This window comes from Trachypithecus francoisi, unplaced genomic scaffold (assembly GCF_009764315.1).
Source record: "Trachypithecus francoisi isolate TF-2019V2 unplaced genomic scaffold, Tfra_2.0 Contig00310, whole genome shotgun sequence".
NCBI lineage: Eukaryota > Metazoa > Chordata > Mammalia > Primates > Cercopithecidae > Trachypithecus > Trachypithecus francoisi.
Genome location: NW_022680560.1, coordinates 28,287 through 100,375, shown reverse-complemented (window position 1 = coordinate 100,375; position 72,089 = coordinate 28,287). Strand labels below are relative to the sequence as shown.

The 72,089-nt window shown below is 40.7% G+C and overlaps 2 pseudogenes; both read left to right on the top strand.

Moving 5' to 3' along the window:
• Nucleotides 1-18,394: 18,394 nt before the first annotated feature.
• On the top strand, nt 18,395-19,052 carry LOC117083220 (annotated as a pseudogene).
• Nucleotides 19,053-26,488: 7,436 nt separating this feature from the next.
• On the top strand, nt 26,489-60,981 carry LOC117083229 (annotated as a pseudogene).
• The last annotated feature ends 11,108 nt before the right edge of the window (nt 60,982-72,089 follow it).

The window sequence follows — 72,089 nt, the reverse complement described above, 5'->3', positions numbered from 1 at the left end:
GACAAAAACTCTTACGTTGCCTTTATTTTCAGAACTACAGCCAGTGTTGCTATCTGGTGCAGGCAATCTGCCTTCACAATGCCATGATACTATGTGTTTGCTCCCAAGCAAACAGGAGGGAGATCCAGGCCCCCCTTTCAAAAGCAACAGCCTAGAAGAGAGAAGGAAAATCAGACACTGAGATGATTCATTTTAGCAAGAAGTGAACCTGCCACCCCAAAGAGCATAAAACAAAACTTTAAAATTGAGCTGTATTTTATATATTATTCACAAAACTTAATCGCAGTATTTTTAAATAAAAAAATTACAAAACTGTGTTTCTGAAAACGTTACAATAAAATTTCTGTGTGTAAAATGTATCTATTTTATGTGTACATTTGTGTGTATGTGTGAGAGAGGGGGTTATGAATTAGGAAGCATATGTACCAAAACATTAGAAGTAGTTATCTTTGGGTAATGAGATAACAAATGATTTTCACTTTCTTCTTTATATCTTAAAATACCATCTCAAAATTTAAAATCAGAATTCATTATAAGCTATTGTATTTTTATTTATTTATGCATCTATTTATTTATTTAGTGAGACATGGTCTCATTCTGTCACCCAGGCTGGAGAGTGCAGTGGTGCAATCTCAGCTGGCTGCAACCTCCGCCTCCCAGGCTCAAGCAATCTTCCCCAACTGAGCCTCCTGAGTAGCTGAGACCAATCAAAGTTAAGTTTTCTTCAGTTTAAAGTAACTTATTATAATTATGTTGTTTAGCCTCACAGTAACCAGAAAACAAAAATCAGTAATAGACACTCTAAACATAAAAAGCAAGGAATTAAAACACACTACCCGAAACAATTACTTCACTACAAATAAAGACAGGAAGGAAGACCAGGAGGAAAGAAAAAAAAGGAAGAAAGAAAAAGAGATCAGAGGGCCGGGCGCGGTGGCTCAAGCCTGTAATCCCAGCACTTTGGGAGGCCGAGACGGGCGGATCACGAGGTCAGGAGATCGAGACCATCCTGGCTAACACGGTGAAACCCCGTCTCTACTAAAAAAATACAAAAAATTAGCCGGGCGAGATGGCGGGCGCCTGTAGTCCCAGCTACTCGGGAGGCTGAGGCGAGAGAATGGCGTAAACCCGGGAGGCGGAGCTTGCAGTGAGCTGAGATCCGGCCACTGCACTCCAGCCTGGGCGACAGAGCGAGACTCCGTCTCAAAAAAAAAAAAAAAAAAAAAAAAAGAAAAAGAGATCAGAGAAGAGAAAGAGGGAAGGGAGAAAGAACAAAAAAGTAGCAAAACAACAAGAAAACAAGTAAAAAATGGCAGTAGTATGTTTTTACCTGTTAGTAATAACCCTGAATGTCAATGAATTAAAGAATGACCGAATGGATTAAAAGACAAGACCCAATTATATACTGCCTACAAGAAACTCAGTTCACCTATGAAGGCATACAGAGACTGAAAGTGAAGGGATGATGAAAGATATCCCACACAAATGGAAACAAAAGAGTAGCTATACTAAGATAAAATAGACTTTAAGTCAAAAAAAAAAAATAAAGATCATATATAATGAGGAAGAAGTAAACAGCAGTCTAACAATTTTAAGTGCATATGCAATCAACACTCAAGCACCTAAATACAGAAGCAAATATTAACAGACCTTAAAGGACAAATGGACTACAACATAGTAATAGAGAACCTCCACACTCCACTATAACCAACACCCCACTATCGTCAATGAACAGATCATCCAGACAACAAAATATCATCAGTTAAACTTTACTCTACATGAATGGACCTAACAGTTAAACTTTATACCAATGGACTTAACAGTTTTTCACTCCACAACTGCACAATGCACAGTTTACTGAGTAGCACATTGATTATTCTCCAGGACAGACTATGTGTTAGGCCAAAAAACAAGTCACAACACATCTTTAAAAACTGAATTCATATCAAGTATCTTTTCTGACCACAGCAGAATAGGATTAGGTATCACTAACAGGAGAAACTTTAAAAACTATACAAATATATGGAAATTCAAATACATGCTCATGAACAACTGATAAATGAAAAAATAAAAAGGAAATTAAATATTTATGGAAACAAATAACAGAAACACAGCATAACAAATCCTGTGAGATTCAGCCAAGGCAGCCATAAGAGGAAAAGTGCATACCTATAAATGCCTACACATCAGAAAAGTAGAAGGATCTCAAATAGCCAACCTGACTGTGCCGCTCCAGTAAAGGGCAAGCAAAATCAAATACTAGAATTAGTAGAAAAAATATCATACACATTAGAGAAGAAATTTTAAAAACAGAAACAAAAAAACCAAAAAGTCAACGAACAAAGAGCTGGGGTGTTTTAGAAAACTCAAAATTGGCAAGCTTTAACTATACTAAGGATAAGAAAAAAGCAAAATCACAGATGAAAAAGAAGACATTACAAATGATAACAGAAATATGAAGGCTTACAAGAGATTACTAAAAACATCTATATACAAACAAATTAAAAAATCTAGAAGTGAATAAATTTCTGGACACATAATGAATTCCCAAGATAGAATAATAAAAAACACCTGAACAGACCAATAATGAGTAATGCAATTAAAGCAGTAATACAGAGTCTCCCGGCAAAGAAAAACACAAGAATCATGGTTTTACTTTCGAATTCTACCAAACATTTTTAAAAGAGCTAATACCAATTTCACTCAAAATATTCCCTGTAAAATGAAGAGAAAAGAAGACTTTGAAACTTGTTCTATGTGGACAGCATGACCCTGGTACAAAACCCAGCGCAGGACACAACACAAAAAGAAAACCACTGACAAATTTCCCTATTGAACAAAGATACAAAAAATCCTCAACAAAATACTTGAAAATTGCATTTGACAACACAATAAAAAGATCATCTGCCATGATCAAGTGGGATTCATCCCAGGAATATGAGGATGATTCCATAAACACAAATAAATAAATGTGTGACACCACATTCAGAAAATCAAGAACACAAACCATATAATCATTTAAGTAGATGCTGAAAAAAATCAGCATTGCTTCCTGATAAAAACTCAACAACACGGCCTGGAGCGATGGCTCACACCTATAATCCTAGCACTTTGGGAGTCCAAGGCGGGCGGATCACGAGGTCAGGACATCGAGACAATCCTGGCTAACATGGTGAAACCCCATCTCTACTAAAAATGCAAAAAAAATTAGCTGGGCGTGGTGGTGGGCGCCTGCAGTCCCAGCTACGCAGGAAGCTGGAGCAGGAGAATTGCGTGAAACCAGGAGGTGGAGGTTGCAGTGAGACGAGATCGCGCCACTGGATTCCAACCTGGGTGTCAGAGCGAGACTCTGTCTCAACAAAACAAAACAAAACAAAAAACTCAACATGAGTACACAAGGCATGTATCTCAGCGCAATAAAGGCCATATATGACAAACCCACAGCTAACATCATAATCAATGGGGAAAAGTTAAAAGCTCTTCTCCTAAGATCTGGAACAATTGTGGCTACTTTTACATCACTTTTATTCATCACAGTACTGGAAGTCCTAGCTAGAGCAATTGGACAGGAGAGTGCAATAAAAGGCATCCAAATTGGAAAAAAAGGAAGTCAAAATGTCTCTGTTTGCAGGTGACATGAACGTGCATATATATATAGAAAGAACCCTAAAGATTCCAGAAAACACCTACTAGAAACAATAGATTTAGTCAAATTGCAAGATACAATCATCAATACATAAAAATGAGTATCACGCCCATGCACCAATAGTGAAATACCTAAGAAATCAATAAAGTTATTTCATTACAAAGAAAAATGATATCTAGAGATAAACTTAACCCAAAAGGGAAAAGATTTCACAATGAAAACTATAAAGCATAGATGAAAGATATTAAAGCAGACTCAAGTAAATGGTAAGGTATCCCATGTCTATGCACTAGAAGAACATTGTTAAAATATCTCTATCATCCAGTGTGATCTACAGAATGAATGCAATCCCTCTTAAACTACAAGAGACATTCTTCATAAAAATAGTAAGAACTATCTTAAAATTCACATGGAAATGCAAAATATCTCAGATAGCCAAAAGAATCTGGAATAAAAGGAAAAGCTGGAAGCATCGCACTGCCTGATTTCAAAATATACTACAAATCTACAGTAAGTATGTTTCTATCAAAACAGCATGATACTGGCAATAAAAGGGGTGAGAGAAAGACAGAATAAAGACAAAGACAAGTGAAACAGAACAGAAAAATCAGAAATAAATTCATGCATTTATTGTTAACAAATTTTTAACAAAGGCACCAAGAATACACATTCGGGAAGGACAATCTCTTCAATAAATTGTGCTAGGAAAACCCAAAACCCACTTGCACAAGAATCCATCTAGGCTGTTATCTTACCATACACAAACATCTACTGAAAATGAAGATTTAAATGCAGGACATGAAACTATGAAACTACTAGAAAAGAAAACATAGCATAAATGCTTCACGAAATTGGTTAGGACAAGGAATTTTCAAATAGACACCAAAAGCACAAGCCACAAAAGCAAAGACGTAATTACATTAAACTTAAATGCTTCTGCAAAACAGAGGAAGCAATCAGAATAAAGAAACAGCCACAGAATGGAAAAAAGTATCTGCAAACTACGCCATCAGGCAACGGGTTAACACACAAAATATATGAAGAATTCAAACTACTCAAAAGCAAAAATACAAATCCTCTTATCAAAAAAAAAACTAACCCAAACCTTTGCCCCCATCATTTCCCCACTTTTCCTGACCGTCTTTTCCCCCCTCCCTCTCGCCATCCTTTTTCTTCCTCCATCTACTCCTAAACTTTTTCACCACCATTTCCCCTCACCGTCGTCTCACAAAGCCTTCTCTACTCTCCCACTCATCACCCTTTTCCCCATGCAACTACCCACTTTCCCCACTGTCTTCTCCCACCATCTTTTCCCCTTCTACCTGGCCACCCTTTATCTCCTTCCCGCTCTCATCACCCTCCTTTCCCCCTTCATCTACCCAAAAACTGTTTTCCTCATCGTCTTTCCCCCCGCTCCTCCTTGACATTCTCTTTCCCTTCTCCATCTACCCACAAACATTTCCCCACCGTCTTTTCTCAAAGTCTTCTCCCCACTCCTGCTCACCTCCCTCTCTCCCCCTCCATCTACTCCCCAAAACTTTCCTCACCGTCCTTTCACAAAGTTTTCCCCACTTCCTAATTGTCCTTCTGTTATCCTGCTTGCCACCCTCCTTTTTGCCCTCCGTCTACCCCAAAACTATTTTCCTGTCTTTTTCCCAACCCTCTTTCCCTGCTCCCGCTCGCCACCCTCTTTTCTCCTCCTCGTCACCCTCTTTTCCTGCACCATCTACCCAAACACTTTTTAACCTGCCATCTTTTGTTTCTTCACTGTCTTTCTTTTCTGCCACTGTCTTTTCGCAAAACCTTGTCTTCCGCCTGCTGGCTACCCTCTTTTTCCTTTGCCCACTTACTCTTTTGCTCCTCTATCTACCCAAAAACTTTTCTCCCTGCTGTATTTTCAAAAAAGCTTCTCTCCCTACCGCTCACCCCTGTTTTCTCCCCCTCACCACCCTGTCTCTCCTCCTCCCACTTGCCACCCTCTTTTCCCCCTCCATCTACCCATAAACTTTTTACTCACCGTCTTTCTGCGAAATCTTCCCTCCCTCCCGCTCTCCACCCTGTTTTTCCACGTCTGTCTACCCACTTTTTACCCCACCATCTTTCCCGCCGTTTTTTGGCAGCGCCTTCTCCTTACTCGCTATCCTTTTCTCCTTTTGGCGCTAACAACTCTCCTTAATCCCCTCCATCTTTCCCAAAACTATTTTCCTCCTCCTACCGCTCCAGGTATGAAGCAATCTCCTTTGCCACCACCAAGGGCAGCTAGGCGAGCGATGGTGCTGCGGTGCCGCGGCTCTAACATTTAGCATACAGCCATTCCTGGTCCTCTAAGCCAGGCATCCAGCAGCTGAACACGAAGATACCAGAACTTGGAAAAGCACGATTTCCCTTCAGCGTCTTCATACTCTGAGTTTATGCAAATGAAGGTTCCTGGACTGCATGTTCTGATTGGATGAGAAAAAAGCTTCCAGGCTTACTCTGATTGGACTTTATTATCATGTTCTGATTGGATGAGAGCAAGTCTTAAGACAACCAATCACAGCATGAAAATAAAGTCCAATCAGCATAGCCCTAGAAGTTTTTCTCTTGTCCAATCAGAACATGTAGTCCAGAAACGGTATTTGCCTAACTTCAGTATATAAAGGATGCTGAGGGGGTTCAGCGTCATATTAGGCTCTTTTCTGTTCGTTGGTGAGTTGTTCCCCTCCTGGTTTGGAGAACTAGAAGGGGCCGCCACTTGCTGCCCCCTGAAGGCTGCGGCCTGGCCCCCTGCTTGGTTGTGGTTGGTGGTGGTGACAGACAGGTAGGAGAGTGGCCAGCAGTGGGAGCTTCTCCTATCAGGCTTCAGGACGAGCAGAAGAGGCACCACCGCATTCTGGAGGCTGGATCCTGCACCACTGCAGCTGGGCTCACTGTGGTTGGTGGTGACATCGGAGACTGCAGCTCGGCCAGGGTGGTAGAAATGTGGTGGAATAGGTGAGTTATTTGGGGCTGTACTGCCCACCTCTAGGGAAAGGGTTGGGTGTCCTGTTGGGGCTCACTGCCTGATGCTGCACTGCCTGTGACAGTGGTGTGGTTTTGGGCACTCTCCAGGGTTGCATTGCTGGTGGTGGCATGGGTTGGTTGGCTATCAGGGGCTACATTGCCCGTAGTGATGGGGGTGATGGGGGGGAGTTAGGTTGTGTACACGAACGTGTACTGCTGGTGGTGGAGGGGACGCGTTAGGGGCACTATCTTCTGCTGCACTGCCTGCGGGAGGGGGCGGATTGGGTGGAGTTTTCTGAGGCTACAATGCTGGCAGTTGGGGGTGACTTAGGGGTGTTGTCAGGTGCTTCACTGGATGTAACTGGGGGTGCGCTATCAGGAGCTGCACTGCCTGTGGTGGTTTTGGGGTGCTATATAGTGCAGCAATACTTGTGGCTGGGTCAGGTTGTGGGCATTATCGGGTGCTACACTGCCCGCTGTGGGTGGAGGGGTGGCTTTGGGAGGGTTTTGGGGTTACATTTCCTGCAGTTGCAGGGTGTGTTGGGACTGTACTGCCAGTGGCAGGGAGCAGGTTAGAGGTGTTATCGGTGGCTCCATTGCCAGTGGTGTTGGCAGGCTGCAGAGGTGGCAGTGGCAGGAACAACAGTGGCCCCCTTCCTTGCTGGTGGCTTCCAAGAAAGGGACTATTTTCTTCCAGGACTCTAGACTCTAGAGGGAGATTTCTTCTTGCTCGTGTGATCTTGAGCACGGCAGGGCCCCCACAACCACCGTGGTTCCCTGGTGCAAGCCCTCACACTGTGTTGCAGTAACCACCCGGGACTACCAGGCAGAGAGTAGTGGGCACCACGGTGGTGGAGGGGGGACAGGGCATTTTGTGGGTGGAGGCATCAGGAATAGGAACCAGCACTTGGGTTGGGAGGGCTGACTGGATCTGTGTTTTTCCTTCTCAGTCTCCCCAGGGAGTGCAGTCCCAGTGGGCCCAGCAATTCCTGGCCAGCTGGACTTGGGCAAGGGCCAGTTTCAGTGAAGGCACTCACACCCACCCCAGGCCCCAGTTCCTGGCCAGCTTTTGCCAGAAGGAGAGGCTGGACTTTGGAGGGTGGGTGTGAGTGCCTTCAATGAAACTGGTCCTTGCCACCCAGTGGCCAGCATGACAAAGTGAGGCTCTAACGCTTCCACTCCCTGCATCCTGTTCTGGGCTCTTCTGGCTTGACTTGCCCAGCTGCTCCAAGCCAGGCTGGAAGAGGAGAAGAGTCACTTGTGATATACTGGAGCCTGCAGATGGCCTGGCTCTGCAGTGTGCCTCACGTGGTTGGTGGTGGCGGCAGAGACTGCAGCTCAACCAGAGTGGTAGGGTGCAGAGGGCACCCACAGGGGCCAGGTGATGATAGGAGCCTTGTAGGGTGGGTTGGTGCATTGAGGGCAACAGCGGTTGTATTGGCATCAACACTAGTGGTGATAGCAGCAGCAACTCTGGGGCCAGGAAGGGGAAGTGGGGAGTAGGAGCTCTGCAGGGCCCATCCCATCCTGGGGTGGGGAGGAACCTGCAGGTGCTGTAACGTCGGCCTTGGTGGCAGTGGTGGAGGTGCACCTAGGGCAAGGCGGAGTCCTGCCTCTTCTCCTGCAATCTTTGGAGGGTGCCCTCCTCCTGGTGCCTGAGCCAGGTGTGAGTGGCATCATTGTTTCATTCTTAACAAAATTTAGGGGGTGACTATTTGTAAATCTTTTTGCTTGTTTTTTTTTTTTTGTGTGTGTGTGATACTCTTGGACTTACTCAAATTTCATAAATTGAGGAAGGGTAAAAGGTATCCTAATAGGCCTTCTAATTCCCACACCTTTCTTTTTCCTTTACTCCAGTCTGTATTTTCTTCTTCCCATCTTCTTGTTCCTCTTCATTTTCTTTTGCTGCTGCTTCTATTTCATGTTTCTATTCTTGTTTCTCTTCCTCTTTTTGTTTATGCCAAGCAATGGCCTTATCAAACAACAAACCAAAACTGAGTGAAAAATAAACTGCTTGTCACTGTGTTGTATTTTTAAAATAACTGGTCCCTTAACTATGTTTTAGAGATGAGGGAAAAAAATCAGTTTTATAATTAGTTACTTGAATAGTTATGCTTTAATGATTGTGTTAACCTACTTATGTCTAGTGTTCCATTATTGGAATACTAAGCATATAGGAGTTACTTATATCCTACTTCTCAAGGTCACAGACAAGGTAAACCCCATAAGGATAATAAAATTGATAACATTATGGATATTAGTCATGTTTGTTTCAGGTGCAGGTGCTTGAATTCAGGTTGAGTGCTAGGAATGCAGCGGTTGTTAGGATAAAATAAATAATTAGGTTAAAGATGGTAATGTCTGATAGTAGGATGATGGCTAGGGTAACTTCATATGAAACTGTTGGGCAACAGCTCGTAATGTGCCAATTAGTGCATAGTTTGGATTTGATGCTCACCCTGATCATAAAATAGAGTAGACGGCCAGGCTCTATGTGGCCAGAATACATAGGAGGACTAAATTTAAATTAATTAAGGGGTTTGGTATGTGGAGTGGAATTCATAAAAGAAGGGCAATACAAAGGGCTACGGTTGGCGCAGTAATGTAAAGGGTAACAGTAGACGTTGAGGGTTTTAGGGGCTCTTTGGTGAAAAGTTGTATTGCATCAGCAAATGGTTTCAATAGTCCATAGGGGCCTACAATATTGGGTCTTTTGTGTAGTTGTATGTAACCTAGAATTTTTCATTCAGTGAGCATAAGGAATGCTATAATGACTAGAGTAGGTGTGATAAGTAGTAGCTTGATTATAGGCATGTTGTTAAGAAGAGGAATTGAACTTCTGATTATAAAGTTTTAAGTTTTATGCAATTACTGGGCTCTGCCACCTTAACAGACCCTATTCTTGGCTAAGATATGAGGTGATGGTTAGATTTAGATAGTGTTATCTATAGGGTGAGGGCACTCTATGAAGTGGGCCCTGTTTCTCTTGTTCTTTCATAAGGGGAGAAAAAATAAAATAGAAACCGACCTGGATTACTCCAGTCTGAACTCAGATCTCATAGGTCTTTAATTGTTGAACAAATGAACCCTTGATAGCGGCTACATCATTAGGATGTCCTGATCCAACATCAAGGTCATAAACCCTGTTGTCGATATGGACGCTAGAATATGATTGTGCTGTTATCTCTAGGGTAACTTATTCTGTTCATCAAATTATTGGGTAAATATGTGTATAGTAATTCGCTTAAACTGGTTTAGTCTTAGCATAGATTGCTTGAAGGTTAGATTGTGCTCCAAGGTCACCGCAACCAAAATTTTTAATGCAGAGACAGTAGTCTAAGGCCTATGGGCTTATTTGAGTTCTGTTTGCATTAATAAATTAAAGCTCCACAGGGTCTTGTCTTATTTGTTCATGTTCTCCTCTTCACGAGTAGGTCTATTTCACTGGTTAGATGTAGGAGACAGCTGAACCCTCAGGGGGCCATTCATACAAGTCCATTCATACAAGTTATTTAAGGAACAAGTGATTATGCTACCTTTGCACAGTCAGGTATTGAACATACTGTTGATATGATATTGAACATATCACGACCATTGAACATACGTCACTGGGGAGGTGGTGCCTCTAATGCTAATAATGCTAGAGGTGATGCTTTTGGTAAACAGGCCGGGTAAAATTTGCCAAGTTCCTTTTACTTTTTTAAACTTTCCTTAGAGCATGTCTGTGTTGGAATAACAGTATAAGTAGTAAATTTGTTGGGCTGTTCATTAACTGTCAGTGGGTTATTCCGGTCTGATGTAGGCTTATGCAAGCGGGAATGTTTTCATGTTACTTAAACTAACATTATTGCTTCTATAAAATAATAGATTAGTCCAATGTGATATTAGGAGTTCGGTGGTGTGATTAGAATTTGGGATGGCTGAATGTTGCAAAGGTAAAGTAAAAATATAGCATTACAATATTGTGGGACCACCGTCATGTATGTGGTCTGACATTGATTGAAACACTGTTGTATGGTACATGACTATATTCTGGGCAATAAATTTACCAATTTTTTTATTATATAAATCTCAAAAAATGTTTTAAAGTTTGTGTGTATTTCTAGGTTTTATACAAAACAAGCAAAACAGGAGGTAACTTTGCTCCAAGGCTCAGGAATGAGTGGGTTTGTGTCCCAGCAGAACTCACACCAGGAGACACACTGTGGTTTCATCATTAAGGCTAATCACATATTAAGTTCACTTTACTTCTGTCTGTAGCACATTGTTTGGAAATGCTTCATTGTCTTTAGTAGGTTCATGGAACTAAAACTAAGGAGGCTCTCCCAGCACAAGAAGTAACAGGTAGCAGAACTTCTTGTTTTCTGACAGATGCAATTGAATATATTATTTGATTTCTTTTGTAGACCTTGATTTCTTCACCTGTAAAAATGGAATAATAGTGTGATTCCTGTCTCATTACTGTCATGCTTAAATCATACCATTTTATGTAAGTGCCCAGTAATGTGTCTAGCAGATCAATAATACTTAAACAGTGAATTTTTCACATATTTTGTGGCTGTTATAGGTGGTTTTAAGCTCCCAAGTGTAAGCTTGTCTAAACAGAGAGTCAAAATAAACAGCAGTGTCTCAGAGTATCATCTGAACAAGAAAGGAAGGTGTTCTCCATCCCTTGAAATGGTCTCAGTCCTCTTTTATTGTTTAGCTCTCATGTGAGTCCTCACAGATAACTTCAAGAATTGCTACAACACAAATTGAGAATTAATTCTCATTCAATTTCAGCTCAGTAGACTCTGGGTCCTAAACTTTACTGATTTGCTTGCTTTTAAAAATTTTCCCATTTAGAAATATTCAATTTAAATCTTCCTTCAGTAAGTAATTAACTATTAACCATAATACTATAATAAAGTCATAAATAACATTTATTACTTTGATTTTCCACTCATATTGCTTGCAGTCCACAAGCATACAGCATTTTGGCCTTTCCAAATATCTGAAGGTAAGATAATAAAAATCAAACTAAGAATCCTACTCTGAAGCCATATCTCCCTAAATAGATTGTATATTTATTGAGGGTAATGAGTATATTTTCCTCTCCAGAAGAACAAAACAAATGCAAGGTTGGGCCAAATAGAATTCAGTGGGGGATGGAGAGGGGAAGGAGTCAAGGTTCTTCATCCTTTTCCATGCTTTGATAACTCTATCTGTGGGATTCTAGTTAAAAGAAAATAACTAGCTAAAGTAAGTGCTTGAAAGGTCCACTGTATTAGGAGACTAGGAATCATTAGCTTGAAAAGACATAAATGGAAAGAAAACATAATACAAAGAGACAAAATACATGAAATTTGTATTATGGTACACATGTGCTTTGTGATCATGTTTCTCTGTCATAAAAAAAAAAAATTCTGTAAAGCTTTACCATCCCTCGTGAAGGGGGAGCTGCCTAATGCCTGAACTGTGTGCCCAACACCCAGGGGAGCTGCCCAGTGCCCAAGCTGGGTGCCCAGGGGAGCTGCCCAATGTGCTCTCTGACCTCCATCCTTGCTTTGAACAAGGGTCTGGCCTTCTTCCAGAGGCCACAGCACCTGCTCCCCAGCTCCATTCTTCATGGCTGTCAGAGAAACCAAGGCTTTCAATTCCAACCCAGCCTGGGCCTGCCCCCAAGGTGCCGGGCAGCGCCTCAGCTCTCTGATTCTAGGTGTGTGCAGGGGTTGCTGATCCCAACACTGTCCCTGGGACCCTGCATGAAGACCCTGGGCAGCAAGAGGGTTTGGGGAAATGGAGGATGTCAGGTGCTGGGATGTAAGGGGAGGAAATCATGAAGCCGAGTGATGACACAGGGAAGGTAAACAGCTTCTCAGTCTCCACATGTCTCAAGCGACACTGCCCTCCTGCCTCCCAACACTCCCCCGTGCCATCCAGACCCTACACTTACCTTTCTGAGTGCTTAGGGAGTCATTGGCGTGGTACCCTGCATTGACGAGGCCATGGTTGGCACCCACAGCCATCATAGCCCAGTGCACAGTCACACAGGACACCTTTGGAATGTGCAGCTCCCAGCCCAGCTCCCCAGTGAAGGACAGCTGCATGGTCCAGATCTGGGGCACAAAGTCATGGCTTAGATGTGGCCAGGTAGGATGGCTGAGGTCCAGGCCCAGTCCACCACTTCCTGGTGGACAACTCCTACTGTCACCATGACTACCAGCTGGCCCTGGGTCCCAGCCAGACTGCCACCAAGAAATGGGGTCTTCCAAGGAGAACTCCCACCAGCTGCTCTGGAAATCTTTAGGGAGAAGTAGGGGGTCACCTTTGGGAGGGGGAGATGACAGGTTTGCCATTTGTGGACCTCAGATCTTCTACAGGACTGGGTTAGTTTCCTGTCTGCCATAACAAATGACCACAACTGGTGTCTTAAAACAATAGCAGCAAACTCTCTCAGTTCTGGAGGCTCAAAATCCAAAATCACTGTGTGGGCAAGCCATGCTCCCTCTGCAGGTTCTGGAGAGGACCCTTCCACTCTCCAGGGAGAATCCTGAGCACCTCCAGACACCCCTTGGCTTGTGGCTGTGTCACTGCAGTCTCTGCCTCAGCCCTCACAGCCTCCCTTCTGTGTCTCTGTCTTCCAAGGACACTTGTCACTGGATTTAGGAACTTCCCTAGCCCTAGATAATATCATCTGGAGATGCTGATGTTAATTACACCTGCAAAGATCCTATTTCCAAGTGAAGGCACATTCACAGGTTCTGGCAAGTTAGGATGTGTAGACATGCTTTCAGGGTCATCGTTCAGTCCACAGCAGTGACCTGGGGCAAGCTTCTCACCCTTCCTTGTCTGTAAGATGAGGTTGTGAGCCGGCTTTATCTGTTTCAGAAGCTCTGAGACATGTCTGCAAAGGGCAGGGGGAAGCTGGAAGCATGGCTCAGGGGACACCACCCTGGCTGTGCTTGGTGGGGACAGAGGCATCGGGGAAGAGGACAGCCAGGTGCCAAGCCTGTTGTCCAAGGAGCCCATCGCCTACCATTCTGGTCAGCCTCGGCCCAGCACAGGGCTCTGAAGACAGCCATAACCTCTGCCCTTCAGGGCTTGGTTTGGCCGTAAGCACAACCATGTTCTGGGTGGGGAAGGGGCTGGAAAGCAAGGCCCCTGCCTGGGGCGCCAGACCAGGCTGGCAGGCAGAGCAGAAGATTGCCATCACAGAGGGGCTATACAGGTGAGGGCGCAAAGGCCCAGCACTGGGCAGTGGACGTGGTGGGAGGCAGGAGAGAAAGGCCTGTGGGTCTGTGGATACCTGACTGTGAAAGACACAATGGCCCAAAGCCCAGCGTAAATGACAGTGCTGATTATCATGTGCTCATGGTATAAGCTTCATCTCATCCCCCCATGGCCCATGCAATGGTGGGAACACTGTCAATAATGTCCCTGGGCTGAGGCAGACACAGGCTGGGCAGACCCAGCTCTGGGAGGATAGCAGTTGTCTTTGGGAGGGTGTGTCCCACACACCTGCACACCAGGCTAGTGCTCAGCGCATGGAGGCCACAGGCAGCCTGGGGGGCTACTTGCGCCGGAGGCATGATTTTCCTTGCACACTTGGTTTGGGTGCGTGCTGTGTCCACACCCAGAAACTGGAGTCTGTGTCCTCACCTTCAGGCAAGCCCTTGAACCCACTGACTCCCATGGGAAGGCCTGAGTGCTCAGCCCTGGGACCACAGAGCTCACAAAAAGAATGCAGAGAGCTGGGTGGATTGCAGGATCCCAGACAGCAGAGGAGCTGATTCCACCGCTGCTCTGAGTGGAAAGGCCTGCCCAGTACAGCTCCCGCTGGGATACGCCTGTGGGAAGAAGGGCGGAGCCTGCTCTCCCGTCCACAGGAGCAGCTCCTTACAAACCTGACAGTTTAATCATATGACCGCTGAGGGGCTGGATTCTAAAAGCTTTGGAAACAGTGCAAATTTGCCGTAAGTTGCCATTTGCCCACACCTCTTAAAAAACGCAGAACTGACACAGAAAGTGTACTCTTGACATTTCCCTGCTTTAGGTCCCTGACAAAGATGGCCTTGTCAACGGGATTCTAATTTTAGACAGCCTATGGAGGAGCTTGGGGCTCAAAACCAATCTCATTTTGAAACAGGAAAAATAATTTTTAAAGTGCACCTGTTCATGGTCTTCCAGTTGTGGATCTCTTATTCAGACAAAGTCCCGTCACCCAGCTCAGTGAGAGGGTAAGGGTTCACGGGTGGAAGGGAGGGAGTGGTCCCATCCTTCCTGGTTCCAGCAGCTCAACGAAGATGGGGTCAACTGGGTCTGTGCATCGTACTCCATGCACAGCCTGGCCCAAGAAAGAGTCCCTGAATGAAGGAGGAAAATGGGCCACACCTGCTTTCCGGCAAAGTGAGGGAGTCTGGGGAAATCCAGGGGCCTCTCTAAGTTCAGAATCACTGGTTGTTGAGGCATCTTGCATTTTTTTCCACCAAAGTAGTGAAGTGGGATCAGTCCCCAGTTCTTCCAAGTGGGGACCCACAAGTAGAGGGACAGGCCGATCAAGGACATCTGGAACATGGTCTCCCTTTCAGCCAGGCTTGGGTGGGAACAGCATCTCCCAGCACCCATGGGGGTCAGCCCACTCGGCCTCAGTGCCCTCCTCTGACCCGTCAACCAGGGATGGTGTGTGTGTACCAAGCACGTGGTCCTGGCATGTGGTCCTTGGCCACCCTGGCTCAGGTGGGCTCTGAAAGCCCCAAATTGCAAGATGGAATTCCTGGCCGTGGATGGAGTCACAGAATTGTGGAAGATCAGCAGGAAGGGCCTAAAGGTTTTGTTTAAATCGTTTCCACATCCTGAAAACTCCATGCAAAAACACTGCTTGAAACTATTAAACAAAGTCAGTAAAGTTGCAGAAAGCGAAGTAAAATGAACTCTCACATATGTGGTCACGTGATCTCGACAAGGACGCTGAAGCCACTCATGGGAAAGAGTCTCCAACAAGTGGTGCTGGGAGGATCCGATAGCCACGTGCAGAAGCAAGAAGCTGGTCACTTAACTTACATCATGTCCAAAAATTAACTAGACATGGAACAAAGACATAAGGGTAAGATCTGTAGCTGTACAACCTCTGGGAAGAAAGCATGGGGAGTTGGAAATGGCAAGGGTTTCCTGGAGAGGACACCAAAAGCGCAAGTCACAAAAGCAAAGGTCAGATGGAAGGACATTCATCACAAGTGCATTTGTGCATCCAAGGACAGTAATAGTGAAAAGGCAACCCACGGGATGGGAGAGAATATTTGCAAATCTTATGTATGATAAGGGCCTTCTACCCAGACAGAATAAAGAACTCTTAATAACTTAATAAAAAGTCAAATACTGTCATTAAAAATGGGCAAAGGGTGTGGTGGCTCACACCTGTAATCCCAACACTTTGGGAGACCAAGGCAGGCAGACCATCTGAGGTCAAGAGTTTGAGACCATCCTGGTCAACATAAGGAAACCCTTTTTCCACTAAAAATACAAAAAAAAAAAAAAAAAGTTGGGCATGGTGGTGCGTGCCTGTAGTCCCAGCTATTCAGGAGGCTGAGATGAGAAAATCACTTGAATCCAGGAGGCGGAGGCTGCAGTCATCTGAGATTGGACCACTTCACTCCAGCCTGAGTGACAGGGCAAGACTCTATCCCCCGCCCTCAAAAAAAAAAAAAAAAGGAATGAAGTGCGGACACCACACGCCACAACATGGATGTGCCTTGAGAATATCACACTTAGCAGAAGAAGTTGATCACAAAAATAACACATATTTTATGATTCTACTTATGTGAAACGTCTGAACTAGATACATCTACAGAGAGAGAAAGTAGAGTAGGGTTGCCCTGGGCTGGGGATAGGGCAGGGTATGGGGTATCTTTTGCTGGGAGATGAAAATGTTCTAAAACTAGATCATGGTGATGGTTGCACAACCCTGTGAACTCACTAAAAATATTGAGTTTTGCCCTTTAAATGAATAAATCATATAGTTTGTGAATTAGATCTCAATACAGCAGTTTAAAACACACACACACACACACACACAAACACAACTCCCTATTTCCTTCCCCAGGTTTACAGATGCCTGGGTGAGGTTTTCAGAGTCTTCTCTTCTTCACTGGATGTTCTACTTGGTCTTTCCTTCAGGGCTCAACATGCCTCCCGCTGCTGAGCAGATGTGCCCACCTCATTGTTACTATGGGAAAAAAAATAATCATGACAGCAACAACCACAGCTTCCTGAACAACTACCGTGTGTCAAGAAGCTGTTTCATCTCCTTCCAAACTGCCTTTGAGTTTCCATGAGGGAACTCATATTACTCGTCATGTACTCAGGGAGGCCAGGGATGGTGGCACAGCTGGGCAGTGGCAGAGCTACGGTCCAGCCAGGCTGTGCAGGGGTGCACTGACCCTGAGAACTGGTCATGCAGATCCCTACCTTGCTCCATATTCAGTGATGCCTCATTGGCAGACTGGATTGAAATCAGCCATGGAGAAAGTATTTACATCAGGGAAAAATTGGCCAATGCTGCAGAGCCAGCTTCCTCCCCTCCATCCCATAAAGTTGGTTGTTAAGCTGTTATCAGCACACCACTGGGACTATCCGGTTCCTGAGTCCTCCGTGGTTTCTACAGCCCTGCCACGCATCATTGTCCTTCAGCACAGGGCTCACCTTTGTCAATTTCCGCTGTACCTTTGTTGATGCTACCAGGGCTGCTGACCAAAACCCTCAGGCTCCTCTAGAGGCTGGAGAAACTTCCAGCGCTGAGAACAAGCACATGTTTCCTGCTTTACGACGGCTTCAGGCATGTTTGCGGAGGTCAGAAGAAGCCACAAAGCCAAGTTGGCATCTCCCATGAGCTCCCACATCATTGACGGCCAGAGTCCCACAGGCTTTAGAAGCTGTGGGTGTGGAGGTGCCAGAGGGAGCCCCGAGCACTCACCGGGAGGCAGTGACGAGGGACTCAGGCACTGAGCCGGCCCTGCTGCTCAGGCGCTTCATGACACACACACCTCCTTCCTGTAGGAGCTCCCTCTTCCAACAGCTTGAACAGATGTTCTGTCACTAGAGCAAGCTTTGGGGGAGATGGTGGAAATGAACGCTTTCTTCCCTTCAGGACTGGCTACAGAACCCAGTGCGGGACCCAGCGGGGCCCTTGTCCAAAGACCATGAAGAGTTTCAAGGCACTGACAGCAGAGCATGAACCCAAGCTGGGCCCTTCAGGGCATGGGCTCCTGGGCAACCACAGGGTCAGACACCAGTGAAGCTGGGCTTGCACCTGTCCCAGAGGCCCCAGGAAGGAATCCCCTAATGGATGCCTCCTAAGCTGTCCCTGGGTTCTGAGACTCTGGGCTCAGGCCTTGGCTTTGCTCCTATATCAGATTAGCAGTGAGACGTCACACGTCTCCCTGGGATGGCGTGGGACAACAGGTGTGCTCTACCTGTGAGTGCTTTACAACACAGGCTGGGCAGGCCAGGGCAGAGGTTGGCCTTGCTCCTTCTGGGACAGCTGTTGGGGAGAATGCCCCTGTGTGGTGCAGGCTGTTGCAGGGGAGGAGGCCCCCCAAGACTCCTCACCTTCACCCCCACATGTGGGAGCCAGGTCCCTGGGCAGGGGTGATGGGCTGCCAGGTGCCCCGTGTGACCAGCCTTGCCTGCCCACTTTGGAGCAAGACGAACAGCAAGCAGGCTTCAGGCCATGGCCCTCCCAGCTCTGGTTCCCTCTGCTTGTCCCTTGGAGGGTCCCATAGGGGCCTGATGCCCAAGAGCCTCCGGGTACCTTGTCTTGGATCTGCTTTGTGCTGGCTTCCAGGAAGTAGGAGCCCCTTCCCCCACCACATCTCATGCCAGCCTTGGAGCAGCTCCAGATTGCTGAGTTGGAGGGGGAGGCTCAGAACAGTGCGGCCCCACCAGGCCCTAGCCCATCACCTTAGCCCCCACCTCACCCCATCCCCAGCAGCACCACTTCAGCTCAGGCCTGCCTGCTGGCAAAATCTCCATACAGAGGGAGGAGCGGGGAGAGGAAAATTCATGATTCCTCCTCAAAATGGAGTCCGCCAGAAACAGCATGAATGCAGAGCCTGAAGAGACTCCTGGGGGAGGGGAGCCTCTGCGGGGCCAGCCGAGGGCTGGCCCAATGGGGAGGCTCATCTGAGGGATTAGCAGAGGGATGGACCGCCGCTGTGGACCCCAGCTATGCACAGCATTGTGGTGGGGTGGGAAGTGGAAGGTGTACTCATCCCCCAGCAGCCTAAGGTAGGCGTAGTTCTAGTCCTAGTAGTCCTAGTGCACTGGCTCCTGTAAGCCTGGTAGTAGTCATACTCTAGGACCTGGGAAGAAAACACGTGGTCCTCGGCCTCCCTTCCTTGTCCCTTCCCACTTCCCACCCCAGAGCAGGGTCCCACTGAGGCTATGATGGAGTCAGGTCTGGCCCTGCCCTCGAAGAGCCCCTGCAGTGAGTGCAAGTGTGTTGTGGACACGGGCAGGGGACTCCCATGAGGTCCAGGCAAAACAGCAGTACAAAGGAGGCAGAAGCCTCACCTCGTGGGTCTGAGAGCCCAGCCGGGGCCCAGGAGGCTGGAGAAGCTGGATGCTTCCCCAAGGTGGGAAACGACAGGGAAAGGCAGTTACACAGAACCTCAGCCAGGGCTGCTCCCCAGAGCCACAGCAATTCCAGGCCCAGCTCCTGCTCTGGGCCAGGACCTGCCGAAAGTGCCTTACGCTCCTACCAGGCATGCCCCTTTCTACAGATGAAGAAACTGAGGTGCAGAGAAGTGACATCTCACCCAAGGGCACAGACAAGTCCAGGACTGGGCAGTGGCACGAAGCCAGGCAGGTGCGTAGGCTCCAGAGTCCAGTTTCTCTGCCACTGCCTTGGCATCAGTGGTATCTATCCCCCTCTCAGACACCCCACGGCCCCATGGCCCTCCTCAGCCTCTGCTCCTGCAGACAACCCCCCACCTGCCCTCCTAACTAGTGGCATGGCACAGCTGTGAATGCAGGTGCGGGCAATTCTTTGCCTCTCAGGGCTGCCAGTCCTGTCTGCCGGCCCCAGCCTCACCTCCTCTTCACACACAGGTGGGAGCCAATGTGAGGTTGTAATGGAGTTAGGCTTTGCTGGCATCTCTGTGTGGAGTCCACTCCTTCCCCAGCAGGGACATCCCACCTGCTGTATCCCTGCCAAGGTATCCTGGACATGCAGTTTGGCTCCTGGGTGGGGGTGCAAAATCTGCCCATCTTGAGACCTGGGGTGTGTTCCTGACTCTTGCTTTCCTCTCCTCTCTTCTCCTGTCCTCACCCAGGGACAGGACAGAGGGGCTTCCAAAGCCAGATCTGACTGGAAGATAGTGGGTGGGCTGGGCTTCAAGGCAGGGTCTGCCCAGACCCCCTCCTCCCCGCAGGGTTCGTGAGGACTGCATGTCCCTAGGGGCAGCAGGAGAAAAGACAGTGATCACGAGGCTCTGAGGATACTGATCCCAGAGCCGAGGCCCTGTTAGTCAGCTCTGGTTCCCATCTCCCCTCCTGATGCCCTGGAGCTCTGGAGCCTGTCCTGGGCTGCAGGTTACCATGGGGATGGAAGATGGGTGCACCAGAAGGGACTGGTGAGACGCAGGTCCGGGAAGGGGATTTTGATTTCCCTAAATCTGGATCAAATGCTACCCCTCAGCTGGCCGTAAGGTCTTGCGTTGGCTGCTCCTGAGGGCCTGGGTCCCAGGTTTCACTGCAGGACTGCCTTTGTTCCTCTTTCTGAGGATCCAGGTCCCTGGGAGGCCCCAGAGAATGCCCAGAGTCCAGGCCACTGTGAAACCGAGCACCCTGGGTGCATCAACTCTCCCACTGGCCGCTCTCCTGACATAAACCAACAGTGGCCAAAAGTAGATGCACAGAATTAGGAGAAGTTCCTCCATTCCTCCTGCAACCTGGGGGAGTCTTCTTGCTATTTCCCCACCGCGGGACACAACCTTCTGCTCTGCACACAGCCCTTCCCACTTGGGCCATGGAAGACCTGGCCGGGGTGGACAGGGAGTGGTGACTGTGTGAATGGCACAAAGAATGCACTGAGCCTTGGGGGCAGGTCAGTGGGGCTCGGCTTCCTGTGTGCAGAATAACTGATCACGACAGTGGAGCCACCTGAGAAAGTGGGGTACACAGAGGGGCAAGGGGGTTGACAGGGCAGGGCCTCCCAGTGGCACAACCCAGCAGACGCTACTCACCAGAGCTGGGCCTCGGGGATGAAACCATCCCAGTCGTTCCCAGCCGTACTGCTCCTGGAACACGCAGCCTTGTCCAAGGAGTTCCTGAGCAGGAGTGGGGAACAGGCACTCATCACACACGGCCTGATACCCCTGCACAGGGCAGAGCGCCACATTTGCCACTTTACAGCCAAGGGTGCAGAGAGCAAGGAGGCCGTGACTCTTGGAATCAGGCCCCCAGCCCAGTGTGTGCAGTTACCCTCACTGCCTCACCCTGAGAACCCCATGCATAGAATTACCATCTGCCTCGTCTGCCCTCGCCCCAAGAACCCCATCTACAGAATTACCACCTGCTTCATCTGCCCTCATCCCGAGAACCCTATCCTATAGAATTACCACCTGCCCTGATCTGCCTTTGCCCAAAAACCCCATTTATAGAATTACCACCTGCCCTGAGCTCCCCTTGTCTCAGGAATCCCATCTATAGAATTACCACCTGCCCTGAGCTGCCCTTGCCCCTAGAACTCTCATCCATAGAATTACCATCTGCCCTGAGCTGCCCTTGCCCCAGGAATCCCATCTGTAGACTTAACCACCTGCCCCATCTGCCCTCACCCTGAGAACCCCCATCTGTAGAATTAATCACTTTCTCTTATCTGTCCTCCTCCTGAGAATCCCCATCTATAGAATTACACCTGTGCCATCTGCCCTGACCCTCATAACCCTCATCTGTAGAATTACCACTTGCCCTGATCTGCCCTTGCCCTGAGAACCCCTATCTCTGGAATTAACATCTGCTATGGACTGAATCACATCCCCTGCTAAATTCATATGTCAAAGCCCTAACACCAATGTGACTGTATTTGGAGATGGGATCTTTAGGTTAAGTGACGTCATCAAGGTGGGTCCTAATCCCGTACAGCTGAAGCTCTTATAGGAGGAGGAAGCAATGCCAGGGCGCTCTCCCCACTGCATGAGGACAGTGAGAAGGTGGCTACCAGCCAGGAGAGCCCTCTCCAGAAACCCATGGGCCGACACCTTGATCTTGGACCTCCAAGTCTCCAGAAATGTGAGAGAAAAAAAGTCTGTTGACGCCTCCCCACCTATGGCGTTTTGCTGTGGCTACCCTAGCAGAAAGAGGCACCATATGACTCGGCAATTCCACTCCCAAGTATGCATAAGAGAACCGAGAGTAGGGTTGCAAACAAATTCTGTTCACACATATTCATTGAGCTCTGTGCACAACCACCAAACAGGGGAGAGGACTCACGTGGTCCTCAGCTGATGAGTGAATCAAGAAAGCATGGTCTGCATACACCATGGAATATTATTCAGCCATAAAAAGCCATGAAATTTGGACACATTTTATGTTATGGATGAACCTTGAAAAGATGTTACAGGAATGAAGCCAGACACAAAAGGTCATGTGAGAATGTTGTTGAACTGGGTATTGGGAATGGTTGCACAGCATTGCTAATGCACTTAATGTCACTGAATTGTACATTTTTGAGCAGTTAAAATCACTCATTTTAAGATCTGCCTACTTAATCACAACAACGAATGTAATGAACACACTAGAGAAACAGAGTGGGAGATTTCTTTAAAATTAATTTGGTTTGGGAAAAAAAGAATCCCTACTCTCGGGTCTGGACGGGCCTGGGCCCTACCCAGGGGCCACCCCATCTGACTGGAATAAGGCCCTGAGACCAGGCCTGAGAGAGCCTCAGGGGCTGCATCTGGTTCTGGATGGGTATGTTTTCCTTATTTAAAAAAATACATATGCTCTCAAAAAGCATTTTTTACTATAGCTGTTTCAAAAGCACAGAATTGGGTGAGCTTATTATAAACAATAGTGATGAGAGTTTATTCTCCTAAAATAGTAGTCTCACATTTATTCTAGTATCTCCTCTTTTTGGCATTTTGTACGTATGGTTAGAATTCTTGAATCCACCATTCGATTTGCCTGTTAGGATATAGATTGTTAGGAATGATAGTCTTGCGTGACCTTTTAGTTTATAATTCTATCAAAGAGAACAAAGAAAACTCATATTGAGCTAACTTCAAAATGCTTAGCTCAATGGGAATCAGCTCTCACAGACACATCCACTGTCCATAGGCTTGTTATGCATGCTGATAATATCATACTAGACTTATGTGCATTAGTGGAAATAAAGATTCACCCTGGTGAATCATTTCCAGTCATCACTGATAGAGGTTAATAGAACTAAAATCAAAGTACCCAATAAAAAAGTTATGGTTTTAGATAACCTACATTTTGTATGTCCAATATTTTCTATAAATTTCTCAGTACCTGTCTTGAAAATGACAGTTACTTTTTTTTTCTTTTCTTTCTTTTTTTTTTCTTTTTTTTTTTTTTTTTGAGATGGAGTCTTGCTTTGTTGTCAATCTAGGTTCACTACAATCTAGGTTGTGCAATCTAGGTTCACTACAAGCTCCGCCTCCTGGTTCAAGTGATTCTTCTACCTCAGCCTCCCGAGTGTAGCTGGCATTATAGGTGCCTGCCATCATGCCTGGTTAATTTTTGTATTTTTAGCAGGGACAGGGTTTCACCATGTTGGCCAGTCTGGTCTTGAACTCCTGACCTCTGGTGATCTGCCTGCCTGGGCCTCCCAAAGTGCTGGGATTACAGGCATGAGCCACTGTACCTGGCTGTACTTACTTCTGCTGTCTGCAAGAGTGAGAAAAACAAATTACTCTTTTGTTTCTAATAGTTTCCACAGTGACTAAGGTAGCCCTGATGCTAGAATGTCCTTCACATTCACAGTGTTCAAGAGCATATACTATATACTCTGTTCCATTTTGAGTGAGAATGTATATGCCCTGCCTTAGGTGAAATGCAGTTCTGTAGTATGTAAAAAGTGTTATGTAATAAATAAGTGATTTGGAGAATGTTGCATATATTAGAGTACAGTAGAATCATATGGTATTAATTCTTACTCAAATTTTTCTTATTATATTTCCTATGAGAAAAAGGGAGAAATCCATGTAAATTAAGTAGGCCATGCTGCCATTTAACTCAATGAGCGTATTGTATGGTTATGAGATGGGAATATTCATGTAGACATTTTATTCAATAATCAACTTCCTCTGTAGAAGACAGATTTCCAAACTAAATATAAACCTGAAAATGAAAACATACTGTAGATTTCCTTGGCAAAACACAGCCACTGTACTTCTGCTATCTGGCAAAATAAATAGCCTTCCATTTCTTACTCTATGTTGGTTTACTAGTACTGTTGGGCAGGAGGGAAATGGCTTTTGGAAATGAAGTTCTGACTCTGATATGACCTCAGTGCATTCTCTTCTTGGTATTTCAAAATGTGCATTAAAGTATTAAAGATTGAAAAATTCTGCATTGTGGAGATCTGGGAAAGGAAATATCTTAGCTGACATGGAGCTGGTTTGTATTTCATCTGACTTTCTCAGAAATCTTATTTCATTGATTATTTGTGCTTTCTCAGTCTTAAGTTCCTTAGTTCTTACCACTTTTAATGTGCCCCATATTGTAAAGCAAACAAGCATGAAGCACACACACGCATAAAAGTGCACGTGCGAGTTAATGAAATATCACACTCCAGCTGCTTTTATGTCTCCTTTAAAAATAAGTCTCTTTATTCACTCACATTACATCATTTCCCATTCATATCTTTGTACTCCAAGAACTGAAATTTAACTCAGCATTCCAGTAAACCTTTCCATGGCAAGGTTTCAAGAGTCACTAAATAAAATAGAACATTTTTAATCCTTACCTTGCATATATTTTAAGAATAATGTAACACTGTTAACTTCTCTCTTATTTTAGAACACACACTTTGCCTTAGGTTTTATGTTTCCATGGTCTACTTATTTTAAAATTCCATCTCTCAATTAACTGTGCAGATTCTTCTTGCTATATCTGATCCCTAAGTTTTCACAGTTGTTTGTTCTGTTTTTCCCAAATTGTTATCATTCAACACACTTTCCCTCAGTAAACTCAGACACTCCAATGGTTTCAAGTTAAATTTCTAATTCTGTCCTTTTTTTCCTACTCTAGAACTGTCTTTAAAACAATCAAACATATAGTTAGTTATATATATTTACACATAAGACATTCCAACTTTTATCATTACAGCAGCAGTAGGGGGTGGGTTGGGGCTGCTATTGTGGTTGCACTGCCGGCGGCGTGGGGGTGGGGGGACTAATCAGGGCGCTGACTTGTCCAGCTTCATTGCGGACAGTGGTGTGAGGGTGCTATCCAAGGCTGCACTGCCCGCCGCAGGGGATAGGTTAGGGGCAGTATCTGGTGCTACACTGCCGGTTGGGGAGGTGAGAAAGGGGGGCTGTGCAGGGAGGTTCTTCGAGGGGGTGGTTTCGGGCGCTATCGGGTGCCAGACGGCCCATGATAGAGGGCGAGTTGGGTGCGCCATTGGGGGTTACACTGCACGCGCAAGGGGCAGTTTAGGGGCGATACCGCCCGCCAGTGGCAGACAGGGTGGTGGGGTGGGTTGTGGGCACGGTTCGGGGACTGCACTGCAGTCAGTGGGGGGCGAGTTAGGGGCTCTATCAGCTGCTGCACTATTTGTGGTAGGGGCCCGGTTTGGTGCGCTATTGGGACCCTATCTCGGAAGCAGCATACAGGTTAGGGGTGCTGTGGGGGGATACACTGCCCACCGCGGTGGGGGGGGGGCAGGTGGGGTATGCTATTCAGGTCATCATTCCCTGTGGCTGGGGGATAGTTGGGGGTGCTATCTGCTATGTGGGGCTGCACAGCCCGTTGTGGGGAGCGGGATGGGGGCCTTAAGGATCTGTGACTGCACTATTCACCGCGGGGAGCAGGTTGCAGCGCTTTCTGGGACGTCACTGCCCAGCGCGGGGGGTGGGTTGGGGGTCCCATCAGTGACTGCTTGGCCCACTGTAGGGGGCAGTTTGGGGGAGTTATCTGGTGCTGCAACGTCCGACGCGGATACGGGTTGGGGGGCTACTGGGTTCTACACTGCAGCCATGAGGGGAGGGTGTTAGGGGCGCTGTCCTGGGACCAACAGCAGGCGGCGGGTTAGGGGCACTATCAGGGGGGTGCCCTGCCGGTGGTGGCAGAGGTTGCAGCAACAGCAGTGGTCTCCAGGGAAGGAGCCTTCCTCTTCTCCCTGGACCTCCAGACTCTAGAGGGTGACCTGACCTCCTCCTGCTCCTGTTCCTCGAGCGCAGCGAGTGCACAACGTTTCCGCAGGAATCCTGGCCACGGCAAGGCCCTCATATACCCGCATTGGATTCCCGGGCCCGTGCTCTCTCGCTCTGTGTTGCGGAGACCGCCTGGGACCCCTAGGCATGCCGGACATGGATTAGCAGACACCACGGTGGGCGCGGCTCTGTGGTGTGGGTGGAGGCATCAGGATCCGGAACCGGCACTTTGGTGGAAGGGCTGACTGGGTCTGAGTTTCTTCCCAGGTGCCGCCGCCATCTGAATATATTTCAAAGACAGTGCTGGCCTGGCAACCGGTGATGCCCCACGCCCACCCCGACCCTCACTTCTACCCAAGTAGAGGCAACCCCAGAGACAGATGCCTGGGCGGCAGCGGTGAAGTCTGGCAGTTGGCCCGGCAGCCAAAGGACGGGAACTGGCCGCTCACCCCATCCCAGTTTCCACGGAGAAACAGCCACCATGGCCCCTGCGCCGTTGGCTCAGGCTAAAGAGGAACAGACCCTCAGTTGGGCAGGCGGTGCACTTGGCGACCCTGAGGTCATCAAGTGCCAGCCCCGCCAATCCCCGTAGGTGCCCAAGCTGCGGCTGCCACCTGCACGTGGGCAGCAACTGTCTGGCCACCTCCAGCTCACGACCTCAGCATGTGGATCCTTGGGCCAGATGCCTCAGTGGTAAAGCCAGATGGCCCACTCTGCAACCAATCAGTCAGCCCTATCCGCACCCAGGCAGAGTGCTCAGCATTTGGGTCAGGCTTCAGACCACTTGGAAAAGGAGCGGACCCTCAGGCCTGCTGGGCTGTGCTCTGTGTCCCAATCTTGACGCCATCCAGGAGAGTTCTGCTTTCCCGCGCCAGTGCCTCAGCTGTTGCAGAAAACTGCAGAACTGCAAATTGCACACAAGCAGAGATGACAGAGCAACCCCTGACCTTCCGCACCACCCACCCTACCCGCACACCTGCCACACGGACCCTGGGCCAGTGCCTGGGCGCCCAAGTCAGGCAGTCTGCACAGCAGCGGCACCAGGTGGGAATCTGTTGGTTAATATCATCCCAGTTACCACGAAGAGACTGCCTCGGCAGCCCCTGCGTTCTTGGAGGAGGCCAAGTCAGAGCACACCAGCGATGAACATGACCCTGAGGACATCAGGTACTAGGCCTGCCAGCCCCCACTGGCATCCAAGCCGCAGCTGTAGCCTAGACGTGGTGCACTAGCAGCAAGTGACTGGACACTCCAGACCAGGCCTGCCCCCCAGTAGCGTGAATCCTGAGGCCAGACACTCAGGCGGCAAAGTCAGGCCATCGGCCCCACCAGCGGTCCCTGTTTCATTGGTGTGGATACAGAGCGCCCAGCGCCAGGGCCCAGGATCCGGAGAGATGTCCAAGAGGAGCTCAACTCGAGGCCATGTAGGCTGTGCACTGGGCGACCCTGATGCCATCTAGTGGAAGCTCCGCCATCTCGTGCCAGTGCCAGATCTACAGCTGCAAACCATTCGTGGGGCACTGGCAGCGGTGAGGGCGGGTGGGGGAAGGAGCAGTTCCTGACTCTCCATGCCTTTCCCGCTACCTGACACTAGCCACACAGACTCCAGGACCAGAGCTTCAACGTGAAGCCAGGCAATCCACGAAGCCACTCAGGTGGCCGAGAGTACCCTTGCCAGCACCCTATCTCCCTTCCGAGGAGAAGCCGGGTGGGCTGCAAGGGCAGACAGGTCCTCCTCCTCAGGCGGGGCTGCCGGGCTGCACGCGTACGATCCTGGGGCCGCGCAAGCGAGCCCAGGAGAATCCTCGAGCCTAGTGGCACCCGTGGAGAGCTGCAGCCCCACCTGCTTGCGCGCACCACCTGTGAGCGGCTTCCAGGAGCTGGCGGCCACCGCCGTACAGGTGCGCGCCCAATGGCTTTGCCAAGCTCACTCCGTCTGAGAGGTCGGAGGCTGGGAGTGTCCCTGCTGAAGGCTGTGGTGGACCGGGCTGGATCGCGGATTTTGGAGTTCATCATAGATTTGTGATCGCAGACTGGGGATTGGATCGCGGATTTGGAGTTGGATCCGTACTTGGGGTTGGATAGGGGATTTGGGGCTGGGTCGGCGGGGTCAGGGGGGCATGGTGAAAAGGTGACAGGAAGCTGCCACCGCTCAAGAGCCGGTGATTGGGGGTCTGAGAAGTCACCACCATGAAGCTGGCTTCGGGAGCCACAGGCGCCAGACAGTCCTGGGCTCCATAGACCACACCACTACATGGGTTCAGGGTACCGAATCCGGGAGGCTGAACTGCAGAAGATCCACAGGGTGGCTGTCAAGGGCGACGCAGGGGAGGTGGAGCGCTGCCTGGAGCGCAGGAGCGGAGACCTGGACGCCCTGGACAAACAGCACAGGTAGCAGGGCCTCAGCCCTGGGTGGGAGGGGGGCCCCAGGCCCGGCTTCCTCGCAGGCCCTGGGACTGGGCCTTGGAGGGCGCGGGGCACTCTCCCAGTGGCGGAGCTGTTTTCCATTCCTCATAATTCCCTGGCTGGAGTAGGTGGAGAATTTGAGTGATTTAACTCACAAAGTTAAGCATATACGGTGTTGTTATTTTTAACGAACACCTTTAAAACATGGTTTATGTACATTATAGGAGGCGCCTAATGAGAAAACTCATTCCCCTATCAAAAATACCGTGAGTTATTTTCAGTAGGTGAAAAGTTTTCAGATAAAACTGACCGTTTTACATCCGTATCCACCTGTGTAGGTAGGTTCCTTATTGTAGGTTCTTAGAGAGAAACTTGGAAGTAAGAGGTGGGTTCTGTGTTCTTGAATGGGAAGGCACGTTTTTCTCAAAATGTGAGCCCTTTCTGTGTTTATCAATTTTACATAGACCCAATGAAAATATCAAGTTTTTAACATTTTTGTATGACACCTGCTGTCTTTCACTATTGTGATGACATTTTTAAAAAATCTCATAATGGAGTGAAAAAACACTTCTCCTCTAGATAGCAAAATGTGCTATAATTTCGACAATAAATTGTTTACTGACAGCTGAAAAGACAAACGCATGGAATAGAGTAGGAAACCCAGAAACACTGAAATTATGTAAGATAGAAGTAAGGATTGATGAGTAGGAAAAGATGAATTATTAATGAAAAAATGCCTGCTGTTTGAAGAAAACTAATGAAATTTTATGTCACAAAAATGAGTTCCTGATGGAATACAGATTGAATTTTTTACATATGCAAATTAGTAAAATACCAGACAACACAAATGCTTATTTTACAGGAACATTTTATGTTGACAAAGGCCTTCCTGAGAATGACCTCTTAAGCAGACATTCTGAAGGTTGATTTAGCAAAGTAAAAATTAAAGCTGCCTCTGTTTCAGAAGACAAATTAACAAAATGAAAGAGAGCTTATGTGGAAAAATATTGACTTTATTATATATATATATATATTCAGGTGAAAAGTATGTTTTCATTTTATAGGGAATTCATTATATTCCCTTTTTTTTTTTTTTTTGAGTCAGAATCTCGCTTCTTTGCCCAGGCTGGTGTCCAATGGCACAGTCTTGGTTCACTGCAATCTCTGTCTCCTGGGTTCAAGCAATTCTCCTCCCTCAGCCTCCCAAGTAGCTGGCATTACAGGCAGGTTCCAGTATGCCTGGCTAATTTTTGCATTTTCAGTAGAGAGGGGGTTTCACCATGTTGACCAGGCTGGTCTCGAACTCCTGACCTCAAGAGATCTGCCCACCTTGGCCTCCCAAAGTGCTGCAATTACAGGCATGAGCCACTGTGCATGGCCTGTATTATTATATATTATATGATATATATTACTGATAATTACATCATATGTATTATAGATGTTATATATGTCAGTTATATATACACATTAGATGAAAAGTTATATGTATATATATAGATGAAAAGTACATTTTCATTTTACAGGAAATTCTTTCAAATCCAATCATCAAAAACTCTAAAATTGGGCAAAGTACCTTTCTCCAGATCTACAAGTTACTTATGTACATAGAAAAAAGTCCTTTGCATTTCTGGTTTAAGAATTTAAATAGGGGGGGCGGAGCAAGATGGCCGAATAGGAACAGCTCCAGTCTCCAACTCCCAGCGCGAGTGACACAGAAGACCGGTGATTTCTGCATTTTCAACTGAGGTACTGGGGTCATCTCACTGGGGAGTGCCGGACAATCGGTGCTGGTCAGCTGCTGCAGCCTGACCAGCGTGAGCTGAAGCAGGGCGAGGCATCGCCTCACCGGGAAGCGCAAGGGGGAAGGAAATCCGTTTTCCTAGCCAGGGGAACTGAGACACATAACACCTGGAAAATCGCGTAACTCCCACCCCAATACTGCGCTTTAAGGAAACAGGCACACCAGGAGAATATATCCCACACCTGGCCGGGAGGGTCCCACGCCACGGAGCCTCCCTCACTGCTAACACAGCCCTCTGCGGCGATCTATCCGCAGGGCAGCAGCGAGGCTGGGGGAGGGGCGCCCGCCATTGCTGAGGCTTAAGTAGGTAAACAAAGCCGCTGGGAAGCTCGAACTGGGTGGAGCTCACAGCAGCTCAAGGAAACCTGCCTGTCTCTGTAGACTCCACCTCTGGGGACAGCCCACAGCTGAGGTCCAATAGGGAAAGCAGCAGGGGCGGTGCAGAGACGAACGACTCTGTCTGACAGCTTTGGGGAGAGCCGTGGATCTCCCAACGCGGAGGTTGAGATCCGAGAACGGACAGACTGCCTGCTCAGGTGGGTCCCTGACCCCTGAGTAGCCTAGCTGGGAGACATCCCCCACTAGGGGCAGTCTGACACCCCACACCTCACAGGGTGGAGTCATCCCTGAGAGGAAACTTCCAAAGGAAGAATCAGACAGGTACACTCACTGCTCAGCAATATTCTATCTTTGGCAACCTCTGCTGCTGATACCCAGGCAAACAGGGTCTGGAGTGGACCTCAAGCAATCTCCAACAGACCAACAGACAGTCCTTCTGACTGTCAGACGGAAAACTATCAAACAGGAAGGACACCTATACCAAAACCCCATCAGTACGTCACCATCATCAAAGACCAGAGACAGATAAAACCACAAAGATGGGGAAAAAGCAGGGCAGAAAAGCTGGAAATTCAAAAAATAAGAGCGCATCTCCCCCTGCAAAGGAGCACAGCCCATCGCCAGCAACGGATCAAAGCTGGTCAGAGAATGACTTTGACGAGATGAGAGAAGAAGGCTTCAGTCCATCAAACCTCTCAGAGCTAAAGGAGGAATTACGTACCCAGCGCAAAGAAACTAAAAATCTTGAAAAAAAAGTGGAAGAATTGACAGCTAGACTAATTAATGCAGAGAAGATCATAAACGAAATGACAGAGATGAAAACCATGACACGAGAAATACGTGACAAATGCACAAGCTTCAGTAACCGACTCGATCAACTGGAAGAAAGAGTATCAGCGATTGAGGATCAAATGAATGAAATGAAGCGAGAAGAGAAACCAAAAGAAAAAAGAAGAAAAAGAAATGAACAAAGCCTGCAAGAAGTATGGGATTATGTAAAAAGACCAAATCTACGTCTGATTGGGGTGCCTGAAAGTGAGGGGGAAAATGGAACCAAGTTGGAAAACACTCTTCAGGATATCATCCAGGAGAACTTCCCCAACCTAGTAGGGCAGGCCAACATTCAAATTCAGGAAATACAGAGAACGCCACAAAGATACTCCTCCAGAAGAGCAACTCCAAGACACATAATTGCCAGATTCACCAAAGTTGAAATGAAGGAAAAAATCTTAAGGGCAGCCAGAGAGAAAGGTCGGGTTACCCACAAAGGGAAGCCCATCAGACTAACAGCAGATCTCTCGGCAGAAACTCTACAAGCCAGAAGAGAGTGGGGGCCAATATTCAACGTTCTTAAAGAAAAGAATTTTCAACCCAGAATTTCATATCCAGCCAAACTAAGTTTCATCAGTGAAGGAGAAATAAAATCCTTTACAGATAAGCAAATGCTTAGAGATTTTGTCACCACCAGGCCTGCCTTACAAGAGACCCTGAAGGAAGCCCTAAACATGGAAAGGAACAACCGGTACCAGCCATTGCAAAAACATGCCAAAATGTAAAGACCATCGAGGCTAGGAAGAAACTGCATCAACTAATGAGCAAAATAACCAGTTAATATCATAATGACAGGATCAAGTTCACACATAACAATATTAACCTTAAATGTAAATGGACTAAATGCTCCAATTAAAAGACACAGACTGGCAAACTGGATAAAGAGTCAAGACCCATCAGTCTGCTGCATTCAGGAGACCCATCTCACATGCAGAGACATACATAGGCTCAAAATAAAGGGATGGAGAAAGATCTACCAAGCAAATGGAGAACAAAAAAAAGCAGGGGTTGCAATCCTAGTCTCTGATAAAACAGACTTTAAACCATCAAAGATCAAAAGAGACAAAGAAGGCCATTACATAATGGTAAAGGGATCAATTCAACAGGAAGAGCTAACTCTCCTAAATATATATGCACCCAATACAGGAGCACCCAGATTCATAAAGCAAGTCCTTAGAGACCTACAAAGAGACTTAGACTCCCATACAATAATAATGGGAGATTTCAACACTCCACTGTCAACATTAGACAGATCAACGAGACAGAAAGTTAACAAGGATATCCAGGAATTGAACTCATCTCTGCACCAAGCGGACCTAATAGACATCTATAGAACTCTCCACCCCAAATCAACAGAATATACATTCTTCTCAGCACCACATCGCACTTATTCCAAAATTGACCACATAATTGGAAGTAAAGCACTCCTCAGCAAATGTACAAGAACAGAAATTATAACAAACTGTCTCTCAGACCACAGTGCAATCAAACTAGAACTCAGGACTAAGAAACTCAATCAAAACCGCTCAACTGCATGGAAACTGAATAACCTGCTCCTGAATGACTACTGGGTACATAACGAAATGAAAGCAGAAATAAAGATGTTCTTTGAAACCAATGAGAACAAAGATACAACATACCAGAATCTCTGGGACACATTTAAAGCAGTGTGTAGAGGGAAATTTATAGCACTAAATGCCCACAAGAGAAAGCAGGAAAGATCTAAAATTGACACTTTAACATCACAATTAAAAGAACTAGAGAGGCAAGAGCAAACACATTCAAAAGCTAGCAGAAGGCAAGAAATAACTAAGATCAGAGCAGAACTGAAGGAGATAGAGTCACAAAAAACCCTCCAAAAAATCAATGAATCCAGGAGTTGGTTTTTTGAAAAGATCAACAAAATTGACAGACCGCTAGCAAGACTAATAAAGAAGAAAAGAGAGAGGAATCAAATAGACGCAATAAAAAATGATAAAGGGGATATCACCACCGACCCCACAGAAATACAAACAACCATCAGAGAATACTATAAATGCCTCTACGCAAATCGACTAGAAAATCTAGAAGAAATGGATAATTTCCTGGACACTTACACTCTCCCAAGACTGAACCAGGAAGAAGTTGAATCCCTGAATAGACCAATAACAGGCTCTGAAATTGAGGCAACAATTAATAGCCTACCCACCAAAAAAAGTCCAGGACCAGATGGATTCACAGCTGAATTCTACCAGAGGTACAAGGAGGAGCTGGTACCATTCCTTCTGAAACTATTCCAATCAATAGAAAAAGAGGGAATCCTCCCTAACTCATTTTATGAGGCCAACATCATCCTGATACCAAAGCCTGGCAGAGACACAACAAAAAAAGAGAATTTTAGACCAATATCCCTGATGAACATCGATGCAAAAATTCTCAATAAAATACTGGCAAACCGGATTCAGCAGCACATCAAAAAGCTTATCCACCATGATCAAGTGGGCTTCATCCCTGGGATGCAAGGCTGGTTCAACATTCGCAAATCAATAAACGTAATCCAGCATATAAACAGAACCAAAGACAAGAACCACATGATTATCTCAATAGATGCAGAAAAGGCTTTTGACAAAATTCAACAGCCCTTTATGCTAAAAACGCTCAATAAATTCGGTATTGATGGAACGTACCTCAAAATAATAAGAGCTATTTACGACAAACCCACAGCTAATATCATACTGAATGGGCAAAAACTGGAAAAATTCCCTTTGAAAACTGGCACAAGACAGGGATGCCCTCTCTCACCACTCCTATTCAACATAGTGTTGGAAGTTCTGGCTAGGGCAATCAGGCAAGAGAAAGAAATCAAGGGTATCCAGTTAGGAAAAGAAGAAGTCAAATTGTCCCTGTTTGCAGATGACATGATTGTATATTTAGAAAAACCCATCGTCTCAGCCCAAAATCTCCTTAAGCTGATAAGCAACTTCAGCAAAGTCTCAGGATACAAAATTAATGTGCAAAAATCACAAGCATTCTTATACACCAGTAACAGACAAGCAGAGAGCCAAGTCAGGAATGAACTTCCATTCACAATTGCTTCAAAGAGAATCAAATACCTAGGAATCCAGCTTACAAGGGATGTAAAGGACCTCTTCAAGGAGAACTACAAACCACTGCTCAGTGAAATCAAAGAGGACACAACAAATGGAAGAACATACCATGCTCATGGATAGGAAGAATCAATATCGTGAAAATGGCCATACTGCCCAAGGTTATTTATAGATTCAATGCCATCCCCATCAAGCTACCAATGAGTTTCTTCACAGAATTGGAAAAAACTGCTTTAAAGTTCATATGGAACCAAAAAAGAGCCCGCATTGCCAAGACAATCCTAGGTCAAAAGGACAAAGCTGGAGGCGTCACGCTACCTGACTTCAAACTATACTACAAGGCTACAGTAACCAAAACAGCATGGTACTGGTACCACAACAGAGAAATAGACCAGTGGAACAGAACAGAGTCCTCAGAAATAATACCACACAGCTACAGCCATCTGATCTTTGACAAACCTGACAAAAACAAGAAATGGGGAAAGGATTCCCTATTTAATAAATGGTGCTGGGAAAATTGGCTAGCCACAAGTAGAAAGCTGAAACTGGATCCTTTCCTTACCCCTTATACGAAAATTAATTCAAGATGGATTAGAGACTTAAATGTTAGACCTAATACCATAAAAACCCTAGAAGAAAATCTAGGTAGTACCATTCAGGACATAGGCATGGGCAAGGACTTCATGTCTAAAACACCAAAAGCAACGGCAGCAAAAGCCAAAATTGACAAATGGGATCTCATTAAACTAAAGAGCTTTTGCACAGCAAAAGAAACTACCATCAGAGTGAACAGGCAACCTACAGAATGGGAGAAAATTTTTGCAACCTACTCATCTGACAAGGGCTAATATCCAGAATCTACAAAGAACTCAAACAATATACAAGAAAAAAACAAACAACCCCATCAAAAAGTGGGCAAAGGATATGAACAGACATTTCTCAAAAGAAGACATCCATACAGCCAACAGACACATGAAAAAATGCTCGTCATCACTCGCCATCAGAGAAATGCAAATCAAAACCACAATGAGATACCATATCACACCAGTTAGAATGGCAATCATTAAGAAGTCAGGAAACAATAGATGTTGGAGAGGATGTGGAGAAATAGGAACACTTTTACACTGTTGGTGGGATTGTAAACTAGTTCAACCATTATGGAAAACAGTATGGCGATTCCTCAAGGATCTAGAACTAGATGTACCATATGACCCAGCCATCCCACTACTGGGTATATACCCAAAGGATTATAAATTACTCTACTACCAAGACACATGCACACGTATGTTTATTGCGGCACTATTCACAATAGCAAAGACTTGGAATCAACCCAAATGTCCATCTGTGACAGACTGGATTAAGAAAATGTGGCACATATACACCATGGAATACTATGCAGCCATCAAAAAGGATGAGTTTGCATCCTTTGTAGGGACATGGATGCAGCTGGAAACCATCATTCTTAGCAAACTATCACAAGAAGAGAAACCAAACACCGCATGTTCTCACTCATAGGTGGGAACTGAACAATGAGATCACTTGGACTCGGGAAGGGGAACATCACACACTGGGGCCTATCATGGGGAGGGGGGAGGAGGGAGGGATTGCATTGGGGAGTTATACATGATATAAACGTTATGCACATGTACCCTAGAACTTAAAGTATAATAAAAAAAAAAAAAAAAAAAAAAAAAAAAAAAAGAATTTAAATAAAAAAGGAATGAAACAGTTTTCTATCCACAATATTTGTGAGGATGTTTTATACTCCTGCTTAAAGTTTAAGTTGCTGATTACTTTTCAAATAGATAATTTGGTGGTAAGTACATTTAAAAAATGTGTATGCCTTTTACCCATCAATTCCATTACACTAAAATACCCTTAGGAAATAAAGATACATGCACTTTATTTTTCACAGCACTTACTTTAAAAAGAACCCAGAGAATGGATCCTATAAATAAATTTCAGTTGCATCCATTGGATGAAATACGTGACCATTGAAGGTGGCAATAGATACAGAAGTATGTTGATGTGTGAAGATGTATTTTTTTATAGCTAGTGAGGAGAAAAATCAGTTAAATTATACATCTGCACAAACATACTATGTTCTTCTTTTAGCAAAAAATATGTACAAAATAAAAATTTGTAATTTCTGAGCATTTGTATTTTAAGTAAAGTTTTTTTCCTTTTTCTTATCTGTGATTGCTGCAGTGAGCATGTACAAAACTTGTAGTAAAAGTTTATTATTAATGGAATAATCCTTGGGAAGAGAGGAATATGAATCTTGCATTGATAAAAATAATTTATCACTTTCTATTTTTTATCGTTATTGTGTGTATTGTTCTTTGAACTTTTAGCCTTTTCAGAAGTAAAATGGGAATGTTTTTATCTGTTTCCAGATTTTATCTATATATTTTATTATGTACATTTTTCTTATACGTTCATTCCATTTATGCAACCAATGATAGATTAATCATTTCATTTTAATTGTATTCTTTAAAAATAAAAATACATATAAATAATTACTGTTGCAAAATTATTGCTTTATAGGAGTTTATTTAAAAATATTGAACTCCCCAACTCTATTTATCCATTCTTTCATTTGATTTATTCATGAAACATAACCTGAGTACCTGATATGTAGCAGACATATTCTACTATCTTTCAGGACCCTTCTATCCTTAAAAATTTCATGTTTACCTGCCCTGCCTGCACAAGCTGAGAGATTTAAAATAGAAATATTGGGACTGAATCTCCTTGAAACTTTATCTCCCACCTTTCAAACAAAAGCATTTCTGAAGTTAGAAAATAGTAGAAGATAACCTTTAACTGCCCTTTCAAAAGTTTGTCAGTCTTAAATACTAATATTAATCCTCGGAAAGCCTTATTTGCACATATTCTGTAAGTGTAAGTATTGAATAAAATGAGCCATACATGTATTCATTCGAATCAGGAGTTTCCTTTGGCTTCAAGTTGTTTGAAAATCAAATAATTAATTTGTTTAAAAAAATGCATGATTATTTCAGTGCTCTTTTCCCATAGTCCCTTTAAGAACTAAAATGTATTTAAGTTTCAGTTACATGCCTGGAACTGCCCTAGACCTGAGTTACCATATTCTACTTAATGTAAGCACTCATGGATTGTGTGATGCCCCATTATTTTATGTATCAGTAAGATAATTTTTAAAATGCTACCAATTATATTTATAATAAATCTTGGATTATAAGTGGCATTCCAATGTCAGAGGTGTTAAAATGTGACCTACTCTTTAAACCATCCTGCAAAGTAGGTATAATTGTATCATTTTACCTAATTAAAATGTTTTTGTTAAGTAGTAGTAATAGTAATAATATCTGGCTGGGTGCAGAGGCTCACGCCTGTAATCCCAGAACTTTGGGAGGCTGAGGTGAGAGGATTGTTTGATGCCAGGAGTTTGAGACCAACCTGGGCAACAAAGTGAGATTCTTACTCTACAAAATTTTTCAAATAGCTGGGCATGCTGGTGTACATCTGTAGTCCCAGCTACTCAGGAGGCTGGGGATGGAGGATCACTTGAGCCCGGGGGTTCCAGGTTATGGTCAGGTATAGTTACATCATTGCACTCCAGCCTGGGTAAAAGAGTGAGACTTTGTCTCAATAAACATAAATGTTTCAATTATTAAGCTATTGTAGGAACTATTCTAAATACTTTACATAGATTCTCATTTAAGCTTCAAGATGGTGTCCTATGAGATAGCTACTATTGTTATCTTTATTAATGAGGAAGTTGAGGCACAGAAAGGCTAAGCAATAGTTGGTAAGTGACAAAGTTTAAAGTAGGACTCAAGCCCTAGTTGAACTGAATCCAAAGCCTGAGCTCTTTCTACTCAAATAGGCTGCTGTTTTCATTAAGGCAGTGAGCAATAAGAGCTAGTAAGTATTGTACTTTCTTCAAAAAATATCATTTGTTTTGAAGGCAGAGGAAAAACATGCTATTCAATTTTTATAATGACATGGATGATGGTAGGTTTTGAGATGTTGCACTACAGTTTCCTAAAAACTCCTCTTACTCTTGTGGAACTGCTCTACATTTGGCCTGTGCCAGTGGCCATGTGAAAGTGGTCACTCTCCTGGTTAACAGAAAATGCCAGATTGATATCTGTGACAAAGAAAACAGAACACCTTTGATACAGATATATTAGAGCCAACTCTTTCAACATGACATGGATTTGATTTACACATGTAGAATTAAAATAATAAATTGATCTCATTTAAGTATACCTAGTTGGTGAAACCTGTGAAATGTGTATTTTGAATTCTTAGAATTTACAATCTATTTCTTGGTCTAATATGGACAGGCAGTCCATTGCCAGGAAGAGGCTTGTGCCGTTACTCTGCTGGAACATGGCGCCAATCCAAACCTTAAGGATATCTAAGGCAACACTGCTCTCCATTATGCTGTGTGTAGTGAGAGCACCTCACTGGCAGAAAAACTGCTTTCCCATGGTGCAAATATTGAAGCACTGGACAACGTATAGTTCAATAAACTTTCTTTCCAAAATATTTGTTTTAACATTGACATAGGTAAGGGTCAATTTCTTATATTTGGAAGCTCAACCATTCCCTGAAAGCAAATGCAAATTAAGTTATTTTGAAATAACTTAATTGTCTAAGATTTTATTTTAAATATTGATCCTTTTAAAGAAACATTAAAGGGCACAGCTTTATAAAATGCACTTTGGAAAACATTTGTGAATTTGTTAAAGGTAAAACCTTTTCAACTTTTTTCTACATAGGGTTATTCTTTTCTTTCTTTCTTTTTTTCCTAATTAGTGTAAAACAACACAGGAAAGAAAATATGCCCTGGAAATAGGCTTTATCTTAAAACTCAAACAAAACTAAAGCAACTTACAGTAAACGGAGATGTTGCTGCTGCTGATAATTTTCTGAAAAACTAATGTATCATTTCTCAGTGGCACAAGGCTTAAGAGGGAAACATAGGAAGGGAAAAGGAGAGCAATCAGAAATATGCAGGTCACTTGGAAGTTAGGTAATGAGGGAAAATGACAGGAAGAGTTTTTTTTGTTTTGTTTTGTTTTTTTAAGTTCTAGTTTATGTGTTGAGACAAGGTGCTCTTTAGTTTTGGGTCTAATAATTTTTGGCTTGAAAATGAGAGTGAGTTGAAACTTGCCTGGAGATTAATTTTAGGAGGAGTCTGAGGAAACCAGATTGGCAGTGAGTATGTGTTGACAAAGTGAGAAAACCTTCAGCAGAAGGTGGAACAAATTATTAACTGACTTATTGCCCATTCTGGCAGAAGCAGCCACTTAGATAAGAGTCTAAAGACTCCTCTCAAATCTAGCACATCTTGGTGGGAAGATGGGAGATAAGGAGCTTATAAATAGCAAAATCAAGTGGGAATTTGAGTTTACTTGTTCCTGTTCTACCCATACCCAGGAAACTTAACTGGAGCTTTAATAAATGACACTATCTCCTACTCTTTTCTCTTTTTGGTCGCATGCCCAACTGATAAAGGGAATTAGCCATGCAAGTGAGAGATGAGACTGAAGTGATTGCTGCACTAATTCTCAGAATTGTGCATTACAGTGACCTGAGGACATTTTGTTAGAAATCTACAATTTTAGGCTTTCCCCTGAGAATTTTGATGTAATAGACCTAATAAGGCCTGAACCTGTTTAAAAACATCTTCTTGAAGCTGGGCACAGTGGTATATTCCTGTAGTCCCTGCTTGAGCCTAAGAGTTTGAGTGCAGCTTGAGCAACATAGTGAGACTCTTGTCTCTAACAGCAACAGCCAAAAAAAAAAAAAAAAAACCCTCAAGAGTTTGTATACACTCCTGATTAAGAACCCCAGAATAGATAAGTGCAATATATAAATTTCTGTATCTCAAAAATGTAAGAAATCTCTAGAAGAGTTTGTGTTTGATAGGTGCTACTTCCTTCAAAGTTTTCCTTTTCAATCTCCTTTTCAAGACTTACCTGTCTTTCTCTACATCTGTGACTGGGATGCGAAAGGGAAATATTATTGGCAATATCTCTCAGTTTACAGAATAACACCTTTTCCTTCCCACCATTAATCATTCACTACCATTCAGAGAGTCTTTAGAAATTTGCTTATGGGTAATCTTTCAATAGGTAGAGGCTGACCCTTTCAGGATTTGATGTCCCTTTGTCATCATGCAGGTGATTATGTGTCAACAAATGTTCATTACAAGTTGGGCTTCCTCAGTTAGAATAGTAGCAAATCCTAAACGATTTCTTTTTGCAGTTGTATTATGAACTATCTCAGTATGTTTGTTAAGTTTACAGAGCTTTAGTATAACCAAAATGTCAGTTTTAAACACTGAAATCCATGAAGTTAATGAGAATACAGATAGGAATTCTTACAATAATTTAGTTTTAGCAGTCCTGTGAACCAATGATCTATTTGGCTAACAATCTGGGAAAATTATATACCAATATATTTTAAATGAAAAAATGTTGGAAAAATTCTTGAAGCAAGTATTATGAGTCTTTTTAACCATTTTTATTATATATGAGAGCCTGAATTTTTGGTAAAACATATGACACCAGAGAAAGAAAATATTTTACATGCAACCATTTAGTAACACATTTATAGCAAATATAAAAACAGTAGGGCTATGTTCTAATGTGGTACACAGATTTGGTTGCCTCTATAAGTTGAATCAACATATAAAATTTAGAAGACTTGTGTAGAAATCTGGACTTCAGGCTTATCCTAAAAAGTCAAATCTGGTGTCCCCTGAGTTTTTATCACTGTTTGGTCTGCTGTGCAGAGGTTGCCCCTTTGTAGAAGGCATGTATTCTCTAGTTTGCTACTGTGCCCACCTCAGTACTTCCCTTACTCAGGTGACCTTCCTTTGTCATTGCAAGTATTTGAGTTTACAACTCTTATGTTGTAGTATATTTTGATAAAGACTTCAAGGTTTTTAAGTCAGCATGTGCTTGTTTATAACATGTAGTCTATAGAGTTTATAAATCCCTCAGTTATGGAGTTGAATTTTAAAAGTTAGAGGTTTTTAAAACTCTTTTCTTTATATATACCACAAATAGTCATCTTCCCATAAGAATGCCTAGAAGCCTTATTAGGTTATTCCTGGTTATAGTTGGATAATTTATGAATGTTGCAGACATTACAGCTTTCTCCTCAGCACTCTTCCTTAAAAATGCAAGTGACTTATTGGCTTTTATTATGCTAGAAATAATCCATATGGATCAGTATGAGAACTTTTATTGACAAGCACTTATGTTTTTATTTCTGATTTATATTTTCCCTAAAATGAAAAATAATTTTAAATAGCCATTTAAGTGGAAGCCAATAAAAATGGATTTAAAAAGTAGAGCTGCATTAGGGTCCCGGGATTACCATTGTAATTGAGAATAGTATTTCTTACTGAGCTTTGGTCTTTTAAGTATTTGTTTTTAAGTTTTCTAAACCTATCTCTCTTACACAGAACATACTGAACTTTGTAACAGTAAAGATAAAAATCTATTGTATTAGGAAAAAAATCTACGGACTATTTAATAATAAGGAAAATAAGTGCATTTGAAGCCAGTCCCTCTTAATTCAGAGCTCTATTTCGATAGTGACCATTTGGAGCAGGAGTGCCTGACATTGGCATCTGGGATCCTGACACCACCAATGGAAATGAATCAAGCAAGTTTGTACCACCCAGAGGAAACTTCCACCCGTAATGGGAAGCTCTGGCAGCTGTTTCTCTGAAACTCTTAATTTCTCAAATGTTAATGTTTGCCACAAATAGTATTATTAAATGGGGATTAGGTAAAATTCAAGAGATTTCTTGGTTATTGGACATAAAATACAGTTTCATAATATTTCTCAAATGCAGATGGTCATGGAGTCTTTCATCTAATCGAATAATATGTATTTTGCTGCAAATAAACAGTTCTAGAAGCAGAGACTTGTAATACCAATATGGTAAGACTTTAACATTATAATTTTGTCATTGTAGTTTATTTAAAATATTTACTTGGCCAGGAGCAGTGGCACATGCCTGTAATCCCAGCACTTTGGGAGACCGAGGTGGGGGATCACCTGAGGCCAGGAGTTCGAGATCAGTCTGGCCAACATGGTGAAAGCTTGTCTCAAAAAAAAAAAAAAACCCACAAAACTTAGCTGGGCATGATGGCGAATGCCTGTATTCTCAGCTGCTCAGGAGGCTGAGGAGGGAGAATCGCTTGAACCCAGGAGGCAGAGGTTGTAGCAAGCCAAGATTACACGATTACACTCCATCCAGGGTGACATAGCAAGACTACATCTTAAAAAATGAAATAAAATAACCACTCAAAGTCCTTATATCACATTCTGAAATTTTGAGTTTCAGAAGTTTTTATATTTAGTTGTTTAAGTAATCATTGGAAACTCCTGAATACCATGAGCTACTGGAGGTCAGTAAACATATTTGCATGTATCCTGGAGTACGTAGAATACAGTCTTCCATGTAAGAAGCATTTTAATTGTTGTTTTTTGAGATGGGGATTCACTCTGTAACCCAGGCTGGAGTGTGGTGGTAAGATCTTGGCTCACTCCAATCTCCATTTCCTGGGCTTAGGTGATCCTCACACCTCAGCCATCCAAGTAGTTAGGACTATAGACCTGTGTCACTATGCTCGGCTGATTTTTGTAGTTTTTGTAGAGACAGGGTTTTGCCTTGTTGCCCAGGCTGATCTTTAACTGTTGGGCTCAAGTGTTCTGTCTTCCTCAGTCTCTCAAAGTGCTGGGGTTACTGGCATGAGACATTCAGCCCTAATAGTTGCTTAATCTGAATAGACAAATGAATTTTTATATAATGGAAGGTTATAAGTAATATAATATACCTCATGTATCTAACGATTAAACTTTTAAAATATTGCTTACATTTGCATTATTTTTTAATATTTAAGGATGTGTAAGTTTTGATGTGTTATGTTGAGAAATTATGCCATACATAAAAAGGAAATAAATTAGAAATAGGTCATCAGTAGCAGTGAGGATTACAATGTATTTTCAAGTATCATTGAACTGGAATCTTAACATTGTGATTTTAGATTAACATTTCTTGTGCTTTTTATTAGCCCCAACTCATGTTCTATGAAATTTACCTTTCAAGCCATACGTGACTCTTTAGAACTCTGGTGACCAATTCTTTTTCTAGGTGGAAAGTTGAAAGTTCCAGGTTTCTCTCTTTGTTATAATAATGTTCTTTCAAGTAGTGGTAGATGACCATATTTAAATAATTGAATGTCTTAGAGTAATAAACTCTATCACAGAAGTACTTACAAAAAACTAATTGTAGCATAAATATTAATTAGTATTATTAGGGATATGAAAGACCAAAAGGCTCTGTTATAGATCTGTTTCTCCATTTACTTTATTGTACTTCATGTTGTTTATTTTCTTTCTTGGCTTAAGCTCATATTTCATTGACCAATTAGGCTTGTTTTTTGTTTGTATCTCCCTTCATTCTCACATTTTAAGTCAAAATTTTTGTGGAGTCAGGGTCTTGTTCTGTTTCCTAGAACAGAACAAGTGTAGTGGCATGATCTTGGCTCACTACAGTCTCTGCCTCTAAAGTTCAAGTGATCCTCCCACATCAACCTCCCAAGCAACTGGGATACAAGCACACACCATAAAGCCTGACTCCTTTTTGTATTTTTATGTAGAGATGTGTTCTCATTATGTTCCCCAGGCTGGTCTCAAACTCGTGTACTCAAGCAATCTACCCACCTTGGCCTGGCAAAGGTGTGAGCCACCATGCCTGGGCAATATTGAGGTTTATTTAAAGGAATTGATTAGGGCTGGGTGTGGTGGTGCACATTGGTTATCTCAACACTTTGGGAGGCAGAAGTAGAAGGTTTCCTTGAGCCTAGGAGTTTGAGACCAGCCTGGGCAATATAATGAGGCTTCGTCTCTACAAAAATAACAATAAAAACGTTAGCCTGACATGATGGTATGCACCTGTAGTTCTAGCTGTTCAGGAAGTTGAGGTGGGAAGATTGCTTGAAGTCAGGAAGTTGAAACTGTAGTGAGCCATAATCATGCCACTGCATTCTAGCCCTGGTTTGACAGAGTGAGACCCAGTTTCATAAAAAGAGATTGATAAGAAAATCTTGATGCAACGTATTATAATTTTTAAAATGGAAATTTTTTCTTGATATTACCTTAGCATTGTGTCCTCGAGAAAGTGTCAGAGCCTTTACCCGGACTTTCCCATGAAAAAGGAAACAGAATAGTCAATGGAAAAGGAGAAGCTGAGATTCGTATTTTATTTAAAAAGTCATTTGATGGAATGTTTCTTTTAAAATATAAGCACTAATATAGTCAAATAGCTAAAGAAAATGTTCCATTAACTGTATAATAAGTAAAGCAGAAGTAAAATGGTGATAAGTTGTGTCTCTAACCAAGGGCCAGCAGTTGATTCTATTGGGAGCTAAGTTATAAGTTCCATTTTAAGACACTCTTAAGACCTGAGACAAGTCAGGAAAGAGGGAATGGAAATGAATAAAAGAGAAAGAATGAGGAGGGCAGAGTGTGCATTGAATAAATAAAAAAAAAATGCGGGTGTATGTAATGGAGGGTAGTAAACTCAAATCGTTCTGTAGAATAAGGAAGAACAAGGTGTTAGAAATAGGAAAGAAGATAAAGTGAGCTTCCAGTACCAAAATGTGTCAGAGAATTAGAGTAACATTTTCCTACTCTTGCTGTCATCCTCACTACTGGGAAGGCATTAAGGATTGAGGTTCTTTACTACACAGACCTGTGTTTTATCTACCATAGATGAGCATCACCAAAAGTGGTCAGCCATGTATGGCTATAATTTAGTTTTACAGAAAATGTTGTAACCTCATGGGATAGTATCATATAGGTCAAGTTAACATAATTGAAAAGAAGAGTGTTGGGTGATTTATGGAGAAGAAATTAATTAGAGAAGGTATTGCCTGATTAAAAGTTCATTAGGAACACTATGGCTTATAATGTAGTATTAATTTCAGGGACATAATAGGGAAGAAATAGAGGCTAGGCCAAAAAGGGCAACTAGGGTAAACAAATATGGAAGCATATCAGTATAGAACAGGGCATTCAAATTTTCATGAATTAATTGAGGAGCTTCTGCAAAATACACGTTCTGATCAATTCTGCCTTTCTCATGAATACTCAGGTGATGTTGGTGCTGGTCCTTGGACATAGCTCTGAATAGCAAGGGAATAGCCTTCCTTTAGAGAACTCTGGAAAAAGAACCATTGGACAGCAATTTAAAAAATAACAGAATCAAGGGAAAGCATTAATTTCCTTTTGTTTCTGAGCATAATTCTAGCCATAGGGGAAGGAGAGTGAGATGAAAAGAGAGATTACAGGTTTATACTATTGCTGAATACAGATGAAAACAGTGGTCACAATTATCCATAAAAAGCAGTTAGGAAGGGAAGCATCAGGAAGACAGATCTAAAAATCACTTTTTCAAATAAAGAGGGATTGTGAAAGGACAAGGATGGAGGAAAGAAAGACATTTGCTGGGGCCTTGGGAGTTAAAGCTAAGTAAACTTGAGACAACTCACTTCCAGTTGCTTCAGCATATACCCAGTCTCACAAAAGAAGTTATTGCTGTGGGGAGTACTGGAGGCAGAAGGGAGTGCTAGACTTGGGGTAAACCACAGCAGCTCATCTCACTTCATAACTGTCAGGTCTCAGAGAGAGAAGTCTCATTGACATGAGTGAATAAGATGTGATTAAGTTGCATATAGACACTTTGGCTAATTTTTTTTTGAAACAGTCAGTTCTTTGATATGATAGGTGTTTTGTAAAAGTCCTTTACAGTGTAAGATGATATACCAAACTTAGCTAATTTTAGAAGCACTAATATTGTAAAATTCATTCTGTGAATACCAAAATTGTCATTTTCAATAAATATTGCACTAATTTTGCGATATGAAAGTGTATTCATATCCAGCAAGTCTGTGGTAATTCAATGTTTTCTTTTTTGATAAATGTTTTGATATTGGAAGCTTATTCCACACGGTTTGTTTGGTGTGTTTTATGGACTGCCTTCCATGAGTGGATCAAGGAGCTCTAATTCAAGGCCAAACAAGGAGATAGGAGAAACATAGGTGCTACAGTAGCCCATGCAGTCATGGGAAAAATGAGTATTTTGATTAGCTGTCATTTCATAAATGTGTACCCTAGCTGATCAATTTAGAACACTCTCTTTAATGAGAGGTGAATTGCACATTCATCCAAACTGTCATCTCAACTGTGTATTTCCTCGATGACAGGACAGAGGAATTTGTTTGTGGTGTGCTGGCAGCAATGCCTCTGATGTGTTGAGTGAAAATACTCTGTACATTCACCATCAGCTTTGCCATTGATTCCCTCAGGTTTGACTTGGTCCTCTATTAAATGATCTCTTTTCTCCTCATCAGCCCATGTGTTCATGGTGCTATCCATGGTTTTCTATTTTAGGTATAGGCATTAGAAACATAATCTCACTATTGAAATGTAAACTGAGTTTTAGGAATCCTAGATTCCTATTTTCCTCATATTTCTGTCATGGTGCTGTCCTAGGCAATGAAAAGAAGATGTCAAGAAGAACCTCAAAACCTTAAGTAATTATTTTTATAGCCAGGCGTGAGAATTCAGCTTGATAGTAATACTGCATGAATGTTTGGTTGGCCTTGTCATACTTACATGTAATCGATGACATATCCCCTTTGCTTTGTAGGGCCTCCTGCAAAACATCCTACCTTGAAGGTAAGTAATTATGTATATTTTTTGAATCACTAACTCCGTATTATATAAAATATATATGATTTATGAATCATTTTCTTTTAAAAGCCTTTCAACCTAGCACTGAAATGGAAGATCCTGCTGTGAAAGGAGCAGTACAAAGAGAATGTTCAGACTTTGAGAGCAGGTATGTTTTCAATACAAATGGAATGCTGGAAATAAGTACATCAAATGATTGAAAGTACTCACATTATTCTTAACCCCTAATTCATTGACATAAATGTTATTGTTGGTATCTATATTTGAATAAAAATAAATTTAGAAGCATAAAAAAGATTTTTAAAATGTAAGCTGTAACTCAGATGTTTCTGTTTTAATGTTTTGAATAGCATAAAGTTTTCAGCATAAAATTTTTAGACTTGTCAGGGATTCAAAGCAGTGAATTTTGAGACTCTAGGATATTTCCAGTGAGTTATATGCTAGTTGGAGTTCTAATCTTTACCTAGAGGAAAGGTTTACTTATTAACATGTCAGTTTCTGTTTTAACTTTAGAGACTTGCTGCTAGTGTTATTACACTGATAATCTGAAGCCAATCATATGTTCCAATGAGCAGACTGTGTGTGTATGTGTATGTATAGGTGTGTGTATGTGTGTGGTTATGGCATCTTTGATTATTAAAAATTAGGGAAGTATTTATTCATTTATAACTGATAGAGTCTTTTAAAAGGGTTATTTTGAGAGCTTTTGGTGTTAAGGTTTTTGAAACATGATTGCATAGAGGCTACTGACATCATAAATTGATTGTTGTTCATTTCAATGCCCTTTTGAAATCTTTAACTATATTGTGACGCTCAGAAATAATATGCAGAATTTTTTATTTGTGTCCTAAAATGGTATGTGAGTGGTTATACACTTTGCATACCTTTCTGCCACTTTCTTTGGTGTATTTTGTATTATATTTTCCAGATGCATCCACATTGATATGATTATCTCTGGTTTAATTCATTTTATACTTTTCATTGTATTCCCTTAAACCACTTTACCACATTTAGTTAGACTCTCCTGTTGCTGATAAATGAAGAAAGAAAGAAAAATAAAAATGTCAGATTAAAAAGGCTTTTGTTTAATCAGTTTGTATCTATTAATGTTTACTATACGAGAGTTTAAAGCTGAAAAGTTCAGAATGCAAGCATGCACCACCATAGTTTATAAATGCTCTTAGAACTATGATTCATGAGCCTTTAGCCTCTGAAGTTAGGACAATTCATTTATCTGAAGAAGTTTGCTGTGCTGTTCTCAGAAAAGAAAACTGAAAAGAGCAAATGGCATTGTCTTATTTGACCTCTTGGACATCCTTGAATGAAACTGAAACTCCAGGGATACTCAGATCAAAATTCAGAACTAATGTTTTGAACAATATATATAGTTTGTGAGTGTCTAGTGATCATGAGCCCTTGATGGTGAAATGAACTTTCAAGTTTTGCTTTTACATTTTTTTGCTCTTTTCCTTGACTTGTCTTAAAAGCTTAAATTCAACAGTTTTATTTATACAGAAACCGGGAATAGAACTTGTTAAATATATTTCTGTCCTGTCTCACGGCATTGTGTATGCTTCAGATCTAGTGTGAACTAGACTTATTTTTATATGGGAACAATTAGGTTTTTGTGTGTTTGTTGGTTTGTGTTTTTGAGACAGTCTTGCTCTGTCACCCAGGCTGGAGTGCAGTGGCTCAGTCTTGCCTCCTTACAACCTCTGCCTCTCAAGTTCAAGCAATTCTCCTGCCTCAGCCCCCTGAGCAGCTGATACTACATGTACATGCTACCACATTCTGCTAATTTTTCTATTTTTATTAGAGAGAGGATTTCACCATATTGGCCGGGGTGTTCTCCAACTCCTGACCTCAGGTGATCTGCCCACCTCAGCTTTCCAATGTGCTGGGATTACAGGTGGGAGCCACTGTGCCAGCTACAGATAAGATTTTTTAAGGCTATTATATTTTATGCAAATCTTTGGTCTATATTTAAGGCTTCATATATGAGTTCTGAAGGTATTCATATGTTGAGGGAAGATGAAAGCAGTTTTTAATTTAATGTATATTCATTGAAATGTTTTTTGAAGTTTTTGTCTCCAGTACACAGAAACACAAAATAATGTCATGGGTATTTAATCTTAATGTGTTTTTGCACAAAGTTAGTTATTCAAATATTTTCTTATCTCTGAAGAATCTTAATTGTTAAAAAATTTCTCGTGGAAAACATAATATATAATAGACATTGTTGAGTGAGTCAAAGTAAATTGTAGTAAATAACAAAAGCTCAGAACAAAGTGAGAGATTCTAGTTAAGTAAACTTGTCTGAGTTAATAGCAATTAAGACTTGTAAAATACATTAGACCATGAAGGAGTAGTGTGTTTGTGGGGTAGAGGACAATATGGTACTGTTTCAGTGAAGAAAGCATTTTTATACTTTATTACAATTTGTATTACTATTTACATTCTAATAGATGAAAACTTTATTTCCAGATATTTTAGATTATATTTCTACTACTTGAACCATCAATAGTAAGACTTTTCAAAAATTTGGGAAGTTGTGAGTTGATGATAAATATCTCTCACCATCAGTGATCAAAAATCAAACAGCGACTACAAACTTCGGACACACGAACTTCGTAGTTAACGAAAGGATTAATCTTGAAGCTGTGTTTCTATCAGGGAATTATACTCTTCATTATCTATGTGAATCACAGCTATTACAGTAGAAAGAGAGAAAGGAAGGGAAAGAAGCATGGAAAATTTTATTCTAGATTCTCTCGGTTGGCTTCATGCTACCGTAGTTCTGACTTGTAAAGTCATTTTGTGGTCAAATGTACTTTGTGTTTACTCCCCTTATGCAGCCTACAGCCAAACATAAGGCTTCTTAGCAAGGCATTTGTATTCTTCCTTTAAGGAAAGCAACATATAAATAACAAAGAGAATGAGGAGAAAGAGTAATTTAATTAAGGTTAGTATTTAACATAAATTTGAGTGTGGGTACCATGATTATATTTAGAATTTTGGGGCTGGATTGGAAAATGAAGTAGATGTCTACAGATTTCCCACTCAAACACAATGTGACTTTGATTCATTTTTATATCTCTAATTTTGCAATTATTAGGTATAATTATATGCAGTGTCACTAAAAATACCTTCCCAAACCAAATATTAAATGATGTCTATGGCTTTCTGTATTATAGTGTTGATTTTTCCAATATTAATGGGAACTATTGAGCATTTGCCTTGTAGTGTCTCCTCTGCTTTATTCACACATTCCATCACCTTGTCTTAATGGATAATCATGCACTAGGAATACGGGTTTTCATCAGAGCTGTATCATTTCAAGATAACACATGAGCACCAAATTTAATTCTGCCAGAACACTCAGTCTATTGATTAACTGCAGAATTATGGGGTCTACTTTACATGCAAGTTACATTCAGTGCCCTTAGTCATATGATCAGGTGAACAGTAATAAATTATGCATTATTTTTTCACTCCTATAGTTGTAATTTCTTTTTCCCTTTATGTCTAGAATTAACATTTTGTTTTATAAAACATGATGATAATCTTGTAGTGATGACAAGCTATAAATCCAAAGTTTCTTATCTATGCAAATGACTTGTTTGCTTCTGTTTTCTCATGAGCTTGGTACATCCAGGAAGCAGAACTTTTAAAACAAAATCCCCAAATGTGGCGGGCATGGTGGCTTTTGCCTGTAATCCCAGCACTTTGGGAGGCCGAGGTGGGTGGATAACCTGAGTTTGGGAGTTTGAGACCATCCTGACCAACATGGAGTAACCCATTTCTACTAAAAATACAAAAGTAGCTGGGCATGATGGCACGCGCCTGTAATCCCAGTTACTTGGGAGGCTGAGGCAGGATAATAGCTTGAACCCAAGAGGCAGAGGTTGCGGTGAGCTGAGATCGCACCATTGCACTTCAGCCTGGGCAACAAGAGCGAAACTCCATCTCTAACAACAACAACAACCACGACCACCACCACCACAAAACCCAAATGCATTTTCTTGGCACAGTAAAACTGAAACAGAAAAAGTATATAGTAAATACAAGAAACCGAAACAGTTTATGTGTTTTATTTTACTTCTCATTTGATAACTTTTGTAAAGTAATGAGCAGAATGTATTTCTTTGGGGACCCAGATATATGTACTTATTCAATAAAAATTCATTCTTATAATGGCCACTGATACTTATATTCTAAATATTTCTAAAAACATCTCCTCAGACCTGCATCATCTTTGCAACATTGCCTTATATTTTATCTTTGTTCATTTATTTATATGCCTCAGAATTTTATGCTCCTCACAGTATTTAGAGTTAATTATCTCTAATGTAAATAGATCTGTGAACCACTCCTGAATACCTGATGTCCAAGCATATTAAAGGTTTATATAAGGCTTTCAGAAACTGACTTCTGGGTTGGGCACGGTGGCTCATGTCTGTAATCCCAGCACTGTGGGAGGCTGAAGTGGGTGGATGATTTGAGGTCAGGAGTTCGAGACCAGCCTGGCCAACATGGTGAAACCCCGACTCTACTAAAAATACAAAAATTAGCAGGTGGTACTCACACCTGCCAGTAATCTCAGCTCTTTGGGAGACTGAGGCAGGAGAATTGCTTGAACCTGGGAGGCTGGGTTGCAGTGAGCCGAGATCATGCCACTGCACTGCAGTCTGGGAGACAGAGTAAGACCTTGTCTCAAAAAAAGAAAAGAAAAAGAAACAGACTTCTGCCCAAATCTCCATCTGTAGCCCTTTCCCCATCTGCGTTTTTCTCTGGAATTACTGAGCTGCTGGTAATGCCCTCTCACCATTCCTCTTTTGCAGAGAAATACATATGCTCTTGGAGATTTCTCTCTCTCTCTTGGTGCTGCCTGGCATGTGCTCACCCTTTCCTGCCCTCTGCCTCACTTAATCTGGCTAACCTTACTCTCTAAGACTCACTCACGCATGATCTTTAGGAAAGCCATCCCTGACAGCTTTTATTTTCCTTCCTTATACCCCAGTGTCTAACACTTAACAGGAACTCAATAACTACTTATTTCGCAAAGTTAAGACTGTTTATACAAAGATGATTCAGAAGATTGTCTTCTACAGTCTAGCAGCAAAGGAGTTTGACATGTAAAGACATGATGTGCAGTTGAGGTGGTAAAGTGACACTAGAAAAATTGACAAAGTACTAAGGGAGCCCCAAGAAGCAGAAACCTGTGTATATGGAGAAAGATAGCTAGAATCAAGGAAGACTTCACATAGCATTCTGAGCCTTTCTTTTTTTTCTTTCCTTTTTCTGTTGCTGGAGACAAGTTCTTACTCTATGGCCCAGGGTGGAGTGCAATGACATGATTGAGACTCACTGCAACCTCAAACTCCTGGGCTCAAGGGATCTTCTCACCTAAACTTCTTGAGTAGCTGGTTCTACAGGCACATATCAACATGCCTGTCTAATTTTTTGTAGAGTCAAGGTTAGCTATGGTTCCCAGGCTGGTCTTAAACTCTTGGCCTTGAGTAGTTCTCCCATTTTGGCCTTCCAAAGTGCTGGGATTACAGATGTGAGCTACTATGCCCAGCCTACATTCTGAGTCTTAAAAAATGAAAATACATTTTTCAGAATTGTAGAACATTTGCGATGTAAAAAATGGGGTGCACACTAATTACAGTATAAACAACAATAATTTTGCAAATTATTAGTAACTGCCAATTCAATTAGTGTGTTGTTAAAAAGATACTGTTATGAAGTACAGTAAAGTGTTACATTGTATATTTTGAGTGTATTTTAAAATTTTCTTTTGTTTCCAACAGTTTTGTTAATTTATGTTCGGTGGAACAATTTGTGAGTGATCCTGAGATTGTGAATGCCTTGAACCTGGTGGTATCTAGTGTCTCCCCAAGTAGTTTGTTAAAGTTTTGGATAATTAGAAGTATTTCTTAAATAAGTAAATATTTCAGTAAACATTAAGCTTCATTTAAACTCTCAAAATATAAAATACAAAGAAATTTTATTCTCTATATAAAGATTATAGTATTTATTTAACTGTTCTTAGTTCATTTGAACTAAACCTATGAATTTTTCAACAGAAGAAGATTTACTAGTGGCTTCAGAGCAAGAGCAAGAAAGGCTTGAAAGAAGTGAAAAGAAGCAACCACAGGTATATAAAAATTTAAGTTTCTTGTTTAATATTGGGTTTTATTTTTTTTTTGCTTTAGTAACAAAGCGTAGTCCAAATGACATGACCTTTTAGACTATACCTTTAGAATCCAATAGATCATAATTTTATATTTAATTTTTAAAACATTTAACCACATATGAAACTTAAGATATTCCTACCATCTGTGGTAACTCATAGCTGTCTTTACCTTTGGAATCAAGGCAAGAAATTTCCAGTATTATTTTACTCTTTTATTTTTTATAACCTTACTCATAATACAGAAGGTAACATGAAACATTGATTCATATTACTAAGGAATATAAATTATGAACAACTTAACAATGATGGCCACTGAGTTAAACTAATGTTAAAGGAGTCATCATTGCTAGTGGTTCAAATTTTGCAGTTTCATATTGCTGGTCACCAGTGCTGAGTTAAAAGATTTATTCTGTTTTGTGGTTGCCAGTTGACTTCAGTGTTTGTGTTCAGGGAGTGAATGGGGTCATAAAATTCAACCCAGTTGTCTGTTAAGAGAATTATACCTTGCAGAATGGAACCATTGGTGTCAGGGTACAAACAATAACTTTATTTCAGCATAAATAAATAGTAAATATTACTAAAATTTTAAAAATCCATCTGCTATCACTAGCAGAACTTAAAATATATTAGAAGTGGATATAAGCAGAAAATCTATCTAGATACATAACACTATCATAGTTTATCATTTGAATTAGAACTTAAAATTTTGCTTCTCTTTCTGATTGGTGTTCAGTTTGACGCTTAATAATTTTTTGTTTGCCTAGTCTCTAATCTTCTAATCTTCAGAAATATAAATGCATTGTAGGGGCTCACTGGTATGCTGAGGTAACATCTTTTTAAGAGAGGAAGCTTTTATAATACCACATATCATCTTTGAATTCATTTCTGGTAGATTTAACACATAATAAGTTTAGTCCAAACAAACACTGACAGTTCAGCTTGCCAGTTCATGTTTTTCTCCTGTGTTAAGCCAAGGCAAATTATTTTTCACTTTTTATTTACAATCCCATAATTTAAGAGTAGCAACACATAGATTAAGTTTCACAGTTAAATTTAAGTTATTTTTGATATTTCTTTGTTTACACTTGATTAAAGCTAATTTTAAAACATGCACTCTGACAGAAAAGACATCTGAGAAACAAAACAAGCAAATTAGTTTTCCACTTGTGCACCTGTGGAAAAAAAAAAAAATTTCTCAGGAACCAGAACTGGGTAGGAATTGTGATAAAGGGAATATATCTGTATATTCAGGACTTCCTTTAAAATTCATTACAAACAAGTTTAAGCTGAATATTGGTGAAAGTTTTGAAAACTCCCAAATTACTGCTTGCCCTGAGGAAGAGCTCCTACATAGTAACTGTAAAGGGGGATGAACTTAAAGGGAGTGCCCTCTAATCTGATGAATCATGTCCCTGATTTTGAGGAGGAAGATGCATCTGGAGGGTGTAACCCTGTGGCATTCCAGGCAGTGCCTGACAGAGGAAGTCCATGTGAAGTATCTTTTCATTCCATTCACACTCCAGGTCCCTGAAATACAGTTACCAGTTATCTTCTAAGCTTCATTTAAATGAAAATAGATCAGACTAAGAAATGATAACAAACCAGACACATAGCTTGTTTCTAACACAGATGAAGAAAATTTTTGTAATGATAAAGAAACCAAAAAATTAAGGAACCCAGTAATTATGATTGAAAGAAAGAGATTAAGAGTTTAACGTGCAAATGGCAAAAAGTATAAAGCCAAATGCCACTAGTTGGAAATTAGATATTAGGCATTGGCCTCAGTCTAGAGATCCTGAAAGTCTTTTTGATTTGTGGTTTACCCACCCCAAAGAAATGAAGCATAATTCAGATAGAAAGCCACAGTAAATCTGCTGTTACAGATACATATAAAAATAGAAAACCAATGCAGTGTTTGTTCCAGAAGCCACTATATGACAATCCCAGTGCTAATAACTACAAAAGTGTGAATCTTGAATTATAAAATGTGAGTTATTGTCTACCACATACTGAGAGAACATAAAAAGTAAAGCTAGAAGACTTACAGCAAGATATCCCAAGGTTTAAGAATGAGGTAGGCATGTTACAAGTTGAGTTCCTGACTTTGGAGAAAGAGACAGTTCAACTTCAGAAATACAGAGGTTCACTTGCCGCTTCTCTTTTTTCTCTTTATCAATTATTTGATTCAGTCTAATTTTCTATTCAAGAAAATCTCATGTGTACAGTTACGGGGATTATCTGAATGTGTAATTATGTGTCAAAGTAGATTAGTTCTGCTATCTAAATAATGGTTCTGGAGAATGTTCTCATAATGTTTGTTCATTAATCAACCTAAGTCTCATTATCAGTCTCCCAAGTGGCCTATGGGCTGGGAAACTAATTCAGCCATGTACCATGTGACCTTCTGAACTAGATAAAGAAAGAAATTGCTGAAGAAACAAGGTCTAGATTCTAGACTATTTTTTTTCTGTATTCATTTAGAGATGAATTACATTATTTAATGATAGAATGAGAATACAATGGGAGGGAAGCAATGACTGAGAAGAGCCACAAAAACACATCTAACCTTGAGAGTTGCGACAAATATTCCCAGCCGAAGGAGTCTGTTTAATGTGTTTTCATGCATGCACGTTTATCTGCTTCGCTCAAACTGTTTGAACTTACAGTCCCATCATGGTTATTTCAAATATTTTTGAAAACAAATATATATTTCCATATATTTTAAAACATTACCACTCTCCAATATTTCTGTTGAATCAGACCTTTATATTATGTTGTTTAATAAAATATGGTAAGTTTTGACATGTATGATTTTTATCATATAAGAAGCATAACTTCTCAACCAAAAATTTAGCATTTGACTCATTAGTAGAAAGTTGAGTTTTGTAGATTGTGTTCTAAAGATAGACAACAATCTGGAGATTTACTTCTTTCCAAGTAAAGCAGATGAGGCCTTTTTCACCCTCTGAGGCATTAAATTGCTTTGCTTCAGTTAGACTTTTAATATATCTAATTTGATAAATTTATCTGGTAATTTATGTAATTCAGGAATATGGCATTGTATCATATTATTTGGTGCCATGAAATGCTAGGGAATGCCACCTTAGGAGCTTTGGATGAAACATTGAATATGTCTTGATTGGTTTGACTCCCATTAGCAGTAGATAATGGGGTAAAGTAGGTAACTGTACCATATGTTTTCCACCTATAAACTTTTGTGGTAATTGAACGTGAAATCTGGGAAGCATCTTGTTTTCCAGAATTCTGCACTAGAAGCTCAGCAATTTCACTCTGCTTTTTGTGTTGTGGCAAACTTTTGTTGCCATAGTTCAGAGAGCACCTTTACTTTTTTGATATCCCAGGATTCAAATGAAAAAACAAAAGAGAGATGAAAGACAGTGGGGAAAAGAATAGCTTAGTGCAGAAAAGGGAAAGCTTCTTTAAGCTTCTTCCCTGTTCCCAAAGCCCTACAATGTCACATCCTCTTAATCTGGCTATTTCATGTAAAATCCAGGTGGTAAAGACAGAAGACATATGTTATGTCTGTGTCTTTTTATTTCTCTGTTTCTGCCAGTCAGATAGCATAAAAATTTATATCAGGTAGCGAAGAGTGGATGGGAATAAAAGCACAAAGTGGAGAAGAGCCCTTGTTGAAATTTTGGAAAATTCTTCTATTCACTCAAACAGAAATGAGCAGACTTGACAAAAATGTCAGTGATGAAATAAGAATATCTTAGAATTATAATAGTTATGTATAATGATAAAATTAAATTAAGCACAAAATATTTTTATGATTAAAATGGTGACAACCGGAATCAAGTGAAAAAATCAGGGAAAAAGTGATTTTTATTGAATAAAATAATTATTATTTATTATTTTATTAAAGGTCGAAGAAGGAAATAATACGAACAAAAGTGAAAAAATACAACTATCAGAAAGGCTATGTGATCGCACAGCTGCTGCTGCTGCTGGCAGATGAACCCAACAAAGGAAGATTGGGAAAACATATTCTCAGCAGTTTCCCAAGGAGGTGAAGGTAGAGCATGATAAGTAAGCCTGTAGTGGTGGTTTTTGTTTTTGTTTTTTTGAGATGGAGTTTCTCTCTTGTTGCCCAAGCTGGAGTGGAATGGTGTGATCTTGGCTCACTGCAACCTCTGCCTCCCGGTTTCAAGCAATTCTCCTGCCTCAGCCTCCATAGTAGCTGGGATTACAGGCATGTGCCACCGTGCCCCAGCTAATTGTTTGTATTTTTAGTAGACATGGGGTTTCACCATGTTAGCCAGCCTGGTCTCGAACTCCTGACCTCAGGTGTTCTGCCCACCTCGGCCTCCCAAATGGGTTTACGGGAGTGAGCCACCGTGCCTGGCCACCTATTGCAGTATTTAACAGCAGATAATTGTCATTGTGCTATAAACTAATTCAAAATTAGACTAATATTCTTTATGATTAACAAGTTTGATACTTTTACCAGGGATATTTAGCCCTGTCTGGTAATCAGAAAAATGCAAATTAACATAAAATAAGATACTTTTTAAAAGTCATGCTGATATTTAAAAAGTAATTACTAGTGTTGGCAAATGAGAGGACAAAGGCATTCTCACACACTGTTGGTATATGAAATAGGTAAATTATTTCTGAAGGGTAACTTAGTGCTATGTATCAAAATTTCAAATAACCTGACATCCCTTGAACTTGACAACTTCACTTTTGGAACTAGATTTCACAGGAAAACATAACTTGTATAAACATATACACATTTATTAAGGGCATTAATTATATATTACACATAATGAACAGTAGGCCAATAAATATATAAAATATATGTAATAACAAGGTGAATTGAAAGTATTAAGAAAGAAATATAAAAAGTATGGATATATTAGACTCTTTAGCCTAGTTTTGGATTACAGTAATCTGCAGATAGTTTGTGTGAAAGACATCTGAAGGTGCCATCTTACACCGTCAATCATGTGGAGAGATACCTGCAATATTTCATAAAGATTAAAATTTATTTCTGGTGAACTTATATGCTTTTCAATAAATAGTAACTTTAAAAAATTAGTTAATTGTAAATGATCTTTTTAAATTATGGAGTAATTATGACTGTGTGATTTAAAAAGGTAATTTTGAACTTGTAAGTTTACTGAGTAATCTCCAGTATCCTTTTTTATAATATATACTAGAGGGACTAGGAACACAAACTTTAGCAGAATATTCTTTCCTTACTACTTTTCAAGTATATGCATTCTTTTGAAGATGTTGAAGTGAGAAATTAAATATCTGAGAACTAGAAAGGAAAAATAATCCAGAACATAGAAATTTTGTTAGGATAGTAACATATGAAGAGGTAGATCAGAAGATGAAATTGTTACTTTTTAACAAAATGAATTTTAAGATAAATGTCTTTATCTACAGATGCACCTTAAAACAAGAAAATGAAGAAAAAACAAATGTTAATATGCTGTACAAAAAAAAATAGAGAAGAATTAGAAAGGAAAGAAGTTGAAGAAAGAAGTTGTAAGAAAGAAGAAGTAAGAAAGAAGTTGAAGCAAACAACTTGAACCGACTGTTCAATCACTAGAGATGAAACCAAAGACTGTAAGAAATACTGCAAATCAGGTAAATTACTCTTTGGTAAAAACTCTGTATTTTAAACTTTATTTTAGCAGTGTTACTTATAATATCCCCTTGATTTTATATATATTATTTAGGTCTAAAACAAACCAGAAATGTTATCTTATTTTTAAAAATGAATGATGACACAGGTACAATTATTAATATTTATTATAAATCTTGACATCCACATAAAATATAATTTTATTACAAAGAGCTTTTGAAAACAATTATATACCATAATATGCACTTAGTGATAACGTATTGATAAAAACTTTGTTCCCAGTAAAATTGTTCCTTTTTCTTTCCCCTATTTCATACTGGTTACTGTACCTAATATTATAAAGAAGGAACAGAAATTATTGCAATCACAAATAATCTCATAATATTCTAAGAAGAGTTCTATACATTTTATCTTATTTACTATTGGTGTTTTGAAATAAAAGTTTTGTATTGATATATTTACATCGCAGAAGTAACTGTGATCTGTTGGAGAACTAGAAGTAGAGTCAGAAGTCCTGGGGAAAATCCTGTAGCTTGCTTATATTTTTAACCTTTCTTTTTCAAAATTGTGGTAACTAGATGAGTTCATCAATGATTGTATATAGGAGTGACTAGTATAATGTCTAGATTTATGATTTAGTAAATGTAATTCTTACAACTGACTATAAAAGTGTTAAAAGAGTCAAATTGCGATAGAATATTATCAGTGAAACAGAACTGTAATAACTTTGGGAAATTTTATCTGTCCAAATACATGTGAACTAAGGTTCTTACTATAGGGTGGTGAATGGGTTAGATATCAAAGTGTAAATGCAATTTTTTTGATATATTTTAATTTAGTCAAATTTGTTAATGCATTAATTTTGCTTTTGGGTTCGTGGTAATTCAGGGAAAGGCTCTTCCAATTCTGATATTCTTAAAAATTCTCTGGGGTGTGTGTGTGTGTGTGTGTTTACTTTTATAAATTCATTGACTTTAAATACATTTTTGAACTTTTTGGAATTTATGCTCTATAAGGTTCAAAGTTTTGCTTCAACTTTTTCTCCAGTTGGACATCCACTTACAATAACTTTGTTAGTGTACGGATGTGCAGATTATTCATTCACTTGAGAGGTAATCATGCTTACCTTGAAAAGAGTATAAAACTCAATGAGGAAACAATAACAAAAACAACATTCCAGTATCAACAAGAGCTTCATGATCTCAAGGCGGAGAATACAGGGCTCAATTCCAAACTGTTGAAGGAAAAAGAAAGCAAGGCAAGACTGGAAGCTGAAATTGAATCGTATCAGGCTAGACTGGCTGCTGCTATAAGTAAACACAGTGAAAGTGTGAAAACAGAAAGAAACCTAAGACTTGCTTTAGAGAGAACACAAGACGTTTCTCTACAAGTAAAAGTGACTTCTGATATTTCTGAAGTAGAAGATAAGAATGAGTTTCTTACTGAACAACTTTCTAAAATGCAAATTAAATTAATTACCTTAAAAGATAAGTTCCATAAGACAAGAGATACTCTCAGAAAAAAGTCATTGGCTTTAGAAACTGTACAAAATGACCTAAGCCAAACACAGCAGCACATAAAGGAAATGAAAGAGATGTATCAAAATGCAGAAGCTAAAGTGAGTAAATCCACTGGAATGTGGAACTGTGTAGAAGAGAGGATATGTCAACTCCAACGTGAAAATCCGTGGCTTGAACAGCATCTAGATGATGTTCATCAGAAAGAGGATCATCAAGAGATAGTAAAAGAGGCTCTATTGAGAGTGGAAAGAAAGACCTCCTGCTAGAAGAGAAAAATAAACAAATGAATGAATGTAATCATTTAAAAGAAAATATCTTTCAATATGAGAAAGAGAAAACAAAGAGTAGTAAGTGTCAAGGAAGATAAATATTTTCAAACTTCTAGAAAGATAACTTAAACATTTGGTTCTGGATACATGTCGAACCCAGTTGAATATAAAAATCAATAGATAGAAAGTGTGTTTACCATACTGTATAATTCCATTTACATGAAACATCAGAAAAGATAAATGTATAGGGACAAAAAGTAGATTAATGTTTACAAAGGGTGGGGTTGAAAGCTGGTAGTGACTGCTGATGGGTATGAAGGATCATGCAGTGATGGAAATGCTCTAAAGTTGGGTTGTAGAGATGGCTGCGCAAGTCAGTAAATTTACTAAAAATCTTTTAACTTTATGTGAAACAAATTCTATAGTATGTAAATTATATTTCAACAAAGCTTTTTAACAAAAAAAAAGGAAAAATGTGTTTATTAGCTTGGAAACATACCTTGCTTCCAGGAAATAAAAGGTAGAGCTGAGAGATGATTTACTTTGAGAAAAGACATTGTGTCACCTATGAAATTTTATTAGGCACAGAGTCATATTTTAAGGTAGATAGGCCTGTGTTGCTGAAGCAGTAATTTTAATGTCTTTATGTTGCCACATGTGAAGACCATGATGAAGGTATAAATGGAAATGTTTACACCTGAAATAAGTATTTTCAAATTCAAATTGAATTAAGTGATTTGCTTCGTCACTTAATTCTAGATTCCCCAGATGAACTGAAGTGTATTGCTGTGTCTTGTAATACCTTCCTTTAAGTAGCTTTTTATGTATTTTAGTTGGTATAGCTTTGTTATTATCATATTAATTTAACTTAAATCTGAAAATGTCAGTCTCAAATTACGTATTTTTATGACCACATAATGTTTTAAAGGCACCTACTTGTTATAAAATTATAATTTAGGATAAATGTGGTAGATTTTAGCAAAACCATATTTGATTTGGTCTTCCCACTGGTATTTATAATTTACTCTGCATATTTATATTAATAATTAGCTCATAATTTTTATTTCAAGACTCAATGACTATCATTTGAATATAACTGTGTCCAGTACAAAGATATTGTAGCTGCCTGTGATTTATGAGTTAGGCATTACATCCCCATTTTCAGACTAAAGAGGGGTGGCAGGCTTATGTACAGTGGGAATGGAGTGAGCACAGGAGGGAGTTGTAGGAGCTTGAAGTCAGAGAGGGAGGTAGAGTCCTGTTTACCTAGGGCCTCAAAGGCCATTGGAATTTTACTTTTATTCTGAGATAGGAATCTGTTGGAAGGATTTGAACAGGTGATTGAATATGTTAGGAACTTTGAGGTTGAGTTGAGCTTCTAAGATGATCGATTGGTGGGATGAATCTGTTGTGTTAAGTAAGAGAATACCAATTTGGCAGGAAATAACACATTCTGCCTCCCTCGCTGAATTCAGTAATAAATAAAAGTGTGTACATGTGATGAAAAGAAAGTGAATTGATGTGTGTGGTGATAATTTTCAAAGTAGGTATATTAGAGTTAAGAAGACAATTTATAAAATCAGTAGCAAAAATATTTTATCAGGTGGTTATGAGGCAACTTCAATGAGAAGTGGCTGATCCCCTTAAAAAATTAACTATGTTAGAGTCTCCACTGGAAGGTACATCACATTGTCACATTAATTTGGATAAGACACAGGCCTCAAAGAAGAAATTATTTCAAGTGGAAAGTCAAGTATGTATGGAATTTAACATGTCAACAGTTATTCTGTAGCTGGTTGAATTATATAACATGTTTTAGGATACTAATTTTGGCAGAAGCTTGATTTTGTATTTTCATTTTAATTATTTCCATTTTACTAGGTTTATAATGTACTTTTTTTTATATTGTGGCTTTCATTCTACCATTTTGAAAAATCATTGCATAGCTTTTCTCTTACAGTATGTACCCTTGGAAAAATTAAGAATTATAAATCCTTCCTCACAGAAAATTGACTTTTTTCCTGTTAAACATATTTTCAAGTAATTTTTGTATTGCTCTGATGAGGCAGGCTAGATTAAATCAGAGGGGAATGTTTAATGGAATGTTCCAGAAGATTGTCTTATTTCTTCACTTTTGTGAATGGACACAGAATGTGTGTCTGTTTCACAAATTCTAGGTTAACTTGTAGAGAAAGGCCATTATACTATTCTTTGAAATGTACATGTTTTATGTTAATTTACAAACTATTTGAAAAGTTAGGCATTCTCTTTATTTATCTTTTATTTAAAATATACTATGAAAGTGTAGAAATATTTAGATCTGATAAAGTATGTACATCAAAAATTGAGAGCTGAGCAAATTATCTTGATCCTGCCATTGGATTTTAAAAACAGTTTCACTGAGATATAATTCACATATCAGACAGTTCAGCCATTTAAAATGTGCAACTCAGTATCTATTAGTATATTCACAGCATTTTTGTCATGCTGAAAAGCAACCCCACATCTCCTAGGCATGACTGCAACCTTCCTCCCTGTCCCTTCACCTACCCCTGTTATAGGCAACCACCATCTACTTTTGTCTCCATAGGTTTGCCTGTTTTGCATATTTCACATACATAGAGCTCTACAATATGTCATCCTTTGTGACTGGCTTCTTCACTTAGCATAATGTTTCCAGAATTTATGCATATTTTAGCACACATTGATAGTTTATTTCTTCTTATAGTTAAATGATATTCTATTGCATGGCTATATTTGTTTGCCATTCATTCATCAGTTGATGGACCTTTAGATTAGTTTCCACTTTTTAGCTATTATGGAAAATGATGCTGCGAACATTCACTTACAGGTTACTATGTGGACATGTGTTTTTATTTCCCTGCTAATTGGACTTTATCCTCAGAGTTAATTGGGCAGATGTCAGCACTTGTCTTGCTCATGCTAGCCTTTCTGCCTTCTTAGTTTCTGTTTATCTAGCCTCATTCATTCAGACCTGGCAGACAATTTTTTTGTTTTCCTGAAGCTTTCTCTGATTGTTCTGACTCTCATTGACCTTATGTGCTAGCAATTGTTGGCTAGTCTGTGCAGAAGAACTTAGTCCTTAATTTTACATGGCTTTTTTTTATGGAAGATAATTTTCTCTCATTATAAATTTGCTTAACAGGGGAATAATATATAACATGTATGCCACCTATCCTTGCATAAATTGAAAATATTTTAGCTTAGAAGTTTTTAGCATACAATTAAATACTTTATACCATACCAATTATTTCTTTTTTGACACCTCGACACAGTAAGGTTTATATTCTAAATGTATTTTTAGCAATTAACTATCAAATCTAAACCAATTAGTCTAATAGAGGAGAATCGGTCAATCACATGTTTATGTTTTTCTGACTATGAGAAAGAATCTAAATTGGCCTTTTTTCACTATGCAGTCAGAACTGTCTTTCTGGACTGCCACCAGTTTGTCAGCTGAACAGTTCTGGCTGCAGCTTGTCTGATGAATGATAGCACAGCCCCTCAATCTGAGTGCTCAGCAGAGTGCTTGTGAAGGCAGCACCACAGCAACAGTTGCTCAGAGGGAACTGATTCAGGAGCTTCAATTTAGCAGTAGCGTCCAGGGTTTTCGGCTCAGTGTCTTTAGCCTGTCTCTGCTGGTTATGTCAGTTATGTACTATTCAGTCCAGGAGGTGCTACTTACATTGTAGTACATGCATAGTCATTGTCTACTGAGTCACACAGAGAGAAAAGTAAGTTATAAATTATATGCCCCGATTTGCTGCAACTCTCAGTGGTGAGAAGAAGATTGCATGCAGTTATAGGAGACCACTTCCATTGGCATGCCACCTGCCTAGCATACACAATTGTGTTAAGATATACACTTAAATAATTGTGCTAGTAGCAAATATTTTTGTAGCTCACTATGTTCCATGTACTCTTCTAAGTCCTTCATGTTAGTCCCCAGTTAAACACCTGGTTAGGGGAGGTGACTCATGCCAGTAATCCTAGCATTTTAGAAGGCTGAAGCAGGAGGATCGCTTGAGCCCAGGAGTTTGAGACTAGCCAGAGCAATATAGTGAGACCCTGTCTCTAAAAAAAAAAAAAAATTAAACACTTAGCTGAGGCATGGTGGTGCATGCCTGTAGTCCCAGCTACATTGGGAGGCTGTGGTAGGAGGGTCACTTGAGCTTGGAATATTGAGGCTGCAGTGAACGATGATGAAGCCAGTGCACTCCAGCCTGGGTAACAGAGCGAGACTCTGTCTCACAAATAAAAGGTTTTGTATAGATTCCAATGGAAGTGAGTTAGACATCAGGCTTAGAGTTATTAGCCACTTTGTTGTCTGCCTTGGGAATAAAACATATAATAAGGGACAATATTAAAACCTCTTAATCAATAGCCTCTAACTTCTTGAGAAGGTTCTTATTTCATGAGTTTCTAAGCAAGAGACTACCTGGATTAAGACATTTGGTGGACACCATTTTGAGATGAAGTATCTCGATTAGGAGGAAGGGAGACCTCTACTTGACTGGAACTTCCCAATGATATAGTTGAGTGTCCCCCGAAAGAAACTTTAGAACAAGACTTTCATCACGCTATATCTCTATGGAAAAGGAAACTCTTTAAAAGAAAGCAAAGGCAAACAAGTGATAATCTGATGGAAAAAAAGGGCTGGGTGCTGTAATCCCAATATTTTGGGAGGCTGAGGTGGGTGGATTACCTGAGGTCAGAAGTTCAAAAACAGCCTGGCCAACATGGTGAAACCCTGTCTCTACTGAAAATATAAAAATTAGCCAGGCTTGGTGGTGTGCACCTGTAGTCCCAGCTACTTGGGATACCAAGGCAGGCGAATCACTTGAACCCAGGAGGTGGAAGTTGCAGTGAGCTGAGATGGCACCATTGCACTCCAGCCTGGATGACACAGTGTGACTCCATCTCAAAAAAGGGAAAAAAAGGGACAAAGTATACTGATCCAAAAAAGAAGAAAGAAAGAAAAAAAGGACAAAGTATACTGGTCAGTATCATAACGGTGAGACTGTCCTCCTTTGAGATTAGAAAATAACAGTATACTCAAAGTAATATCAATAAGAACCAACAGAATAGACAAGAATAGAATATACAAGATTCAATATCTGCAAAAGTAATCTGCACAAAGTAGCAGTGTATGAGTGTGTGGTTGAGAATATTGTCTATAATATGTGTACTGGAAGGAAGAGGCCTCAAGATAAAAGATCAGGGCTGGAAATGTAGATTAGAAACTCTAGGTCAAACTTTTGATTTTTCAGGAGTCCTGAGAGAATTTAAAAAGTGGAATAGCAGCTGGGCATGGTAGCTCAGTCCTGTAATCTCAGCACTTTGGGAGGCTAAGGCAGGCAGATCATGAGGTTAGGAGTTCAAGATCAATCTGGACAACATAGTGAAACCCTGTCTCTACTAACGATATGAAAAATTTGCCAGGCATGGTAGCACACACCTGTAATCCTATCTTTTTGGGAGGGTGAGGCAGGAGAATTGATTGAACCCAGGAGGCAGAGGTTGTGTTGAGCCGAGGTGGTGCCACTGCACTTCAGTCTGGGTGACAGTGGGAGACTCCATCTTAAAAACAGCAACAATAACAATAAAAACAGAAAGGCATAGGGCTGAACAACAGAGGTTGCTGCATTTAGAAATGAAGTGGGGTCAGAGGAGCAGAGGGAGCATTTGGTCACTGCTCACAGTTGCTGCTGAGTAAAGCAGGATAAAGTCCATCATGACCCTTGGACTTTTTTGTTGGAATTATTAAAAATTTGATTTCAGTGTTAAAAACAATTAGTCATGAAAAACAGATTTCTGGATGAGACCATGTGTCATAGAGTCCAATGGAAGGGGAGAAACAGGATAATAGAAAAGCTACAAAAAGTAGACAAAAGTTGTGTTTTTGTTTATTATAGAAAAAAAAACTTTAAAGAGAAATGGCTAAGAGAAAGGGAAAAACTGAAACCTATGGGTGAATGCTTACAGAGAATGACAGTATTTAGCTCAACCTGAAGACAGATGAGGATCAAAAATGTAATGGGAACTAGATAAGAGTTTTCTAAAAATTGTCTTAGTAAGACGTAATTTAAGAAAAGTTGGAATATCTTAAACTATTAATGAAAGTGTTTCTAGAGCATCTTTAAAAACTAAAATGTAAATATAAGTACTCTTTTTTTTTTTTTTTCTTTAACTAACTCTTAGTATTTTGTGCGTAAAACCCCTCATTTGTAACAAACATTTTTGGCATTTTAAATTTCAGAAAAGATAATGATGAAAGTATGAATCATTTTTAGCATTTTAAGAAAAGTGACTAGTTTTGAAATCTGCCCTTATTGGCATCAGGTTTATAAAATGCACTTTATAGCCCTGCCTAAATACATATTACTCATCAACTTATGAGAAATAATATTTTTAAGATAAAAGAGGGCCTCTGGATTTTACAAAAATAATTTTAAACACTTTTTTTAAGCCTGAAGGAAAAAATGAAGACTTAAGAAAACTTTTTGAGTTAGTATCATCACTGGAGTATAATGTGAATCAAATAAGAACGAAAAATCATGAATTAAAAGAAGAGGCAACTGGGTTTGATTTTAATATTGTAGAACATGTTAATCCTTTATTAATTGATTTAACTATAATTTTACTTGACTATAATCGAGATACAAATTCATTTTATGTCTGCATTTTCATAATTAAACGAATTCTATTTTAAAATGTATTTCAGAAACTCACAACACAACTTTATAGGCGTGTGCCTTATGGGGGTGGGAGTCAGCTGAGCTGCTGGGGCAAGGTTGGGATGAAAAAATTTATATTAAAAATATGTATATAAGAGAAACAACATAATCTGAAATTTTTTTAGAATGCCAAAATATTATACTTATTTTTATTTTTATTTTTATTTTTATTTGAGACACAGTTTGGCTCTGTCTCCCAGGCTAGACTGTAGTGGCGCCATCTCTGCTCACTGCAACCTATGCCTCCAAGCAATTCTCCTGCCTCAGCCTCCTGAGTAGCTGGGATTACAGACATGTGTCACCATGCCTGGCTAATTTTTGTATTTTTAGTAGAGACGGGGTTTTGCTAAGCTGGTCAGGCTGGTCTTGAACTCCTGACCTCATGATCTGCCTCAGCCTCCCAAAGTGGCATGAGCCACCTTGCCTAACCACTTATTATTTAATGATTTTGAAAACAATGACAAAGCCTTGGACAACATCAAGTGCACTCTTCATTATCTAGTTTGAATTTTTATTTCTGAAGGTACTTTTGCTGTCTGTGGTCATCTTTTCTTCCTCTTGTAGTATCCTCTGCTGCATTCAAATTCTTTAAAGAAGACCTATTTGTGTCATTCTTTAACGTCAAAATTTATCTTGATGTGTAGCTTATATTTTGTTCTGCTTCTTTTTCTTTTCAATATAAAACAATGGAAATTTACTCATTTTACACAGATACCTCCATTCTATACATGAAGTATATGTGTTATTAAACTTCTGTTTTACAGAAAAAAATTTCATATGTATATAAATATATGTATAACTTAAAAGTAAAATGAGCATTCATGTTTTGATCACAGATTTTCTTAAAATGGAATGTGTCTTTGAATCCTTGAACACAGCTACTTTTCTGTTTATTTACTGAACACTTAAGTTGGTTTTCTGATTCTAATCTACATTTTTCTGTCATTGCCTTTCTCTATATGGTTTTGTATCTCTTTCATTTTGTTGACACTATGTCAGCAAAGATCTCTAGATCTCTTCTTCAAAGTCTTTAAATCATCACACATCTCTCTGCCCCTTTCCTTTTTTCTAAAACTACCTGTTTCCTTTTTCTCCTTAACTCAGATATTAAAGATGCTTGCTTTCTTCTCTTTTTCTACATTGAATAATGTCCTTGATGCTTTTTGTGTGTCCTTTTTTTTCTTCTTATGGAATGTGGTCAGTGGGTATCAAAATATATTTTTGTGTCTTTTTCAAATGTTATGTGTTTATTATCTTGGTTACTAATCTCTGGGTGATGGCTTATAATTAGTATAATAGTTATTTTATCTTAGCATATCAACATGGATATGAACAGTTTATTTACAAAAAGTGGATGGTTAGGCCAGGTGTGGTGGCTCACACTTGTAATTCCAGTACTTTAGGAGGCCAAGGTGGGTGGATCATTTGAGGTCAGGTGGTCAAGACTAGTCTGACCAACATGGTGAAACCCCATTTCTACTAAAAATACAAAATGAGCCAGGCGTGGTGGTACACACCTGGAATCCCAGCTACCTGTGAGGCTGAGGCAGGAGAATCACTTGAATCCAGTAGGCAGAGGCTGCAGTGAGCTGAGATCACACCATTGCATTTCAGCCTGGGCAACAAGAGTGAAATTCCATCTCAAAAACAAAAACAAAAACAAAAACAAAGCAAAAAAACAACTATATGGTTATAATACCACTTTACCTGCCATATATGCCATAAAATTATTCTTCATATTATGTATCTAAGATTATAATTTCATATAGAATGCTTCCAAACTACGCTCAGTTGAAACTGAAAGGATTATAGTTTATAGATTTGTTTCTTTGATATGCCATAACATAATATCTGTTTAAACAATTATTAAATATTTACTCTTAAAAGTACTTGACTTACTAATTCTCTGCATTTTTGCAGATATAAGAAACTGCAATAAATATGTTAAGTGCATTTGGAAATGAAGACTTTGGTTGCCATTGAGACTTAGAAACAGATCAACTGAAAATGGATATTCTGATTAAAAAGCTAAAACATAAGGTGATTTTTTTTAAAAAAATATTTTATCTTAAGGTCTAGAGATGTGTGAGATGTGCAGGTTTGTTACATAAGTAAATGTGTGCCATGATGGTTTGCTGCACCTATCAATCCATCACCTAGATCTTAAGCCCTGCAAACATTAGCTATTGATCTCGATGCTCTCCCTCCTGACCTCAACAGGCCCCAGTGTTTGTCATTCCCCTCCCCAAGTCTACGTGTTCTCATCGTTCAGCTCCCACTTACAAGTGAGAAAATTTAGTGTCTGGTTTTTCGTTCCTGCATTAGTTTGCTGAGGATAACAGCTTTGAATTCGTCCACTTCCCTGCAAAGAGCATGATCTCATTCATGTTTATGACTCCATGGTGTATATATATCACATTTTCTTTATCCCATGTATCACTGATAGTCATCTGGGTTGATTCCATGTCTTTACTACTGAGAATAGTGCTGCAGTGAACATACAAATGCATGTATCTATGTAATAGAAAAATTTATATTCCAACATACGGTAATTTTAAATCAGTTTTGGGCTTAAAAGTCACGTAATTTGGGAAAAAAATTAATAATGGAAAAACCCAAATTCTGCCAAAATATGTTGAGAAAATAGAGGGTAAATATATCTTTTCAGACTTTAAATGCATCAGGCTCTTAATCTTACCCATATCTGGGAAGACCTAGAAGGGGAGAGATTGGGTTACATTAACGAGGGTCATTTCAATCTCTTGGCCCTGCAGCAGCCATTTCAAAATATGTAAAAAAATATATTGGAGTTAAATATTTTTATTTCCTTCAGCAGCTTCTCTCTGTGATGCTGTACCAGAATCAGGTTAGAAAGTAAGCCACATTATAAGAGTTAATAAAACCCATCTGATGAGATTTTATAGTTTGAAGCATGTGATTCCTAGACCCTTTAGATAAAATTGGGGCCAAAGGAAGCAAGGTCTTATTCCTCAATATAAATCTCTCAGTGCTTTAAGCAGTGAAAGATTTTTCATTTAACTTTACAGACTTGATACTAATTAAAAGGATAGTTTTTAAAATACAATTTTTTTTCTATAAAAAGGACAGCTGTTGATTCTCTTATGTCTTGAATTCTGACAAGTGATTTGAAACGAAGCAGTACCTGTCTCCAGATCACTAGTACCAAATTAATTTGTGTGGGAGGGGGGTGGTGCATAACAGGTTTATTGAGAAATATTGAACACACCATGCAATTTACTTATTTAAAATATGCAAGTCATTGACTTTAGTATTTTCAGACAGTTATGCAGTCATCATTACAATCAATTTTAGAACATTTTCATCACCCTAAAAATAAACCTCATGTCCTTTAACCATTTTCACTAGTTTTCCCTTCCTCCCTCAGCCCTAGGGAACCACCACCCACCTTTGTATAGATTTGCCTATAAGCCTCTGAAATAAGAAGCAAGTGGTCTACTGTGACTGGCTTATTTCACTTAGCCTAATTTTTCATGCTGCATCTGTATTGTAGCAGGTATTGATGTGGGGTTTTTCTCCTTTGTTCAGGTAAATCTGGGTTCTTCTCTCATGACCAGGAAAAATTAAGCACACAGACACACTGAAGGGTGAGGAGGACAGAATTTATTATGTGAAGGAAAGCTCTCAGCAAGAGAGGGGTCCTGCCAACAGGTTTTGACCTCACAGTTGAATACCAGGAGCACATGAGCTGAAGTGGCCAGGCTCCTCCCCTGCATAAGGCGTGAATTCCTGGTGGCTACACCCCATCCCCCCAATGCATGTGGGCCTCCAGTCCGCTGCCGGCATGTATAGGCAAGACAAGTCCAGGTTCTTTTATCTGCACATAACATCTGGTGTAAACACTTAAGGGTTGGTTGGAGATTCTCTGGCGACCCTTCTGTATCTGCCTAGACATTTTGCTGTCTCCTCCTCATATCAGTATCAGTACTTAATTTCTTCTTATTGCTGAGTGATATTCCACTGTATGGATACATCAAACATTTTATTTATCCATTCACCAGGTGATGGACTTTTGAGTTCTTTCCCACCCAAAGGTGATGGACATTTTGGTTCTTTCCACTTTTTGACTGCTATGAATAATGCTGCTGTAAACATTTACATATGAATTTTTGTGCTTGCATATGTTTTTATTTTCCTGGAGCATATACTTATGACTGGAATTTCTGGGTCATATGGTGACTTCATGCTTAACTTTTTGAGGAGCTACCAGTTTGTTTTCCAAAGTGGCCGTGCCACTTTACATTCCCAGCAGCATGGATAAGGTTTTAATTTCTTTACGTTTTTTCTAACACTTTCTCTTTTTTATTGAACAAAGATTTTTATCCTGTGGTGTGAAGTGTTGCCACATGTGGTTTTGATTTACATTTTCCTAAAGACTAATTACATCAAGCATCTATTAATGTGCTCATTATCCATCTTTGTATCTTCTTTGCATATGTA